General features: G+C 31.5%; 2 protein-coding genes and 1 long non-coding RNA gene across 3 annotated transcripts; all 3 read right to left on the bottom strand.

Moving 5' to 3' along the window:
* Positions 1 to 6,736: 6,736 nt before the first annotated feature.
* Positions 6,737 to 17,321, bottom strand: LOC143052062 (uncharacterized). The gene is made up of 4 exons (XM_076225035.1): positions 17,170 to 17,321; positions 15,351 to 15,438; positions 13,267 to 13,415; positions 6,737 to 7,046 (listed from the first exon to the last, which is right to left on the bottom strand). The coding sequence occupies exons 1-4, from the start codon at positions 17,319 to 17,321 to the stop codon at positions 6,737 to 6,739; spliced, it is 699 nt and encodes a 232-aa protein (XP_076081150.1).
* A 24,559-nt stretch (positions 17,322 to 41,880) lies between these two features.
* On the bottom strand, positions 41,881 to 47,568 carry LOC143051781 (uncharacterized). The gene is made up of 3 exons (XR_012970903.1): positions 47,344 to 47,568; positions 46,534 to 46,819; positions 41,881 to 43,872 (listed from the first exon to the last, which is right to left on the bottom strand). It is a non-coding gene; the product is annotated as an uncharacterized LOC143051781 (long non-coding RNA).
* A 1,527-nt stretch (positions 47,569 to 49,095) lies between these two features.
* Positions 49,096 to 71,838, bottom strand: LOC143052061 (uncharacterized protein in xynA 3'region-like). Its single transcript, XM_076225034.1, has 9 exons — positions 71,750 to 71,838; positions 65,397 to 65,440; positions 63,640 to 63,853; positions 62,013 to 62,290; positions 60,923 to 61,060; positions 59,258 to 59,470; positions 55,821 to 55,933; positions 53,608 to 53,752; positions 49,096 to 49,119 (listed from the first exon to the last, which is right to left on the bottom strand). Exons 2-9 carry the CDS (start codon positions 65,415 to 65,417, stop codon positions 49,096 to 49,098), a joined length of 1,146 nt encoding a protein of 381 aa, XP_076081149.1. The 5' UTR covers positions 65,418 to 65,440; positions 71,750 to 71,838.
* Positions 71,839 to 72,089: the final 251 nt, after the last annotated feature.

Here is a 72,089-nt window from a genome sequence, read left to right as displayed (position 1 = left end):
CATACTTTTTACGATCCTCGCATACTTCATTCACTCTCTCAAGGGTTACACATTCAAGCATAATTGGGAGACTGTTATTCATTTTTTTCCCAACAAAAAACAAGATTTTACACTCAATCTTTCGCTTATATAACTTTTGTATTTTGAATTCCAAGCTTGAAATGATTGGTGCAGATGATGATCTAACCGCACCATAACTAAAAAAAATACAAGTAAAGGAGACAGAAGGATTGATGAATCCGTGGCTACAATTATCAAAATAAATAGTCTTGAATTTTTTTGACTTGTTTACATTCTTATAATCATAATAATGACAAAATTACTTGAGCGTTTCAGAATATGAGCATAAATGTTATTGGGCTCTTTTAAAATATTCAAGCAAATCATTCACCGTAAATAAATGATTCCCAAACTTATGCCAAATATCAGATTATGACAGATAAAAAATGAACGCCATGAAACATATTTAAGTGTGCCAATAACATATGTTTTGGGAATTCCACCTACTGCAGCATTTCTTTACGATTTGAAAAAAAAGAAAAGAAAAGAAAACGCCCCCAACAAAAGTTATTCCTAATTTCAATTACACATATTCAATATTTCTAATACTTCAATAAATTATTTATAAATATGAACAGAGGTTTTCAAAGATAGCCGGAGGTTTGGCATGCCACAAAACCAGATTCAACCCACATTTGTTTTCTTTAAAAATCTCCTGTACCAAGTCAGGAATATGGCCATTGTTATGTTATAGTTCGTTTCTGTGTGTGTTACAATTTAACGTTGTGTTTTTGTTGTGTCGATTGTTCCCTCTTGTATTTCAGTGTGAATTTACATTACTATAAGACGTGTCACGGTACTTTTCTATCCCAAATTCATGTACTATTTAGTTTTGATGTTATATTTGTAAATCTCATCTGATTTTGTCTAATGCTAAGTCCGTTTCTGTGTGTGCTACATTTAAATGTTGTTATTGTTCTCTTATACTCAATGTGTTTTCCTCAGTTTTAGTTTGTTACCCGGATTTGTTTTTGTCATTCGATTTATGAGCTTCGAACATCGGTATACTACTGTTGCCTTTATTAATCACTATTTTTTTTCAAATTGTCCTCTAATGAAATATGTTGTGGTTGGGAACGTTTATATAAAGCAACGAAACACAAATTGTTACAAAGAAACATAATAAGCAATAAGCAGCATAACTTGCGAAAAAAAAACCAGCAATACGAAATTTCCCGAATTAAAAAAAAAATCAATATGAAAATAAGATGTAGTTTGATCGCCAATGAAATAACTTTCACCAAGAGACAAAACGATACAGATACTTTCAAATATTAGTCACAATACGGCTCTAGTCAATCAGTTAAACTCATACTAATAATCAGCTATACAGAGCCCCGAAATGACAAATGTAAAAAAATGTCAAACGCGAAAACTAATACCGAATTGTGTCCTAAATAATGAACGAAAAACAAATTTGATATACAGCAACACACGACAACCACTAAATTACAAGATCCTCACTTAGAACAAGCACATAATGCGGCGGGATTAAACGCGTTAGCGGTCGACCCTCCCCTTACCAGGAATGTGTTGTTACAGTACATTTTGAGATGTAACATAATTATTATTAACGAATCGGTACTCGTCAGAATCTAAATCACCTGAGTATATTTCTTAACATCTAATATACAGCCATTGACTACATGTACGTATTATATTTTATTGCAAGTAACGATATTTAGTTCAATGACTTTCTATAACACTATAGTCATTGTATGTACACTGGTATGTCCAATAACGTTTGTTAAGAGAAAGATATTTGTTCTTCATCTTTTAACCAGCGAGTGAGCCAAGGCTCTATGTTGAAGGCCGTACCTTGAACTATCATGGTTTACCTTTATTAATTGTTACTTGGATGAAGAGTTATCTCATTGGCACTCATACCACATCTTCCTATATCTATATATTATACACTTACAACATGTCTTATTTTGATATATTATGTATTTCGATTGCTATCATTAAATCTTTAATAGACATACTATTAGTTAAATGACACATGCTAAGATAGTCTGAAAGATTATTTCGCACTCACTTTATATTGAATATAAAAATAAAGATTTAATTAATATCGTATTAGGTAACTAGTACACTGAGTAAGGAAATTATCTTACCGACTATCTTAACATATGGTATGAAGACTATCAGCCTATCAAGGAGAGTCTTTAATACTTAGTATTAGGAACCAACTTTAATTTGTTGATACAAAACCGAACGCTGAGTATAACAATTAATTATCTTCAAATACGTTTTATGAAATTATTTCAATCCTTCATCAATTTTATACGACCGCAAAAATTGAAAATTTTTTGGTCGTATATTGGTATGACGTTGGCGTCGTCGTCGTCGTCGTCCGAAGACATTTGTTTTTCACGCTTTAACTTTAGTATAAGTAAATAGAAAACACAAGGTTTATGACCATAAAAGGAAGGTTGGAATTGATTTTGGGAGTTTTGGTCTTAACAGTGTAGAATTAGGGGCCAAAATAAGCATTTTTCTTGGTTTTGGCACAAGAACCTAAGTATAAGTAAACAGAAATCTATGAAATTTTATCATAAGGTTTATGGCCACAAAAGGAAGGTTGGGATTGATTTTGGGAGTTTTTGTTCAACATGTTTAGGAATTAGGGGCCACAAAAATGTCCCAAATAAGCATTTTATTCCTTGTTTTTTGCACAATATCTTTAGTATAAGTAAACAAAAATCTATGAAAATTTAACGCAAGGTTTATGACCACAAAGGGAAGGTTGGGATTGATTTTGGGAGTTTTAGTCTCAACAGTTTAGGAATAAGGGGCCAAAAGGGTCCAAATTAAACTTTGTTTGATTTCATCAAAAAATAAATTATTGGGGTTCTTTGATATGCCAAATCTAACCGTGTATTTAGATTCTTAATTTTTAGTCCTGTTTTCAAATTGGTCTACATTGAGGTCCAAAGGGTCAAAAATTAAACTTAGTTTGATTTTAACAAAAATTGAATTCTTTGGGTTCTTTGATATGCTGAATCTAAATATGTACTTAGATTTTTTTTTATTATGGACCAAGTTTTTAAGTTGGTCCAAATCGGGGTCCAAAATTAAACTTTGATCGATTTCAACAAAAATTGAATATATGGGGTTCTTTAATATGCTGAATCTAACCATGAATTTAGATTTTTAATATCAAAATTGTTATCAAATTGTTCACATTGAGGTCTAAAGGGTATAAAATTGATCATTATTTGAATTCATCAAATATTGAAATCTTGGGGTTCTATGATATGCTGAATCTAACCATGTATTTAGATTTTGGATATTGGACCATAATAGGTAAATGTCCCATTTAAATTTTTTACGTTTTTAAGTTTAAGTTCTTAGACCACATTCATTCTGCGTCAGAAACCTATGTTGTGTCAACTATTTATTCACAATCCAAATTCAGAGCTGTATCAAGCTTAAATGTTGTGTCCATACTTGCCCCAACTGTTCAGGGTTCGACCTCTCTGATCGTATAAAGCTGCGCCCTGCGGAGCATCTGGTTTCGTCTTTTGAAACCTTTTTGTCATTTCCCTCTACGCCATGTTATAAAGGGCATTAAACCACTACCAACCGTATATTAAAATAAGCCCTGTCTACTAACCTAGCATGAAATATACACAGTCTCCACGCGATTGCTTTTAACCAACAATATTTTTAAAAATGTATAAGAGATAAGCTAAACGTGTATAAACAACAAGAATGAATATACGGTATACACACTTTCATTCAGATAAAGGCCACTTTCGATCGAAATAGCTAATTGATTTAAGCAAGTGAATACCGACAATCAGGTCATAATGTTTATATTAATACAATAAAAGAAAATTTCTTACCTAGAAAAAGAATTTGCTTGAAATAAAGCCATGTTATTTAGAATGACCGGCTTTATATCAACAAATTCAAAAGATCCCTCATCATCCCACTTAAAAACCCTGTATTCACAATCATCTTCACTAGTATCGGAACCATCGGGATAATGCAGAGGAAGCTGTAATTTTAGGAACTTGTTAAACACTCTATGCTTTGCTGAAAGTCCAAGGGTAATTGCAGAAATACAGGCTACTTCGTCTTTTTTGTCTTGTTTGTATTTTTCTGACAAACACTTCATGTCGACTGGATGTGTCTTGATGGAAAAAGAATAGCAAATACTATTTAAAAAAACAATTTTATTATATAACTTCAGGTCTAAGATGATAATTCTGACCGAACCTGTCGACAAATCTTTTTAAATGAAAATAAGTTACAACTTTGGCTCGTTGAAGTATAAATGTCTAACTGCTACAATGTGCTAAGTTCACGATATACAGAATTAATACAAAAGATGAACCCGTCTGGAGTCAGAATGAAATTCCCGCATATAGTGAAAAATCTTCCATTGTTGTGTTACCTTGTAATTCTCGTCTTGAATATGAATATCCTAACTAAAAATGCAATGAACGCTTTGTGTCTTACATATTATATGGTGGTATTCTACAAGTAATATACACTGACTTGGGAATAAAAACATCAAAAAGATGAAACTTAGTTTGCTGTTTTGACTGCCTAGCTATTTGAAACCTTTAGGTTTATGACCCCTTCTGTAGCCATTTTTGTACGAACTTTTCAAACTTCAATAGTATCAAAACTACAGATATAATGAATAATATATAGGCTATTTTGTACATATAAAAAAAGAAACTATTATCATTATTATTTACTGTTTCATTGTATTTAATAGAAATAGAGGACTTTGTGGCAAATAAACCAAGATTTTTATAGAAAATCCACAGCCTTTAATACAGAGATTTAATAGAGATTTTTACAAAAAATTCTAAGCAACCTGTAAATTCCAAAACACTTCGTGGTGAGTCACTTAAATCGAGCGCACCCTAACAGATGTATTTGAATTGGTCTATATTTATATTTGTTTTTTTACCAATAACTACATTAATAAACATGTTTTAAGGAAATCAATGCTAGCACTGCATGCAATAATCCTATATCTAGCCGTCACCAAATTGCCAAATATGAGAGTACAAGGATAAATTATGTGGATTTTCTATAAAATTTCTATATTTTTAGCATTGAATCAACACAAGGGTACATAATCCTTAATATCATATTTTTGATATGCTTCTCACTAATAACAGATTCATTCTTTTTAATGATTTGTAAAGTTAAAACAATTTCGGTGTCTATATCAATTACCGTTTCTTGTATTTGGTTTTTGGTTTATTGATTTGTATGGTAGGTTTTTTGTTGCACCACACTTCAAATATGTTAGCTGCCTCATCGCCACATTACATATGTATACCTGTCTCAAGTCAGGAGTTTGTAGTTCGATCAGTGTTCATGGTTAATGTCTATTATACTTGAGTTGTTTTTCGCAAACAGAAAAAAGTGAGAGCAAATACAAAATTAGGGATACTCATAGTTTCTAAAATAAAACCAATGTAAAGCCAAATACGCCTATCAGAAACACAAAGAATTCCAAGATATTAAACCATGTGTAATTTATATTTTTAATATCGATTCCTTTTTTAATACTTGTACCTTAAAACCAATATTTTCTTCTTTGTCGACAGCATTTGGTGGAAATTTTACTTGCATTCGGTTGTCCATTGCACTAAAAAAAGTACTCTCGGACGGTCCAATGATATGGTTTTCTTCTGGTATCATGGATACAACACAGACAGATTGAATACCATCGACTTTGAAACCAAATTTCTCATCAGTGTTGGCCTAAAAAATAATTAGATTATAGAGCCTCGGTTAACAATATTATTTGGTAAATATAAAATAAAGTACGCGCATACTAAGCTTTTATTATGGCTTGTTTCGCTCCATCTTTATAACCTGTTGTTATTTCAATTTTACGTCCACCTTATTTTCTCTTTTTGCAGGTATGTCCAATTAGGTATTAAGATTTAAAAACACAATTGAGGGTTTCTGCTTTATTTATCGCTATTGAATCAAGAGTTTGTAAATGTTGAAATCAGACACCATTTTTATGATCTTTTGTTGTATCAATTTTATACCTCACCTAATTCTTTCTTTTTGCAACCATAACTTGTGGATCAATAGGATGATAGGGTGATTTGAATTAATGAGAATAATTAATGTTTGACTACGAAAATACTTACTTTTTCCAAGCCAGAATTTCTTACCTTTTTGTTCGATTGTATAATAATATCGAATACGTTTTTATCATGAGCAGCATTATGAGTGAAACATACTGAGGAATATCTGGGAATCCGTCTTGTTGCACATGTATAGTTCTGTAAACCTTTTATTTTGCATTTGCACCCTTCTAAAACGTTGACCTATAGTTTTAAATTTTGTGTATTCGTGTCAATCCATAGTGACTCTTATAAACGACCAACCAATATTATTTCAGTTCGTGATCTGCTTTTTATTTGATTGTAAGGCATTTTGGTCTCAGAAATCAGGTACTTTCTTTTTACCTTCTTTCTTCTTGAACAAGATGCTTTTCTAATATATATTGTAAAGAGGAAAGCAAAATACATAAAAGATACAAGGTTTATACATGTGTTCGTTGAGCACGTGTTCTAACAATAACTCACAAAAGGCGCACAAAAACAAGCGTTTTCATCTGCTTTATTATCATTATTATTCAGTTTTACGTGGTATATCTTGATTGTTTGTTTTCTTCGAGTTATCAACATACCTTATGCTCGTGGAAAGTCCATATATCATTAAATCTTACAGCACATTTATATTGACTATTTTCCTTCTCTGGTAGCACTACTTTCAGTAAAAGATCGTCTGTCGGAATCACATTTCCGTCTAACGGGCCTCCGGTATTTGATTCTCTAACATTGTAAAAGTCCGTTTCTAACTTGTATTCATCGGGGAAAACCCTTTCTTTAATAATATCAAGTCGTTCATCTGAAGTCCAGGGTACAACATCCCATGAAAACTCTTTAGGAAATATTCCTTGAATGATAATTCCACACCCAATATCAAACCTTTAAAAAGACGTAATCAGACTTGCATTTAAAAATTAGAGACGCCAAATAGATATATTGATTTCTAAAGAATAACGATACTTTTCAACAGTAGCTAAAGAATCGTGTTGATCAATATTTTTTACCTGAAGTTTGTGTTGTTGGTTTTTTGTCACCGTTCTATTGTATTTCGATTACTTCTCAATGTACACTTGATTTTTCATTTGTTTGTGTTGGTTTAATAATGACTATAAAGACAATTACGCTAATAGATAATGATAAAAAAATGTTACCAAACGGCCTAGCCACAATCAGATGTGCATGTTGTGTTTCACATGAAGTCAAAAATGAGTATCACCTCAGGGAAAAACTCTCTTGATATTTTGTTAAAAAATGGTTTAAATTATGAAAAATTGTTATCGTTAGGCTAACACTGGAAGCATTTATATAATTACATGCAGTTTTTGGAAGAAATATTTAATATTTTTATTAAATAAATGGTGTTTAAAAACTGTATAATTTTCTTTAATGGTTGCCTTCAAGACATGGTCACCAGTGTCAGATTTTTGGCCAATGACAAAGACAACAAAATATGTTTAGAATTATTGAATATCAACTATTTTGATTGAAAAAAAAATTGACAAGAACATGTTTAACTCACAGTTATTTCAAACAACAGTAGCTTTCTTTGATTATTAATCTTATCTGATAAAACTGTATCTAAACTTATCTATAAATAACAAAACTTCAAAAAAAAACCTTTCTTTTGGTGTATAGAACATTAAAATAACTTGATGCATATTCTTACAATAAACAATCAAACTTAATACAATTTATATGTTTTGTCTACGGACAAGACATTGTATTCATATTTAATGAAATGTATTATTATAACCTAATTTTGATATAGCTGAAAGTGTTCTCTTGAAAAAAAAACCATACATTTTATCAGGTTTATCTATCAAATGATGCTCAACATCGAAGAAAATGAAAACAAATACATTTTGATAATGTCTACGGACAAGACATTTTATTGATATTCAATTAAATGCTTTCAAAGATGTTTGTTAAAGTTAAGATTAAAAGTTACCAATTAAATTTTAAGCTGTGTTTTTTAAATTTTAGAAAATATAAAAATGTACCCATAATTCTTTACATATCTCAATAATTTATTGATGAAGCCAAAATAAAGAAACATATTTTTTAACTGAAATCCATTCATCTGACTGTTTAAAACAATCAAACTATTATTAAAACTCAATTTTGACATAGTTGAATGTGTTCTCTTGAAAAAATAACATAAATTTTACCTATCAAATTAGGCTGAACTCTAGGAAATTGGATACAAATATATTGTGGTAATGTCTACGGACAAGACAATTTCAGTTAAAAAAAAAATTGTTAGAATGAATTGTGACTATATTTATGTTGAAAATACTGAGTTTTAATTTGAATAGATAACTTTCATCACCTATAAATAAGGTTTAAGTTCCATAGCAGACAAATAATTGAATTTAATACTTGTTATGTACAAATGTCTTGTCCGTAGACACTTCCTCATATGCTGTTATTACTAAAAATCAAAAGATAAAGTTAGAGAGAGAGAAATATTTTTTCTTCAATTGATTTAGTTAATCTTTTAAGGTATGCAGCAACTGGAATAAACAATATTGAAGTAAAATAAGGTATGCTTGTTATGACTGATAATCTGCCACTTTTTAAAATCCACTCCTGTAAAGTAATTTTACAAAAATTGAGAACACTTAAATTACCATTTATTTATTAAAAATAAGATGTTTCTAAGTTTAAACAACACATAGGGCTAATTTAGACCCATAAAGCCAAGCAATATTGATAAAAAGACATGTCTACGGACAAGACATTCTGACATATTTTTGAAATTTTTCCTCTATTGATAGATGGTAGAAAAAAATGAGCATCTTTTAAGGTATGCAGCAACTGGAATAAACAATATTGAAGTAAAATAAGGTATGCTTGTTATGACTGATAATCTGCCACTTTTTAAAATCCACTCCTGTAAAGTAATTTTACAAAAATTGAGAACACTTAAATTACCATTTATTTATTAAAAATAATATGTTTCTAAGTTTAAACAACACATAGGGCTAATTTAGACCCATAAAGCCAAGCAATATTGATAAAAAGACATGTCTACGGACAAGACATTCTGACATATTTTTAAAATTTTTCCTCTATTGATAGATGGTAGAAAAAAATGTTAGTAGTGTTTTCTTATCTACAAAAGTACAGGAACTTAGCAATGCAACATTAATGTAATTATGCTTCCAGTTTACTAGGGAATGAATGTCTACGGACAAGACATGTTTTCACTTTATTTGTATATCCAGCTTTGATGGCATATATCTCCAGCTAGGGTACTGCAATTTTGATAAATGAGGTAGTTTTTGATAATGTATATACTAGAAGGGAAAACAAAACACCTAATAGCATAAATTTGATTAATTTTTCTGTTTTATCACTACACTGAGCAAGCTAAAAACAAAAGTACAAAATTTCATAACGAACGCATAGTATTCAACTTTTTATCATAACTTTGTAACCACTGAAGATTTTTTGTTGCAACAACCAGTAAAAGAAAGATGAATAAATTGTCTATAACAGTGAACCAATAATGTAGTTCAAACTAAGTTCACTTATTAACTATCAATTGATAAAAACAGCGAAATTTTAAATGAAACAACATAACATGAAATTTTGCCCATTTTTTAGCGTGTATTTTAGTGTTTTTTCAAAACGGTAACACCTATACATGATATTTGATATTCATTGTGAAATCCTACATTCTGTTCTTCAGTTCAAAGATGTATTACTTATGTAAAGTTTATCTTCTTGTCTTTAGAAGCCTATAACATAGACCCAATATGAAATGCACATCTGATCTTGGCTAGGCCGAAAGTGTTTAATGCGACAAGTGGTAACTTTAAATAATGGTGGAAAAAGAGTCTGTCCCTTTGAATAGGAATTTTTTCCACATAGCAAAATCCGTATCATATGTCGTATCATCCCGAGACACCAATATAAGCCCAAGGGCCTTTAGGCCCGAGGGATGATATTGGTCGAGGGTGATACGGCATGTGATACGGATTTTGCCATGTTTTATACGCTTTATCATATATTTCAACAGTAGAGTTATATTATATGAACTGTTCACTGAGTTACCTTCAGTTCTACTTTTGTCTTGTTTTAAAAGCCTTAAAAGAACTGCTCAATTACTTATCCAAAGCACTTGGGTTACCTGGGTTACAATTTGCGTGCTGTTTTAAATTTTTTTGTTTATTATTGCATTTTTTTGTGTGAATTGTATTCTATATAGTTCGCTTAGTGTGCCAAAAAATATGAAAACTTGACGTTCGTGACGTCACATGTACATTCCAAACAATGACGTCATTCAATAAATTAAGTCACGCCCGAATGACAGTACCTATTTTGAGGAAAAATGTTTCTTAAGCTAACATGAATAAAAACGGACTTGATGTAAAAAAAAAAAAAATAAAAAAGTAGGGATGTGATAAAGGGTATGCGATAAAGGGTAGGGGTGTGATAAAGTGTATGCGATAAAGGGTGTGCATCAAAGTTGCGCGATATGGATTAAACAGCAGGCTATTTATCAAATATTCAAAACTACTGTATTTACTACTAAACATATGATAAAGAAATGTATCTCATGAGTTCTACATAAAAGAGACCAGGGTATATTGATTTGATATCCTCACTTAAAGGCATTGAAATTGAGGTAAAGGTCAGATCTGAATTCGATGTTCTTAATTATAAACTTTGATAATATTCATAATGGTACATTGCAAATACAATTGGAAAATTTTGGCAGTCTTATCTAGAAACAAAATCAATAAGAAGCGACCTCAAGTTAACTAGATATATCACTTTATTGCATTTGAAAGTACGTAACAAGAAATCAAATATTGGAAATGCATAAACCTATCATTTGAGACCATCCATGAAACCGAAAATATAACTCATATCACTTATTTCAAGTAGAAGTATACTGTGAGCATATATTTTTGGAATCACTGTGAATCAAGCAATCTTGCATGTTTTGTTGAGACGGGTAATTTCAGCTGTGTTTTGTCTAAATGTTGTATATTATGCTATAGAAAATTGGGAAATGGTAAAAAATATAAAAAGACATCTTCTTAACCATTTAATCTTGGCAATAATATTAAGAAGTATTTAACATAAATTTTGACAAAACATTCCGAATATTTAAAAAGAACGGGAGAATATATTGGAAATGAGATTGATTAAGCTCAAAATCAACAGCAATTAATCAATGTTATAAAGGGGGTTCATTGCGTACTTGTTGTTTGATATTTTATATGTATATATACAAGGTTGACAGTTTACAGTAATACATGGCTAAATGGAAATCAATACCTTGCCTGTTTACTTTCTAGTTTTAAACTTATATATAATTCATGCATGTTATTTTTTTTCTATCTAAATCACCTGTAAAATTAACCCAAAGCCCAACCTGCCATTACGGACTTTCTACAGAATTTTTCACAGTGTTCTGTATTTTTCTGAAATTATTTGTCAAGTGAAATTCAAATGAGAGAATATAAAACATCAATTATAAATAATCATTGTCTTTCAGATATATTTCGCCGTATATATAAAGGAGAAGGTTCACGAAGGGTTAAAATTGGCTCTTAATTTTTTATATTTTTTAAATCGGGCCAAAAAATTACTAATTTCACATAGAAATACTTGTGATAATACTATGTACCGTTAATGTTATTACTACCACTGGGTCGATGCCTCTGCTGGTGGACTGTTAGTCCCCGAGGGTATCACCAGCCCAGTAGCCAGTACTCCGGTACTGGCATGAAAATACGGATTTTTTGTGTTATTAAATTGGCTGTTACAAAATGTTCAAAAATATTATAAATTAAGGAATGTATCTTCCTCATGCAAAGCTCTAATTCCTTTCACGGATTTGGCTATACTTTTTTGGAACTTTTGGATTATAGCTCTTCATCTTTTATATAAGCTTTGGATTTTACATATTTTGGCCACGAGCATCACTGAAGAGACATTATTTGTCGAAATGCGCATCTGGTGCAGAAAAATTGGTACCGTTAATGTTATTAAGACAAAAAAATAATTTCTGGCACTTTCCTTTACAATTTATGGAGCTATGACCCCTTAAATATACATGATTTGTATTAAAAGGTCAATTTTGGTACTTTTTTCCATGATGTTAATTGTTTTTTGCATAATTAACCTTGGCCGCCATCTACGATCCAAAAGTTTTTATAATGATGAAATCTATATCAAAATTGGAAGCTTTTGGTTACAACACATTTTGGATCGTAGGTGGCGGCCAAGGTGTTTCTAAAGCTTTCAGGTCTGAAAAACGCACAAAATCATCATATTTTGACAAAATGTCCAAAATGGGCTTACTTTGGAGAATATTATATACTCTTATGAAAAGAACTGATATATTTAGCATTTAGAGTTTTGAAATAGACCTATTTACGAACCAAATTGAGACCTTTTTGGTGTTTTATGATAAAGTTGATATTTTAGGCCATTTTGTGCCATACGTGAATCTTGTCCTTTGATTAACATACTCGTGTTATCTATAAATTTTCCCATAAATTTTAAGAAGCAACAGAGAGTTATGTTATAACTTTTTTTATTTTCCCCTTTCGTGATCAATAACTCAAACACAAAGAAAATAACAAGATATTGAAATCAAAGGAAAGCCCTTTTTAAAGCGGAAACTAAAAAGATACAAACTGTCATATTTCTTATTTCGTAAAGGCATTTCATCGGGTGAACATAAAAGTGAATTGAACCTGGTTTTACACCTAACAAAATTCCTCACTCGTATGACATTCGAGAAAATTATAAACGTTTGCTTATAAAAAAAAAAAAAAAAAGTGAAACCACTTGTGATTTACAGTTGTGGAGTAAAAGTTGCAATTCTTTAAAGGTTTTTCCTAACAAAACGATGTAGAAAATTGGCCCTTTCAAACATGAAATCTGGAATAAACGTTTGTTATGTTTCTTTTGAAATTTTTTTTTTTTTATTTTTTTATTTTGTTAAATAATTTACAAGACGACTGTACGTCTATTTTTTTTCCACAGCCAACCTGTCATTATTATCAAATAATTCCTCGATTTTCAAATTTCATATGGCATATTAAAAAAAAATTACATAGCTTGTTCAACATACCTTTTGAATACTTTCTCCCTTAACAATTTTAATGCCACGGACTTCTGTTCGATTTCAATCTCTAGTGATTGAATCTTTTGTTCTTCTTGTTTTATTTGTTCATCCATCAGCCGCATTTCGTCATTGTCAGTCTGAAGGAGTGTTTTTCTCTGAATTGCAAAGTTTTACTATAAAATAATTAATCATTCCAAAAAGTGATACTTAGTATTTCATTTCATATCGCCGTTATTCATCAGGTTATTCGTCTGGTAGTCAGGTTCGAAATAGTTAATATCATCATGGTTTGAACATTAAATTTTTACTGAGATTACTATAACAAATATTTTGATAATTTTACACAATTTCTAACCAAATTCAATTGTATTCACTATCTTAGATTATTTGAATTGAGAAATATCAAACAGACGACAATCCGCTATTACTTTTTTTTGCAAATCACTCCAAAGATTTGACTATATACAGTATTAGCCCTTGTATGAGGTTGATACATGGATATCTTGACCTGTACAAAGTATATTGACTGCTGAAGATATATCCTGCATCGACAGCATGCAAAGACTAAACTTGTTATATTATAAAGTTTCTACATTTTTTGTGTCAAAATCGTCAATAAATAATATTTTCTATTTTGTTTTTAAATAATTATCTTGACATTTTGTAACTATCACATTCATATAACAATATGTTACTTATCATTATTTTTATTTCTATAAATTGATTTTTTTTAAATCATCCATCAGAATAACATAAACGGTACAATTTTTTCTGCACCAGATACGCATTTCGAACATCAATGTCTCTTCAGTGATGCTCGAGGTAAACATATTCGGTAATCCAAAACTCATTTAAGGGATGAAGAGATATAAACCAAAATTACGGCCTAAAAACTGAATTAAATATCATGAATTTTAAAAGATAACACAACCGAGTGTATCAGTTTTCAGATGTTTAAAAAAAAAAAGTACAATGCCACTTTTTTTCCCACCGTTTTTCAATCGATCTTTGAAAATGTAGCTACATATGTAATTATTCCTGAATGAATCAAATTAGTCGAAATATATTAATACATAACATAATTTGTCCTACGTAAATAGTTATCAAAGGTACCAGGATTATAATTTAGTACGCCTGACGCGCGTTTCGTCTACACAAGACTCACAAGTGACGCTCATATCAAAATATTTATAAAGCCAAACAAGTACGAAGTTGAAGAGCATTGAGGATCCAAAATTCCAAAACGTTGTGCCAAAAAAGGCTAAGGTAATCTATTCCTGGGATAAGAAAATACTTAGTTTTTCGAAATTCAAAGTTTTATATTCAGGAAATTTATAAAAATCACCACATAATTGATATTCATGTCAACACCGAAGTGCTGACTACTGGGCTGGTGATACCCTCGGGTAAGAATTGAATTTAAAAGATTAAAAATCCAATGTCATTTAATGTGTCGTTGAGTAATGAATAGATTAAAATATCTTTTTCACAGAGTAAAATCTTACAGATAACGTTTGACAAATAAAATCTGAAATAGTTTTTGACTAAAAAGATCGTTAAACATGTTGTTTAGTTTAACAGCGTGTCACGTCAGTATTAGGGATCGATTCGTTTTTCGGATTAAGGCTATTCATTAGATAGTGACAATCATTTCGTAAAGTATGTAACTAGATGATGTAAAAAGAAAGATTATGTTTTAATTTAATGCGTTTATCAAAACAAATACATAAAAAACTTATACATAATATTATAAAAAACAAAAAAACTTTTTTTAAACTTAATATAGTAATTTGTAATAATACCCGTCAAAGATTACTTTAAAGTGGCTTCAAGGACTGTATGTCACTGCTACGGATCAATACGAAAATGACTGAGCCTCAAATACGAAACTAAATTATTTTTCACAATCGTCGATATCACGAGTGCCATATGTCAACAGTAACAGTCACACAATATATGATGTGCAAATATTACGTCAATTAATTGTTTTATACAGACAAAAAGAAGAAAAACCTAAGAATTGACCGGTTCTTGTAATGAAGCAAATAAACAAAAAGCAAAATCAAAATTATTGTAAATTTAAAGTCAACCTTCTCGGTAATGTCCTCTATTGCCTTTTTTCCTTGCTCCAACATTTCTTGCATGTCATTCAATTCTTTTTCAGCAGCTTCCAATTTTCTGGTTATTGAAACGAAAAATACAAAACGAACTGACATCATTGATTATATATGTATGCATTATAGTTGAAATGCCTACAAGCTAGTCGAGTGTCGTAACGCATTAATCACAGTAACCCCATTTTCTTATTTAACGAAATATTCAATGATTTTTTTTTACAACAACATGGCCAGCACTTTACTTTCTTTCTTCAACTCAATCAAAAAGCTTGAATGAATCAGCGAGTAGACCATGTACCTAAACAAAATGATGGACCATTAGGGCAATGCATAAATGAAAAGACAGAAAGCGTAAAATTTACTTATTCAGAGTAAAATATTTCTGATAAAACAATAAACAGTATTCATACATATACATTTATTCAACCAAATAATAATGAATGTAAAACATAACACGATAATAAAATTATACAAAATGCAATAGCTTGGCCTAGGAAAGGATCTAATAAGTCATATGCACCATAAGCATAAGTTTGTGTAGGACCAATGTGTAGTCCAAAGGTCCACTTACTGCTAAATTTTACTTTGGATGACCGAATCTTCGTTTGAACTGTTTTAGGGATATATTCTAATGAGTTAGCGTGATAGTACCGCCAGAATTGTGAATATGTAAAGTCTGCATACCTCAGGTGTATAGTTTTGCTAAAGAACTTTCAGATAATATAATATACCCGTCTATTTTACATTTTTAAATTCATGCCAGTTAACGTCCGATATACGACGAAGGAATATGGTCATAGAGTCAATTTACAAAAGCATGTTTGATTTCAATTAATTTGACTGTATAAAAGATGAAAATAATCAGAGGTATCAATTTAAAAAAAGGGACTGATACCAGAGGGACAGTCAAACTCATAAATCAAAAGTAAACTGTAAACGCCATGGCTAAACATGAAAACGACAAACAGACAAGCAATAGTACACATGATAAGTGTTGCCTCTCTTGTTTGATTGTTTTATTTATTTGTCTTAATCAATCAATCATCATACAATAATGTTTGGAATTTTACAAAGATGGTTTCTTTTCAAGTTTCCATTCCGATATAAATAAATTTGGTGTATTTACTGTCTTCTGATTGGTTAACATTATTAGATTTATTTTCAATGTTGTCAATTTTGATGGCGACACGCCCACTCTGACGTTGTGTATTCATACGCCAACATGTGTGTACGTTGTTATTGTTAATATAAATAATATAAAATGTTCCTTGAGCCTTTTTTTTTATAGAAATTTATTCATAATGAATGGCAATAATTTATTTTGATTTTATTGAACCATAAAACTAATTTTTGACTCTTCACATTTTACATAATCCGCTTCGCGGATTATTCAATGTGAAGAGTCAAAAATTAGTTTTATGGTTCAATAAATTCAAAATAGATAATAGCCATTCATTAAATAACAGCAATGGTTGTTTTGTTTTCATAAACATTGAGCGTTAGTTGATGTATTGTTTGCTAATTGAACGGAATGTGATACTGTTGTTTGTGAAAAAATATGTGAAAAGTAAATTTTTATTACAAAATGCGGTACAATGTAATTGAAAAATAAGGACAAAAAATATCATCAACAGTAAAACATCTTTTTATATTCACATTGTCACAGTTTAAGAAAGAGTGAACATCTTTCTCTTCTTGCATTCACTGACAAATATATGCAATACATAATCTGTGAAGATTTGTCATTTGTGATAAATTGATATCTGTTTTACCCAATGTTAGCTTGATTTACCTCTGTAAATAATCTGAAGATTTTGTATCATTGTTTTTAGCAGATTCTGAATCATTGTTTTGAGCAGATTCTGACTGTTCCAGATTTTCCGCATTTCCGTCTGGTTTTTTTACTTCTTCCTTGTCCTCTAAATTTGACGAATTATTCCCCATCTGTATTTCAAAAAGTTCGATCATTATTTCTTAAGTATCCATTATTAAACAATATAGAGATATAGTTCACGGACCATTTAAGCACAAAATTTTATTTTAAGCAGGTATGTAAAAGGGACCATTTTTCAATGAAATGATAGGGAAAATACATATTTTTATCGGAATATAAAAAAAGAAGTTATATGACCATGATAACACTTGGTCCAAAACTGTAATATAAAAAGCTGAAATATAGCAAATAAAACATAGATCACCGATAAAGAAAGCAAAAACTTGTCTTAACACACAAATTATGGCGGGAAAATGGTAAAAATGGATGAAATGTCATATTTAGCCTTTCACAGATACACATAATAACGATAATATTCATTTAGACATAACTACAATGATTTAACATTTTTAATAATCAAAATATTTAAAAAAAAATAATATCGAATTTACGACACATACGTTTCGTGTGTATTGTTATCCATGCGTGAAATTATGCGCAATCGAATGGTCCCGATCCACCTTAAGCAAGCACTGATATACACAACAGAAGACGCCAATTTCTAAAAACACGATTTTCGCTGGGGAATTACGTCCTTTTAATCATCGTTTTCTTCTGATGAATTATAATTTTCTCATTGTTTTTAATGTTAGCTTGAGACGAAAGGATGTTGACTTACTCAGCCATTATTGTTTGAAAATTGCATTTATATAAGAAAATAATTATGAGTGACTATAAAATTATCATTTATCGCACTAGTACGGATTGAATAAGTCCACTGAACGAAGCCTAATAGAACTAATAGTTTCAAAATTTACAAGTTTGACTTATTTATTCAACAATTTTTGTTGCAGTTCTCCTTTCTATTACAATTCATTCATGTCCACCATTTTTCAAAATGTTTTTGTTCCTCCCTGAAATTGCAGTTTCCATTTTTTCCTTTTCATTTATATCTTAATTTCAACATTCTTGATCCATTAACTAGAATTGATATCGGTCAATATATGTAGCCTCTAATGCATTATTCTCAAAGAGTTAGTCATGGCCAAAGACATACACAGTGTTTCATGTTTTGAAGTTAATTTGTTTCCTTGATTTTATGGTTTTTCTCATTTATTATACTCCATTGTATTTTCTAAATTAATAACTGCTGCTGCCTATTATGCAGTATCGTCATGAGCGTTTGTGCAAAACAATTTATTGATGATAATGACAAAGAAACGATTATGCATTAATAAATTACTATTCAACGTTTGCTTTTCGAGATCTGCGTTTGATACATATAACGTGCCTGCTAAAGTAACAATTCGAGAATATTTGAGGTCATAAGATGACACCTTTAGAATATCAAAAGCTTGATTTTTATCCATTCATCAAGATTAAAAATTATGTGTCATTTGACGCTTTCCTGCGAACAGATCAGTCTGGTCATTTCTGATCGCATCTACCAACCCACTTATATTAAACAAGTTGTAAATTATGTATTGATATTTTTAATTGAGGTGGACGTTCTTAAGATTATACATGCTAAAAAAAGTGTAATAGTGTAATATTTCTTTTGTTGAATTTTTAATGATATGTTTCAGCAGTGGATAATCGCATGCAGATGAACATTCTTGCATTGTAAATAAAATGAATAAAGTTTCGTCGAGCCGAGCTGATATTTCATAATAGTGTTTGGTTTTTATTTTATAAATACTTTATGTTCGTTTGAGACGATCAAGAACATAATGTAGTTTCAGCTATAATTAAATAGTTTTATCTTTGCGTAATTCAGGGAGGTAAGTCGGAAATAGTCCCTTTTTATTAGACATGTTCACCATAAGCCGATACCGAAACCGAAACCGATACCGAAACCGAAACCGATACCGAAACCGATTTTGTAACAAAAAATAATAGGGAATGGTAAACGTTTATAATGTTAATTAGTTCAACCTTTCTACTTTATTATAGTGTTTGAAATATGAATACAAAAGACATAGTATTACTTCAATTTATCAAGTAACATGGATCTATTAAAAAGCAAAGTTAAATTCAACCATTATTTAATTACACCAATGCAATTAATATACAATTTAAGATGTTGATACAATTCATTTAATGATGTACATTAAGCAGGTTTTGTCGTCGGGTATTAGCTTCGCATAGTTCTACGACAGGTACAATAACGTTCCGACTATGTCTATATCATAGATAAATGAATGTCAATTGCGTAGCTGCCTTACAGTATATAAAATTGCAATAGGATATATGATATATGATATCGTCAAGTAAGTAATAATCACGAGAAAACGGTAGAATATGTGGACCGATCGCAACCATCAATATGTAAGTCATCGCATCATTTATATATGGGTATCACCAGCCCAGTAGTCAACACTTCGTTGTTGACATGAATATCAATAATGTGGTCATTTTTATAAATTTCCTGTTTACAAAAATTTTAATTTTTCGAAAAACTAAGGATTTTCTTATCCCAGGCATAGATAACCTTAGCCGTATTTGGCACAACTTTTTGGAATTTTGGATCCTCAATGCTCTTCAACTTTGTACTTGTTTGGCTTTATAATATTTTGACATGAGCGTCACTGATGAGTCTTATGTAGACGAAACGCGCGTCTGGCGTACTAAATTATAATCCTGGTACCTTTGATAACTATTATATGACATGGAAACCATATTTGATGCATCTTATTTTCGTTCCTGTGTCTCTTATTACTTAAGGGTACATGAATATAGTATATACAACGATGTCCACTATAAAACCATGCCTGGTTTTTTGTTTGACGAGTTAGTATATGGTAGGTGCCATCAATAGACCCAACAGTTTTTTTTCCAATTCTGACCAATCACCCTTCGTAGATTCCCATTTTTCAGCTGACGGATATGTTATCAATAATCTGAAAGCTTGATGAAGAATTGACCACATTTCATAGATAGCTTTATGAAATAAAGTTTTGCTAACACCAAGAACAAATAGTTATAAGCCATACTTTGAAAAATATAAAAGGCTACTGTAAATAGTATGTCCATCACAAATGTGTTAAGGTCAGTTTTCATTTTCTTGATAACAATTTAAACTATGAAATAATTTGCTTAACAGTTGAGGGTGAATATTGAAGAAACTAAAACATCAAGGGGGGGGGGAGGGGGGAGGGTAATCAAACGTGTTCCAGAAAAAGAAAAGAAAAGGAAAGGAGAGAGAAAACATGAGAATGTATAACATACTGTTGAAATTAATTTTGCCGTAAGCACCATCAAGCTTTTTTTGACACCCTTCTTCTTAAAGGTTCCCTTTATATATATATTTTCGGAACGATAATGCATATATTGTAGAGCTATATACAGTTATTTCCCTTAGACGAAACTTGATTAATAATTAATGTACATCATCAATAATAAATTTACATCCAAATTTTAATTGTTGATTACTTACGTAAGTGTATTTAATACTCGTTGAATTCAACTTTGCTTTTTGATAGATTCATGGTAATTTTTTAATTGAATAAATACTTCATCTTGTGTTTTAAATTTTAAACAATAAAATGGAGTAAAAATGGTTGAGGAGTTAATTAAATATTATTAACATTTACCATTTACCTTACTTCTATTTTTGGTTTCGGTTTCGGTTTCGGTATCGGATTATGATGAACATATCTATTACGAAAACTACCGGAAATATCTCTATTTGATGTAAAAGCAGTATAATGACGACCGTGCCCTCATTGGTCTTTTAAAATTTTTAAAGTATTTTATAAACGCCATCTTTTCATATTATTCTTTTTAATTTTTTTTTAATTACAATATGATGCTTCTTCTTGGTTTACTCCACATGTTATCCTTTTTGCATTATGCATAGCTTTAAAGCGTGATTTGTGGCCTTGCATTTTTATTGGTTTTTTTTTTGGACGGATAATGTTTTGGGTGCTACTTCAATCATACCGCCTTCTACAAGAGAACCAATCACATGCAACAATTTAAAGATAGTGAATACATATTACAAACTTAAGAGGTTATCTCATGGCAATGTTGATTGATATGAGATAGGATTAAACTGTCAAGGGCTGTTTGATATAAGTAGGTCAATATTTCTTTAAATCTGAATTAGAGTGGCATGTGTACCTTCTAGATATATACAATTGAATACCTTCCAAAATATGTATTGTTGCAACAATGTGACGATTTAAGTTATATTGATGAGTCAGCAATCAAACGACGCATACAAGTTTTATGTGGTAGATGCCTACATTTGATCTTTTTTAATATTATTAGACATTTTTTTTCATATTTACAATTATCATCCTGCAACAAGAAGCACAGACGTCTCAGAGATTAATTCTCATGTTTAATTTTGTTAGGCAATTTAAATTAGTTTTTGTTGAAGATACTATTACGAACTTTATATATCTTTTTTTTGTTTTGTTAATTGATTCCAAGACAACTAATACTACTGTTCCCCTTTTCAAAAATATAGATAACAATGGCCTTTAAACCTTATAAATTTCCTAATATATACTGGACATTGATCAATGCAAACCAACATACAAATTAATATAAAATGATTGTTTATTCGCAAAATACTATAAATACATGTGTATATCTACAATTGTAATGTGTCAAAAAATATCTTCACTATCGCCTCTATTTCTCTAATAGGTCAAGTCTCGTCAGAATTTTTCAATTTGAAAATTATCAAGTTATTTTAAAGAGGGGCGAAAGATACCAGAAGGACACTGTATTAAATATGCAACGATATGAGAGATATCACGCGAAATGATAGCTATAAGCAGTAGAGCGATTCGGACAATGCTTATATAATACTTAAATGCAAAAAACTTCAATACCAATTTTACCAAGTTAAATAAATGCAAAATCGATTGAATTATTGAATCTTTAACTATACGTAATGATTGATTTTGTGATGTTATTTATCAGAAACATTTTTAAACAGTTTTAACATCAGTATTTTTGACATTATAGTTCACATTTGAGGTCCTAGAATGTTGAGAATTCATTAAACATATATATTACATTGTGCACTGTTGAGTCACATTATTGTAAACTGATAAATGTAATTTTGACTAAAAAGTTGTGATAAGAAACACAATTGTATCTTTAACGCAATATTTCGAATAAACGTAAAACCGCGCATTAAATCACAAAGACATATATTTTGCTAATAACTTACATTTATCCTTTCTTTCACTTTGTTAACTTTTTTCAAACTAGAAATCACACAGTATGTTTTGTTATCTTTTTTAACCTCATTGATTTTATGGTCTCCTTGTATGGATTTCGTAATCAACATCTAATACCAAATAGATATTTATCAATCTGCTTATTCCAAATACTTTTCATCTTGCATTCCATTTCTAATCTAAATATTAAAAATGGTCTTAACTTATATCAATATATATGAAAAATATAAATTTATATCTATTTTATTTAAATCCTAATTTTCCTTAAAACAATACAAAAAATTATGACAGTGTTAATAAAAGTAATAGAATAACAAAAATGGTCTTAAAAGGTCATTAGCTACGACATATGAAAAATCTAATTGCACGTGGTTGTTACTTTTTTATATCGGCTATGTGACCGTATGCAGTCTTTGCTGGTCAAATCGATAGCTAACAAGATGAGGTGTAAACTTAAATGCAAAAATTTCTGATACAATTTATTGAGAACATAATATAGACCTTTTATTTCAGGCTTAAAATAATTTAGATATACATTTTAGGATGTTATAAATCGAATATGTAAATTTGAGTCAAGTCGGCAAACATGATTTCAATATCGAATGGCCTTTTACTGCGTGTCCTGTTTTTATACTGAAGTGTTACGTGATCTGAGCCGGACCATCCCCACCAGATCACCCCAGCTTGAGTTTCTTTGTTTTGCATGCTTTCCTTTGTTTTGAAACATTTTGGTGGGAATGCCTAATCCACAATAAAACTTAGAAATATTCATTGAGAAAAGACACACTTTTCAAAAATTTATGTAGAAAAAATTCCATGCTCTATGCTGGGATGCGAACTCAACACTTTTAACATATCAACCGACGACACATACCCCTATACCAGGACGACTGGATACCGAAATTTAGTAATTTAACATATTTAAAGAAAGCAAGATATTTTTAGAAGTGGGGCGAATTGGCAAACCTTTATTCAGTGGGTTTTAACCCTGTTCATAAATAAGGTGAAATGTCAGACTGTTTGTTCAATGGGATTTTACCCTTTTTCATGAGAAGGCAAGGGCGTATACAAGAGTGGGGCGAATTTTTTAGAAAGTGGCGATAAAGTTTGGCTAATTGGCCAGTAGGGCAAGTTGAGATTGTTTAATATTTAAAAATCGTGTTCGAGGGTCATACAGACTGTATATATTATACAGTAATATATAAAGTATATTAGATGTTTCTGTGGTGTTCTAAACTATATTTTATAAATTGTAAATGGGTTTTCGTTTTATCTAAAACAGCTGGGATGCAAAAAAGTTAACCCGTTCGGACTTAGTGTGTCAGTGTAAGATCACTCTCTGGCTTACGGTCATCGGGTTGATATTACATTGACACACCAAGTCCGAATGGGATAACTATTACAAAGCCACTCTTTCTCGGAACATCGAATGTTTTTGTTTAACGTGTGATTCGCCACTGACGTGCGTTATTACTGAAAATTCAATTATAACGTCAAAGTATCATACTTTTCCTTGATTCATCTGTTGTGACGTCAGAAATATTGGTGATGACCAAGCCTAATGAAGACTTATAAGTAGAAAATAAACGGAGCAAAAGTAGTCATAAAACAAAAGTACTAGTATTTTGAACACAATTAATGTATGTATCTAATTTTAAAAGTGTATTTTGATGAACCATTGTACATTGGGGACGACAGTATAACCGAAATATGACTTAATGCATGTAAGCAAATTGTGACATTTTGGTTTGGAAATGTGTAATTAAAAAGAACCGTAGACCATAAATAATATCGTTACAGTAAACTTTTACTGACATTTTTTAGACATATTGTTACTGTCTAAATCTGTTGCTGATGCATGTATTTATACGATTGCACCGATTGCAAACATTCTAGTTGTGCACACCAGCAGTCAATAATTAGGTCTTTCCACTTTTCTGTGGAAAGCCTATTGTATTTGTTCTGATTATTAAGTCTTTCCACTTTTCTGTGGAAAGACTTATTGTATTTGTTCTGATTATTATTATTATTATTATTATTATTATTATTATTATTATTATTTTTTTTTTTTCCGCCAACTTTTGTTCTTGCGATAAATGTTTGTTTTGCAATATGTCGCTTTGATATTTCTCATATTGTATCGTATAGTTTATGCGCTTTTAAATTTCACCCTGCTAAGACGAACAATTTTCTCTGTAAGAGTTATCTCCCTATTCACTGTTTATCATGTGTGTGCATCTACTTCGTAACAAAAAAAGATAGCGACAAAATTCTTTTTACAAATTGTTCGTTACATCCTCAGAAAATTTTGGCTAATTTGGATCGAAGCGATTCGATGAAATTTTATAGGAGTTATCTATCTTTACGGAATAAATTTGTCGGTATGTTTTTTTAACTCATAAACCGTTAACCGTATAACCCTGGAATGTTTTTATTTGAGTCCCCTGATTCCTAACTTAGAAAATTAGGTCAAGGTCAAAGGTCAAGGTCATATTTTAGATTTTCATATGTCTTTGATTTCCCTATAATTCTTGAATGGTTATAGATTCAGAAAATTTAAGCAGTGAAAAATGTTAAGTACTTCCAGGGGCAACTTTTTTACGTTGTGACTATACCAACCAACCAACCAATCAATCAATCAATCAATCAATCAATCAATCAATCAATCAATGTTTCCGTTTCATGTGTTTGATACGGGATTCAAGGTCTCTTTTTTTCTCGCTTGTTTTAATTGAGCCTATCAAACGTGTTTAACCAACATGTTTAACAAATATGTTTAACTAACGTGTTTAACCAACGTGTTTAACCAACCAACCAACCAACCAACCAACCAATCAATCAATCAATCAATGCATGTTTCCGTTTCATGTGTTAAATACGGGATCCAAGATGTTTTTTTTTCGCTCGTTTAAATTGAGCCTATCTAACGTGTTTAACCAGCCAACGTGTTTAACCAACGTGTTTAACCAACATGTTTAACCAACCAACCAATCAATCAATCAATCAATCAATGCATGTTTCCGTTTCATGTGTTAAATACGGGATCCAAGATGTTTTTTTTTCGCTCGTTTAAATTGAGCCTATCAAACGTGTTTAACCAACATGTTTAACAAATATGTTTAACTAACGTGTTTAACCAACGTGTTTAACCAACCAACCAACCAACCAACCAATCAATCAATCAATCAATGCATGTTTCCGTTTCATGTGTTAAATACGGGATCCAAGATGTTTTTTTTTCGCTCGTTTAAATTGAGCCTATCTAACGTGTTTAACCAGCCAACGTGTTTAACCAACGTGTTTAACCAACATGTTTAACCAACCAACCAACCAACCAACCACCCAACCAATCAATCAATCAATCAATGCATGTTTCCGTTTCATGTGTTAAATACGGGATCCAAGATGGTTTTTTTCGCTCGTTTAAATTGGGCCTATCTAACGTGTTAACCAGCCAACGTGTTTAACCAACGTGTTTAACCAACATGTTTAACCAACTTGTTTAACCAACTTACCAACCAACCAATCAATCAATCAATGCATGTTTGCGTTTCATGTGTTAAATACGGGATCCAAAATGGTTTTTTTCGCTGGTTTAAATTGAGCCTATCTAACGTGTTTAACCAGCCAACGTGTTTAACCAACGTGTTTAACCAACATGTTTAACCAACCAACCACCCAACCAATCAATCAATCAATCAATCAATGCATGTTTCCGTTTCATGTGTTAAATACGGGATCCAAGATGTTTTTTTCCCCGCTTGTTTAAATTGAGCCTATCCAACGTATTTAACCAGCCAACGTGTTTAACCAATATGTTTAACCAAGGTGTTTAACCAATATGTTTAACCAACATGTTTAACCAACGTGTTTAACCAACCAACCAATCAATCAATCAATCAATGCATGTTTCCGTTTCATGTGTTAAATACGGGATCCAATTTTGAGCCTATCCAATGTGTTTAACCAACGTGTTTAACCAACATGTTTAACCAACGTGTTTAACCAACCAACCAACCAACCAACCAATCAATCAATCAATGCATGTTTCCGTTTCATGTGTTAAATACGGGATCCGAGATGGGTTTTTTTCGTTTGTTAAAATTGAGCCTATCAAACGTGTTTAACCAGTCAACGTGTTTAAACTACGTGTTTAACCGACATGTTTAACCAACGTGTTTAACCAACCAACCAACCAACCAACCAACCAACCAACCAACCAATAAATAAATCAATGCATGTTTCCGTTTCATGTGTTAAATACGGGATCCAAGATGTTTTTTTTTCGCTTGTTTAAATTGAGCCTATCAAACGTGTTTAACCAGCCAACGTGTTTAACCAACGTGTTAAACCAACATGTTTAACCAACGTGTTTAACCAACCAACCAACCAATCAATCACTTAATGTATGTTTCCGTGTCATGCGTTTAATACGGGATGCAAGGTCTCTTGAGGTCTTTTTCCCCTTGTTCTAAGTGACCCTATCAAACGTGTTTAATCAACCAACCAACAAACCAACCAACCAACCAACCAATCAATCAACCAACTAATCAATCAATCAATATGTATGACTGTTTATTTATGACAGTTTATTGAAGGAACAAACTCTCAATTATTCAAGAAAATTTTTATTTTATTATTGTTCTTACGTCTCTTCTGAAAAAAAATCCACATATTCTCTGAAACTACAAGTCCAATCGACCTGAAAATTTGCAGTCAGCAGGGCATACATGTACTGAAGGTTCATAAAAAAACTTTTTGCAGATATCTCTCAAGAAGTTTCCTAGAAAAAAGAAATGGCAATGCAGTAAAAATCGCTTGCTAGGTCCGTCAATCTCAGTAAAAACCTACAATAAAATGTCCGCTCCGAGATTGAAATACTAATCTGTGTTACAAACAGGTGCTGAAAAATGGACATTATCAAAAAATAATCATTAAATGTGTTTTAAAGTTACACCGGATCGATTAAATCCAAAACATGCACTGCTGGTGAACTGTGATCAAAATGTCAATTTCCTACAATGACAAAAGAAATTACATTGTGTACATTCCATCTCTAGACTTGTTGTCTGTTCAAGGTCCCGACCTAAAAAGAAATTAAAAGACTAAGTTTTTCTTAATATAAACCCGCGTCACGTGATGTCTCCTCAATCTTGCGCGCGCGCTGTATCTAAAATAAAAGAAAAACTTTCCAAACTAAACATGACACTTCTCCGGTAACATAATAATATAGACCCCATACCAAAGCAAACAAACAAACAAATAAACAAATACCCCCCCCCCCCCCCTTTTCCAAATCAATCAATAAAAAAAAAATCAATTATCCAATCATCAGAGGGGAAAGAATGCCTAACAATTGTTTTCAAAACAATTGCTCTATATTTATTATTATTATTTTTTTTTTTTTTTTTTTTCTTCCGCCTAATTTTGATATTGCGACAAATGTTTGTTTCGCAATATGTCGCTTAGATATTTCTCATATTGTATCGTACAGTTTATGCGCTTTTACATTTAACCCTGCTAAGCCGAACACTTTTCTTTGTAAGAGTTATCTCCCTATTCACTGTTTATCATCAGAGTGCATCTCCTTTGTAACAAAAAAAGATAGCGACAAAATTCTTTTTACAAATTGTTCGTTACATCCTCAGGAATTTTTGGTTAATTTCGATCGAAGCGATTCGATGAAATTTTATAGGAGTTATCTACCTTTACAAAATTATTTTCTCAATATGTGTTATTAACTAATAAACCGTCAACCGTATAACCCTGGAATGTATTTATTTGAGATCCCTAGGCCCTTTATTAGAAAATGGGGTCAAGGTCAAAGGTCAAGGTCAAGTTCTAAATTCGGAATTTTCCATGTTTTTGCATTTTCTCCAACCCTTGAAAAGGTACATATTAAAGAACAAGTGCAAAATGATTGCTATATAGTTATGAAGATATGTTACATTTGGTCTGATACAATTAAATAGCATCTAATAGGAGTTAGTGCCCCTGAAATGTCTTGATATGAGGTTATTTGATTATAACTTCAACTAAGTGCATTTTAATGGCATTTGACCTTGTGCAAAAGGTTGGATGACAAATGACCTTGAAAAATGACTACCGGAAGTGACCTTTAGAAAACCGGAAGTAACCTTTTTTTGCAATTTTTTCGTATAAAAGTACTCAGAATCCATATATTTTGTCATATAGATACATAAACTGATTACTGAAGACTAAAAATGACTTCCAACAAACCGGAAGTGACCATGTATCTCCCATTCTAAATACAAAAGTATATAGAAACTATATATTTTTGGAATCAGTGTGAAAGAAGCTATCATATTAGACCGGAAGTGACATTCATTTCACCGGAAGTAGCATATTATCTCCTTTATATCACTTAAAAATATGATTAAACCATTATTTATCGTATCAGTATGAACAACTATCTTCTTATCAAAATTTCTTTGATATGGAAAGACCTTCAATTGTTCTCTGAACAATTGGTTTTTAATTGTTTCTTTTATTTGTTACTTAATGAAATAGTACACATGTCCGCCTGAATGTCCCACTTTTTTACTTAGTGGAGACATAGTCCTGTTTTTTGATCGTCTTTATAATTTTTTTGTTAATCTATACGGATGTTGCGTTGTGTTCAGTTGTGTATGTCTCTAAGGCTCTGTTTCAAATAGAAATAACATTGTGTTGAGTTGCGTCCGTGTGAAGACACTTTATTTTAATTGCATTAAATCCATTTGTGTCAATCTGAGTCACAAAGTTCCTGGATATTAATATCGTTACAATGCGTCCATCTGTGCGTCTTGATTTGTATAAAATCATGGAGTATTATTTTGGGTCGGTGGTGTTTAACAAAAAAAGGCTGTAGACTCATTCTGATAATGCGAAAACAGTAGTACTAAGACCTATGATTATAAAGTATAACTTTACCTAACTATGTGCTGTAATAGAAACGTTATAATATGCAATCATTGAAATGTGCTATCATTATAATACTTGACTTTTTATGGGAATGCAAAATTTAAGGTTGAAAAGAACACATTCGTTTAAAAATTATTTTTTGAACAAGGTTTTTCAAGAGGCAAATAATTAATTAAACTTGCCTTTGATCTTTTTTTTAATTTCCAAATCGTTAAACTCTCTCCTTGTGAATCATGCGACTTGTTTTAAAACTTTAGATAAGGGTTCCTTAACATTTAACATGTTTAATGCAAAATCAATATTTACATACGTAAATTGAATATTTTTACTAACCGTTTTATATACATTTTTTTTTATCTATTCACAATGTAATTCAAATACCAATAATACCGATTTCTAAACATAAATGGGTAAACAATTATTTTCTTTCCAGAATGATTTCTTTATAGAATTGTATTATTCCTTAGAACATCAAAAGGAAAATGTCCATTCTGATCGCAATGGGTGCAAGATGGAATAATGTTGTCCCGACTTTTCTTACGATAATATCTCTAAACGTCATAATTTTTTAATGTAGCTTTCAATTAGATGAATAGCCGAATTACGCTTTCCTCGAATGCTTGGTTATGTTACCCAATCATGTGGTTCGCCTAGTCTGGCAATTCCATGGTGATAGGTAAATTGTTGTTCCTTTCAATATTTTTGCAATTGTGATATCACGGGAAAGTTGACAATCCCTGATGACGGCATATAGGACGAATACATCATTTATATATATTCCCCCTAAAAAGAAATCTTTTCTATTTATCGTCTTAAAATATCGAAAACATATTTCTCAACCAATCCTTATATGTCGTGGCATCTGTCATGGCTGTTCTTTCGACAGATGAGAAAACGTTTTACATACAAAGATACATTATAATCTAAAAGAGTATTTAACTAATTCAAAGAATGAAAAAATATATAAACACGAAATCAATAAGGAAAAAAATATATAAAGAACAATAAACTAACTGAAGAGTTTATTGATAAACAAGAGGAAACAATACCAAAAAAATAGAAAGAAGAAAAAAGTTAAAAAGATAAAAAAAAAACAAAAAAAAAACGAATGTATAAACAGGTGTCGTATCCCCATAAGAGAAATCAAATTTGAACTATTCTATATATTACAAAGGAGGAAACATAAAGGCTCGGGATACCTGATGAGGATAAGCCTAGGTCTACATGACCATAACCGAAACACCCCTTTTTTTTAGTATACACACAACAATTCTACTACAATCATGCAATTGTGAATTTCTAGAAAAATATGGAAATAAATGCACAAGAATGTATTCCATAAGTGGAAATATTTATCATACACTGAGTTTACCAGCTCTTAATTACTCTAAATGTATGCACAAAGGAAATTGATTTAAAAACGAAGGATTATGATAAGATATACTGGATTGGTCCTGGACCCGATTGATTTTAACATTAAAAAGCTCAGCAAGAGTCAAGTTTACAATTTGAAAACTATCTTTATCGAGACATGTGGTATTATACAACATACACAGTAGGCAGTGGTATAATCCATCTTTGTTCACCAACTAAAGAGCAGTGTGTACATTTAGTTGACCCAAATCGACATGAGATGTATTATAGATTTTACTTGAAAGTCAAATCAGTCAACTGTCAAATAATAGTACGCGTTAAGGTTAAGATAGGTAACTATTTGAATGAATCAAATTAATTTTGAATTGTTTTAATGTTTATTTGTGTCTGGTTATGGACATGTCTTTGGGATTGGTGATCACGGTGTCAAAACAAAATCATGTTTTAAATGGCAAATAATTAAAAGGCAGCACTTGTTAAACGATTTACTTCTGTTTTTGCATTAGTATGCCATTTGATTAGGGACTATCCATTTTGAATTTTCCTCGATGTTCGGTATTTTTGTTATACTTTTATGCATGTCTATTACATCGGAGAAATGGGATGTAGAAGGTTGCGGCGGTCTACTGTGTTGTGCACTATGTTTTTATAGATGTAATATATATAATCAGCTTTTGTTTGTAGCATTGCAGGCACAGTTAATTCCTTGTCAACCAAAAATATTACCCTGATATATGTCTGACAACTTATATATTAAATGTTATAATTTTGATGTGTCCGAAGCTCTTTTACGGATTTACCTTTATCCGGAACGCTTAAAGCCGAATATTTGAAAGTCATGGATGCATAAGTACCGAAAACGTTGCAGCACTATAAACCAAAAGGACATAAAAAATTGCCAAATCCATAAAAGGCTTAGTTTGCCTGAGGGAGTTAAAACCTTAGTTTCAGTATGATTTCAAAGTTTATAAACGGACAATTTAAAATAATTTCTCATAAATCATGCCAGTACCGAATTACTGACTACTGAGCTGATAATACCCTCGAGAACTGATAGTCCACCAGTATAAATTTGACATCAGATTTCTAAATCTAAACTAATAAAATCGATTAAAACATCGTTATTATACATGTTTAAATCAATCAATAAAAATACAAAACAAACAAGAAATGTATCGACTGCATCGGTAATCAACCTATGATTCACGATGTTAATCAACAACGTTTAGATAAGATTTGCTAAATTGTTCGAAATTTGCATTTCCTATGAAATTGAAAATAATTTTCAATAAATTTGTGGAAAACAAATATTTCCCGCCATGTTTCCATCTGCTTACAAAACGTAGACGGTAAGGAACCAGCAACGGAACTTTTTTGGGGATTAATAAATAAATAAACTCATCATTGATACCAGGATTGAAATCTTTTATTTCCACAAGACACGCGTTTCTTCTACAAAAGACTCAGCAGTGACGCTTGAATAAAAAAAAGTTTAAAAAGGCCACAATAAAGTTCGAAGTTGAAGAGCATTGAGAACAAAAAATTCCAAAATTCTTGCCAAATACAGCTAGAGTTATCTTTTCCTGAGGTAGATTCAAAATACAAAGTTTTATAAACCGATGATTTGTAATTATGACCATATCAATAATATATTTGTAGTTCATTCCAACACAAACATGTTGACTAAGCTACATGTACAGTGATTAAAGCAATTACTATATGAAGTTTCATTACATACACTAACTACTATTGTATAATACTTCAGATGGTCGTCGGCTCGGAGACAAACTTGCTAAAAACCTTTGGTATACATATTTGAAAGTATATGTATATTAAAAATCCAACAGATCCCTCCAATCAGTGCACATAGACAAACAATTAACAACACATTACTCATACAGCCTGACGTGGTATATTCACAATCTTTCTAATAGAATCCCAATGCTAACCTAACAAACATCTTTTAAAACGGTTAAATTGCGCACATGTTAACATGTTAAATTAACAACCGAGTTAACTTATAGAATTGAATTACTTATCAAAAAATGTTTCGCAGGCAGAAAATGACATTAAAATAAGCAGTGAATTGTTATAACTGTATATACCTGTAAAAGGAATTACCATATAAATTGTTACAATAAAACATACTGAGTATTCGTATTAAATTATACTCATTCACTATGCAATCATTATACAAATGTATAAGGCTTGTTTTGTTTTAATATTATGACCCTTTCAAAAAGAAAAAGTAAACGTTAAAGGAAAATGTTCAGCTATAACTAAGAATTCATGTAGAACGTGTTCAAATATTGCAAAAAATATCAGCGCCAAAGACATATCTATGATCCATATAGTAACTTGTTAATCTAGATTAAAGTAATAAAATCATTTTTAAAATATATTTCAATTGCTTTCCAAATTAAACACGAACTTGTAAAACATCGATAGTTTTCAAGTACGGTCAACAATCATTATAATTTGACATCACATTCCATATTTAAATAATTAATTTAATGATTATACGATTTCTAGTGCGATATTGTTATTAAGTCCAAAGTTATTATAAAAAAGTAGTGTATATAATATAGATATAGCATAATGTGGTATGAGTGTCAATGAGACAACTTTCCTCCCAAGTCAAAATTTGTAAAAGCTTCAACACGGAGCCTTTGGTCACACCGAACAGTAAGCTATAAAGGATCCAACAAATTACTAGTGTAAAACCAGTCAAACAGGAAAACCAACGGTCTAACATTAATAAAAAAAGAGAAACGGGAAACACGTATGAACCACATCATCAAACGACAGGTTCATACATAGTTTTACTACTAAGCCTATGATTTAACTATTTACCAAAAATATAATCAGAGTGGCACATACGAGGAATTATCTGAAGAATTAATACAAAACGCACGTCTTAACTTAAAACTTCATGGAGAAATATCGTTCAAGCAGAGGAATACGTTTTACGGCTCACTCAAAACAAAACCGACAATCAAATAAAAGCAACAGTTGTATATTGTTGTTCAAAAGTCATCAATTGATTGAGAGAAACAAATCTGAGCTACAAACTAAAACCGAGGAAACCGACGGAACAACAGAATCACTGAAGCGCATCAAAAACAAACACCAATGTATAGAGAACGGACTATTTGATAACAATGCCATATTCCTGACACAGGACATCTTAAGAAAATAATTTACCATTGTTATATATTTTTCACCGTCCTCCTAACCAAAATTACGTCATTCTCTCAAGTGTTTATACAGTGGTGTAGTAACATTTTTTTATTACATAAAAGCAAAGAAAAAGAGAAGTGAAATGCTCATAAATTTCTGTTGAGAGTTCTCCTTGTACAACTGAAAGATCTTTTTCTAGGAAAGAAACGTTATTACCGTTTAACCTTGATTTATTTAAAGTAAGTTCCTTTGTATAGTTGACGAAAGTATATAAGAAAATTCTTGAATATTTAACAAAAAAATATCATCAAGATTACGATTAAGATATACATGTATGTTGTCGAAGGGAATATTTACAGTTTTGTTGATATCATCTCACCTTAAGTTAGTATATCTAACATATTAACCATTATCATTAAAGAAGGAAGTTTTCTGTGAGTTGCAGCAAATATGTTTGCAATAAGATTTTTTAAACGACTAAACAGTTTTACAGGAAGAGAATTAAAAAGAGGAATCTGCCAAAGTGACAAAAATTCGACCAAAGAACAAAATTCTGCCCAGGCAACCAATGGGTCTTCAAAACAGCGGAAAATCCTAAGAACTGAGTCGGACTTCATTTTCAATTGATAAAAATCCTTCGAAGTGGAGTGTAAAGAGTTGGAAAGTCAAAAAGTTCAACTGAATCAGAATATCATCAACAGAAATGTCATTTGGACTCTTCTGGGGAGTTGTCTCATTGCAGTCACATCAAATTTTCTCATTTTAATATTCAATCGTGGACTTGATTAACATTTTCTTTTTCGTTAGTTTAAATTGAGACAGCAAGTTTAGTTTGTTCTATTCATGCATGTCATATGACCGATCAGAGCCTTTAAAACACCTGTTACAATTTAAACAAAGCACTTTTTCATATAGTCACTCTCTCATGTATGTTTCATGTGGAGCAGGATCTGTTTACTCTACCGGAGCACCTGAGATCATTCCTAGTTTTTGGTTGGGTTCGTGTTGCTTAGTCTTTAGTTTTCTATTTGTGTCTTCTGTATTATTTTTTGTTTGTCTTTTTATTTTTAGCCATGGCGTTGTCAAGTTATTTTTCATCTATGAGTTTGACTGTCCCTCTGGTATCTTTCGTCCCTCTTTAAGTGATTCGGTACTGACACTTGTTGGTTGTTCTTTTTTAAACGCTAAACGTTCTAGCTGAAGACAAATCAAGGAAAGAGCTTTAGACACATACAATTTATAAAGGGTTAATTCAAGATTGTTCGACCGGTGATAATGTTTGGTAATAAAGCTAATATGCTATACCATGGTCTGCGTTTATTATATTCCTTACTATACAAGGTTTTTCTTTTAAAAGACAATATATTTCAAATGAACTTATCGACAATTTGTGAAAACACACGGTATTTTTATATTGATAATTGTGTTTGGTTGATTTATGATTAGCAAGGTTTGAATGCAATCTGCTATATTTTATTTCATAACTGAGCTGTTAGACAGGAAAGAAACGTTATTACCGTTTAACCTTGATTTATTTAAAGTAAGTTCCTTTGTATAGTTGACGAAAGTATATAAGAAAATTCTTGAATATTTAACAAAAAAATATCATCAAGATTACGATTAAGATATACATGTATGTTGTCGAAGGGAATATTTACAGTTTTGTTGATATCATCTCACCTTAAGTTAGTATATCTAACATATTAACCATTATCATTAAAGAAGGAAGTTTTCTGTTAGTTGCAGCAAATATGTTTGCAATAAGATTTTTTAAACGACTAAACAGTTTTACAGGAAGAGAATTAAAAAGAGGAATCTGCCAAAGTGACAAAAATTCGACCAAAGAACAAAATTCTGCCCAGGCAACCAATGGGTCTTCAAAACAGCGGAAAATCCTAAGAACTGAGTCGGACTTCATTTTCAATTGATAAAAATCCTTCGAAGTGGAGTGTAAAGAGTTGGAAAGTCAAAAAGTTCAACTGAATCAGAATATCATCAACAGAAATGTCATTTGGACTCTTCTGGGGAGTTGTCTCATTGCAGTCACATCAAATTTTCTCATTTTAATATTCAATCGTGGACTTGATTAACATTTTCTTTTTCGTTAGTTTAAATTGAGACAGCAAGTTTAGTTTGTTCTATTCATGCATGTCATATGACCGATCAGAGCCTTTAAAACACCTGTTACAATTTAAACAAAGCACTTTTTCATATAGTCACTCTCTCATGTATGTTTCATGTGGAGCAGGATCTGTTTACTCTACCGGAGCACCTGAGATCATTCCTAGTTTTTGGTTGGGTTCGTGTTGCTTAGTCTTTAGTTTTCTATTTGTGTCTTCTGTATTATTTTTTGTTTGTCTTTTTATTTTTAGCCATGGCGTTGTCAAGTTATTTTTCATCTATGAGTTTGACTGTCCCTCTGGTATCTTTCGTCCCTCTTTAAGTGATTCGGTACTGACACTTGTTGGTTGTTCTTTTTTAAACGCTAAACGTTCTAGCTGAAGACAAATCAAGGAAAGAGCTTTAGACACATACAATTTATAAAGGGTTAATTCAAGATTGTTCGACCGGTGATAATGTTTGGTAATAAAGCTAATATGCTATACCATGGTCTGCGTTTATTATATTCCTTACTATACAAGGTTTTTCTTTTAAAAGACAATATATTTCAAATGAACTTATCGACAATTTGTGAAAACACACGGTATTTTTATATTGATAATTGTGTTTGGTTGATTTATGATTAGCAAGGTTTGAATGCAATCTGCTATATTTTATTTCATAACTGAGCTGTTAGACGTACGTACTCATAAACTCCCTGAACAGAATATACAGGGGTTAAATTTTTTTGTCAAAGCTAACTAGCCCAGGACTTGTTGGCAGCAGGATTTTACTAGCCCTGTTGGAAGAACTGCTAAACTGACCTGCTAGCCCTAGTATGCTTTAAAAATCAAGAGTTTGCTGCATAATACAAAGTGGGTGTCCTTTGTTTTGAAGGAGACAATATACACTGTATTTAATAGTTTTTGTTGATCTGTTATTTATTCTTTTGGTGCTTAACCTAACTTAGTTGTTCCCACATTCAAAGCAGACTTTTTATTGGCGTGTTTGGGGCAACTAACGGCAATATTCACAGATCATTGTCTGTTTTATTCATCAGCAACAGCCAACTTTGCCAGGGGAATCATTGTGTCCCAGTTCTGCCAACTTTTCAGGAAGTGAATGCGTGATTTTTTGGCCAAATTGTAAAGATCAAAGGAAAATGCCACCAAATAAGCAGGAACATGTGTGAGTCTCGCGCTTAAGACTTGACAGCACTGCTGTCCTGGACACTATTATTTATTTTGCACGGCTTTTCCCTATCGTATTTAGCATTTTTGGGGGATGAATTTTCAGCCTCGTTACTCCCTTCATCTACCGTTTTTCGTTTTGAAACTGACAAAGTTCCAGGGGTTACCATACTAAAATATTAAGAAATATTTTGTTGCATGGTTTCGTGCTCAAGAGTTGTGCAACAAGACAGGTTAATACCAATCAATACATCGATCATATCACAATATACTGTTAATTGAAAATCTCGGCACAATAAGCAATGTACAATACCCCAAGCCATGGTATGAGAAATCGATATTTAAAGTACGAGGATTGCAATCAACACATGATACCAGGCCACCCAGACATGTCAGAGTTATTTGTTCTATTTTTAAAATATGTACAACAGGACCTGTACAAACCAGTTCAAATTCTTGGAATCCCGGATGACTTAATTGAATCGAAATGGCTAACATAGAATAGTGTTGAAGGGATTTTTCACTTTCTATTTTGGAATCGGCAAGAATTTTTTGTTACTAGTCCGTCGGGCATATCAGATTACACATTTAAATTGCCCGAGGCGTAAATGATCTAGTCCCGGGCGTCGGGCTAGTGGATTATTTCCATGTCTTCAGAAAGATATGATACAATATTTTACAAATATTTGAAAAAAGGCAAATACTAATTTTAATGGTTTTTAATATACAAAATGCATGCTGTAATTTTTTTTCCCATAACGCAAATTGAGTGCCAGCATTGCAGAAACATTTTTCTGATCGAACAATCATACCTATTTTTGTTGGGTTAAACGGCAAGAAAACCTTAAAATAAGCATTATCTATAACATGAAATCAGTTTTGAATTAACAACCTCAATAAATTAATATTTTCGATTCAATTTATTCGCTTTAGGCAATTATTACGTGTATGTGTGCTGTATATTGTCACGTAGTGTTGTCATCTTAGCAATAATTTTTAACATTGACATATAAAAAGGAGTTTTGCCTAGCAATAAAACCAGGTTCAACCAACCTTTTTTCTTAAATGTCAGGTACTAAGTCAGGAATATGGCAGTTGCTATCAAGTAGATCGCTTCTATGTATTTTGGTGTTCGTTTTTTTTGCAATTTAGTGTTCTTGCTGTTCTTTCGTTTTCTTCAAATACTTGCTGTGCTTCCCTGGTTATAATTTGTAACCCGGATGTCTTCTTTCAATGTTTTTAAAACTTTTAAACACAGCGGTATTCTTTTGTTAGCAGATTGAACAGATTTCATTGTAAACAAACAGGAAAACATACAGCTAGTATCATTGATTTCCACAGGTTGAAGCTCAAATCAAAACGAAGTACGAAGTTTTGGATCCTCGGACTCTATTCGGCCTTGTAACTTTTTAGTTTTTGCATCACTGAGTTATTTAGTAGAAAGAAAAAAAAAAACACGGGGACCAATGTGAAGACCGTCGCAGGTATCTATGATTTATTCTTACTTATTGTGTACTATACGTTCTAGGTTTTTCCTCATGCCTGGTAACTTAATATTTTTTTTTATCTTATCTGCTCCCGTTTGACACTGGACATTAAGGAATCAACATTCAATTCAATCAACCAACTCTAAAGTTTTTGATAATGTTCCATTCTATTATAGCTTAAAATGGTTATACTTAACTTTAAGTTGTTTATTGTTATTTCCAAGTGTACACTGAAGAAATTAAAGCAACTTCAGAAAAATAATTTTTTATTATAAAAACACAAAAGCATTTTACAACTATGAAGCATTGTGTTTTTTTTAAAAAGTAATTCACATTGCTCTTCGTTGTTATATTTTGAAGGTTTATACGATATACGAAGGGCAATTTGATATGTCAGCCATCGTTAGATAAGTGAACAATTTATGGAACACAAGTTATAGAAAATTAATTTTTATATTTATCAACTTTATCCGAAAAGTCAAAGAAACAGGAGAGGAGGAAAATCTCTCACAGCATAACAGACGACCACGTGAACATTTGGCAAAATATTAACTGCCTTTCAAAAGAAGACCTAAGTAACGATATGTCTATACCACAGTCACTCTAGGGGTGATTTTGAAAATTTATAATTTAGACAGGTACTTACTGTAAAAACAATTTGTTCGAGAAAGAATGAACGGTATGTTTTTGATCTACAAAATGCAACACTTTAGAAGAAATAGTTATGAAACATTATTTTCACAGTCAATAGATAAGCCAAATAGATGAACAAAACATCCTATTACTGACAATCAAAGGATCGACTAAGATAAGCTATTCAGATTGAACCATTATTCAGATTACAGAATGTTATAACAAAACATCTATTTAATGAACGACATATAAGTGACCGTTCAATGTTTACCAGATGGATAGGCCGGTGCATTCTTAATATTGTTTCATTAACAAGAGTTAATGCCCATCCTTTTAAAATCTATAAAAAAAAGTCCTTGCCCCTCTAAAACTATAAGACAATCAAAAATAGGTTCTTTTTCTATTTTTTTTTAATCTTTATGTCTTGAAATCAAAGACTAGACTTTGGTGTTGATACACAATTTAAAATGTACTAGTTAATTCCATATATATGTATATAGTTACGTGTGTATCAAAACCATCCATTTTATTGTTTTTTTAAGACCAGTATGAATATACATGTACAGATTTGATTTTATATGTGCAGCCTCAAATACAATATTAATTTAGAATAAAGGAAATAATTTAAATTAAAGGACAATAACTCTTGGACTTGTGAACATATTATCATATGTTGAATTACTAATTATTTTTCTAATAAATGAAATAACAGAGCATGTTTATAGTTCAAATATCTATGTCCCTTTTATCTATTTTACTTTTCAAAAACGAAATTATGGCATTTTGAATCAAATATAGACAAACATATTTTTTACTTTGATGCAGCCTTTTCGCCTATTAATTAATTCCCTAAATTTGACAGCTGAACACCAAACTATCAAACAACCTGTCACTCTGTAAGATCAATATATAAATGAGATAGCTGTAGAGTTATATGAAAATCTAAGCTGATTTGAAAAAGTTATAAAAAATTTAAAGATGACCATCTGAATTTAGTCTAAACTTAAAAGTGTAGTTTTTTTTTAACCTATCAACTAAATCCATAAAAATGACAGCTAAAAAAAATGTGAACTAAACAGCCTTCCATTCAGTAAGATCAATATAAAAATGATATAGCAGTAGAGTTTTCTGAAAATGCAAGTTGATTTGAAAAAGTTATGAAAAAATTTAAAGATGACTATTTTGAATTAGCCTAAACTGAAAACTTGAGCTATTTTTTAAAACCTTTAATTTAATCCATAAGAATGACAACAACACACCAACTTATCAAATAACTTGGTATTCTATAAGATCAATATATAAATGAAATAGATGTAGAGTTTTATCAAAATCCTTGTTGATTTGAAAAAGTTATAAAAAAAAAATAAAAGATGACTATCTAGATTCGGCCTAAACTTAAAAGTTTAGCTTTTATTTACCTCTTTATAAAATCTGTAAAAATGACAGCAATACACCTAACAAACTGGCTTTCTGTAAGATCAATATATAATTGAGAAAGCTGTAGAGTTTATGAAAACCTCAGTTGATTTGAAAAAGTTATAAAACACTTTTAGATGTGACTATCTGAATTTAGCCTAAAATGAAAATTTGCTCTTTTTTGTACTTACCTATTAATTAAATCCATAAATTTAAAAGCAATACACCTAACTACCAAACAACCTGGCTTTCTATAAAATCAATGTATAAATGAGATATCTGTAGAGTTTTATGAAAATCCAAGTTAATCTGAAAAAGTTATAAATTTTTTTAAAGTTGACTATCTGAATTTAGCCTTAACTGAAAATGTTTGCTTTTTTTTCTTAAAACCTATAAATTTAACCCATAAATTTAAAAGCAATTCACCAAACTATTAAACAAGTTGGTATTGTATATGGTAAAAAAAATTTAAAGATTGTCCGAAAAGAAAATTCTTATTTTCTTAATTAAATCCTTAAAATTGACAGAAATGAACCAAGCTACCAGTTTGTTGAGACATGTTTTGAGTGCCTGCAAAAGAAATCTCCTACACACCGATAAAATTGATAGCCAAATTGTTCCTATAAAATATGTTCTGGCCCATTCACTCAAAGTTTTAAAAAAAGGTCTTGCCCATCCAAATATTTCCACAAAAAAGTGCTTGCATCGGCCCATCTGATAAATATTTAACGATTCCTAAGTTGGTAACTAACTTAATTCCTAATACAATTTTGATTCAATAAAATTGAATAGGTAGTTTTATTCACGCTTAACCCGCACAATGACTACATTGACTATCGACTTTATGTTGTCAAAACCTGATTAAAACTACATGTTAACATAACATTTTGACCAATGGACACGTTCTAAAGTGTAGTTTAAGTGTTGAGTACAGTAAAGAAATCATGCCATATGTAAAATCTACATATGTATATTCTTGTAACATATGTTTACGGTTGAACAAACATAAGATTTATAAACAGAACTTATGAAACTTTCAACAAAACCTAATTTATGATTCATTAAACGTATAAATTGGCATCACCATACAAATTAACACTGCGTTTTTCTAAATTTAGCTCAGGCAGCTAGTTATAAAGTGATATTCAGATATCGAGAAAGGAAATTCTACATTTATCTAGAAAGGTAACTTGCTAATTCGTGTAACGGACGCAATGAATTAGATATTGATCAGTATTTTCAATGCAGTATCCATGACATAATTCACAAAATATATTTAAATTAGATTTTTTTTATACATGTAAGCTTTAGGACCTAGTCGTTATTTTGTAAACGTCTTTTTTCATCACTCTGCCAACGTGAATGTATTTTTAAACTTCACAATTTTATTTTGATCTTTTATCACTTTCACAGTTAATAATAGCCGTTGCTGACATTGTTCGACTCGTCTGATGTTCCAAATTCTGTCTGATAACTAATTTTACTTGACACCTCACATATATGTAGATTTGAATTTTGAACGACATACATAAAAAAGCGATTTTTGAAAAATAATAATCAGCAAACAATACTTATGCATAAATATCATAATTTCTATGTTGCACTTGTATGTACCCTAATGTATGTAATGTTATAGATACATTATTATACTGTAACAAGAGGGGTCGGTGACGACACCTTCTGAGACGTGTAGTGGCCAGTATTTCGTCCCTATTCGACCATCTTGACAACTGCTATCATATTATGGCTGTACAACAGACAATAAATCAAACTATATTGCATTTACAAATTCAATGATTGCATGTATTGAAAAAAGTCGGTCCGACCAAGAGTGTAAACCTATTGAAATGTAGTTAAAAAATAAAGTAATTCAAATATTATGAAAAGAACAAGTTCTTAAGTTAAACTAAAGTAAAGTAAATTTTGCTTCGCGTTATGTTTTTAAAGTGGAAAAACGTGCACTAAAAAGGGGTGACTAACTCTTACAAACTATACCTACATTGGTGACTAACTCTGGCCTCATTCAGAATGAGTTTTACCCGGAGAAGTTTGGAGGCCGGTATAATGCCAACTCCGACTGAATATGATCTCAAATTTCGAATCTTGTCATATATCAGGATAACATTTACAGTGAATGTATCATTGAAAAGATGAATAAATGAAAATTCATAAGACATTATTGAAAAATCAAAGTTGAATACTTGAATAGTTAAAGTAATAGTTCTAATTAATTTGTCGAAATTAAGGGGAACTAGCCACGTCCATTAAAATAAAACATTTTTTTTCTTGTTCAACGAAATGTTTAATGAATTTTAGATCGATATTTTCCAAATAAGAATCACTAATTTGTCCACGGACTATTTCACAAATTAAATGTAAGATAATTTACGTCTTGCATACTGTGTGTCTGTTGAAAATATTGTCAATAGTTCCATCAACCTATTTTTTCTTCTTCTTATTATGAATGAGTTTTAACTATTTAATGGACTGTTTCTAGTTTATAATTTTTGTCAATTGAATAAAAAAATATAGCATATAATTTTGTACATCATTTGGTAGATTTCAGTTTTTGTTTAGCATTATTTGTTAATGTTGACGTTATTGTTCAGTTTGTATTCCTGTTCTATTCATCTGAATTCCTGAAACCAAATTGACCAATATATACGGTGCAGGTCTATTTTCTTTTTTTGCATCCCAACATTTCATTAAAATATTTTGAAGCTCTATTGGTGGACGAAATCCTTCCTTTAAATTAGGTCTACTTTTCTTTTTGCTACCTTTTTCAAGCACTAAGGTTTTCAGTTCATCGATGGTGTTAATGATAAACTCGTATTCAGTGGCGTCATGTGGTAATGGTTGTGAAAATCCAGGACGGTAATACCATAGTTCATAGATAATCATTCCGACACTGTAGATATCTGCTTCCTTGCTGGTAAGATCTCCTGATAAAATTTCTGGAGCCATGTTTACTTCTTTTCTTGTTATCTCTACCGAAGACTCTTTAATTCCGTTCTTAATTAAGCCAAATTTCACCAGTTTCACTTGTCCGTTTGCATTTATCTGAAAATAAATATATATTCATAGTATTTTTGAAGCCTTGAATAGGTTGCTGTTCGGTATAAGACAAGATTCCTTGTCGAAGGCCGTGCTTTGACATATAATGGTTTACCTTTACAAATTAGGAACTTCGACACATTTTGTATATCTTTTTTAACTATGATCTTAACCTTTCATTTTACCATGTTTTCAACACTGTTATATCACCGGTACATTAAAACATCAATGTCATATTTATGATTAGGTTTCCTCTACTATATGAGTATGTTTTATTATTGTATATGTCAGCTAAACAATAATCTAAATACTGTGTGTGTGTGTGTGTGTGTTTGTGTGTGTGTGCGTACATGTTCACAGCTGATATAAATTGATAGTAATTTTAGATGATGCATTCATAAACACACAAAATAATACACACACACACCAAATTAATAGATACAATAGCAACATAATGAAAATACAGATACTTTAGAATAACTATTATGGCGCAACTTTTTTCAGCACCAGATGAACATTTCGACAATAAATGTGATGCTTCAGGTCAACATTATTCCATACAATGCAGATCTCGTTATCTTAAACGAGAACAACAAGTATAATTTGCACTTTGCAAAGACAGCTGTTTCTCAAACCACGCCTCTTTTTGGGAGATCTAGGATATTTATAGAAAATTAATTTTGTTTACATATTTGTTCCCAGTTCTGATCTGTATGTTGAATCTCATAGAGACATAACTTGGGAATGTTATTAGTTAACATACATGTGCATATTGTTTATATTGAAAGCTGTGATAACCCTTCATTCGAGGAAGGGGAAGTTAAGAAAATTAGTGTAAGTTAAAAATCTTGAGAAGATCAGGGCATATAAACTTTGAAAATATGCCGAGCAGCCCTATATTTTGACCTGTGATTGTAATGCATATGAACTTTCAGTTCTAGGATAAGATTTTTTTCAAAATTTCATAATAAAAGTGGTACAGTTTTAGCCGTAAAAGGAGTTCCTATTGGATAAAATTGAGAATGGAAATGGGGAATGTGTCAAAGAGACAACAACCCGACCAAATAAAAAACAACAGCAGAAGGTCACCAACAGGTCTTCAATGTAGCGAGAAATTCCCGCACCCGGAGGCGTCCTTCAGCTGGCCCCTAAACAAATATATACTAGTCGGTTGTTGGAAATTGCATTGTCAATATTTACAGAAATGCAACCTATAATCATTGAGAGCATGGACTGCACACAAACAGTATTTATGGTATTGTGTGTGAGAGATATATTCCTTAATCAGTTTTAATTTTCAAACTGTTGAGAACAACATATTTAATAAACACAATATCAGAATTCTCTCCAAATATTAAAGTACTTGTTACTAGGCTAGTGAAACAAACGAAAACTTAAGATTAAGCCGAAGAGGAATCGATCCAGTAGTAGAAATCACATTTATGCAACCAATTTTTCTATACCAAATGTGCATTTTGACAAACAAGGAATGCTACCAATTCTTCATCTTCAAATACTCGAAAATATTTGAATACCCAAGGCTTGTTATAACAATGAAGAGTTTATAAATTAAAAAGGACATAAAGCATAGCCAAAATTGGGCATATAATAAGAGATTTGCACGAGATAGATATTATCTTTGATTTAAATAATCATCTATAATTATGTAAAGGATGTAGTAAACATATTTTCGGTATTTGCATGAAGGAACCACAGTACTGGTTACTTGGCGGGTGGAACTGTATTCGGGGCTAACCAGCAACCAGCAGAGATATTGACCTAGTAGAAAAAATAGCATTAGTGCAACCATCTTAATCTGCACCACATGCAGCGCATTACGCAACAAATGACTCTCAAATATTGCTCGAGAAAACATAATTTGTCAATTCAAAGCTTATCTAAGAACATAAAAATAGAATAAGAAAATAAAAGAACTACGGGCATTGAATCAGAGCTTCGGTCGAGGGGGATAAATTCCATAATTTAAAAGAATTTCCAAATTTTTATAGCAAAATATCTACATTTTCATGTCAATACTGACTGCTAGGCTTGAGTTACATGGGTAACAAACAATCCATCGTGGTTGTAATAACATAACTGTTTCTGCACCAAATGCATATTTCGACAATGTATTTTCATTTGTTTGTGATGCAAAACAGTGCTAAGAATCATATATTAACTACAATGAAATACTTCAATATTTATTTGGACCATCAGGGCAAGTAACTTTTTTCCGGACAAGTGAACAAGTGAAGCAAATATTTCCACACCCCTGCAGTGTCTCTTCAGTTATGATCGAGTAGGAAGTATCTGAACACCTAAATGTTATTTAAACTGAACTAGTATATATTTGTTTAGGGGCCAGCTGAAGGACGCCTCCGGGTGCGGGAATTTCTCGCTACATTGAAGACCTGTTGGTGACCTTCTGCTGTTGTATTTTTTTATTTTGGTCGGGTTGTTGTCTCTTTGACACATTCCCCATTTCCATTCTCAATTTTATAAGATAAAATCAAAATAACAAAATGTATAGCCATAGCCCGACATGAAATTAGAGATTTGCCTGATTGGGTTATATTCCTGAATGTTAAATAATTTTTAAATCATATGATTTCAAATTTTAATATCATAAAAACACGATACCACCTGCTTTTAAAAAATTACACATACCATTATGTTTTCAATTCGAAGGTCGCGATGAACAAGACCTTTGTTGTGTATATGATCCAAACCAACACATATTCCTTCGATGATGTGTGTGACAAACTTCCAAGAATCCTTGCAATCTTTCAAATGTTGTATGCTTCCACATGGTATTGGTGTACGTTTTCGGTAGACAATGCTGTATAAACTCTCTTCACAAAGCTCCATAATTATTTGTAAAAATCTCTTCTCGTTGTCTTTTTTGAACGACAAGCCAATAAGCTGGATGATGTTAGGATGAACTTGAAGTTTCCTGACACAAAAGAACAAAACATGGATATTCAGAATAGATGAGTTGAAATTAGTATATGAAAAATGAGTTATCTCACTCATGTATTTAAACTTCTACATATTAAGGCATTTATTTTTTCATTAACCTCAAAAAGAGTTATATGTTGAAGACATACTAATTAATCTTCCGATGAATCAGTAGCAATCAATGCTGTTAAAATCATATTATGTCAAAAACATTACTTGGTATCTACACACAGGAATATATATGATTGAAACTACTATTTGACCGTGTTTTAAAAAATAAAAAGTAGAAAGTAAAATCACAAAAATACTGAATTACCAGGAAAATTCAAAACGGTAAGTCCTTAATAAAATGGTAAATTTAAAAGCTCAGTCACATCAGACGAATGGATAAGAACTTTATCGGTAAATTTCAGAGTAATATCACTTATTTTATACAAAGAAAGTATACAATCATATTGATCTGAAGCGACTAATCAAATTATATTTGTTATATAGATGACAGTCAACTATGATACCTACCTTAGACTGTAGATTTCTGAAAGCTGGTTGGAATTTTCTGATTCTTTTAACGACATTTTAAAGGTTTTAACAGCTACTTGAATTTTTCCATTACCTAACTGACATCTCGCCATGTGAACATCAGACGAATCACCAGCTGAGATTGCACTTATTACCATGACATTGTGAATGTATAATGATGCGAGCTCACTGTTTTTAAAATACTCCAGGAAAATAAGGTCAATATTCCCTAAAAGTATTTGGCAATCGCGGACTAAAGGCACATATTTGTCCGAAAGCTCAATAACGGAACGACTATCATTTATTGCATCTTCAATGAAAATTTGTTCCGCTTCTAATATTTGTGGAACTATAATATTACAAATTGTTGAAATGAATCTTTTATGATGATCTACAAACGGTTGCATCAATTCATATACTTTTTTTTCATTTATACCATGTTGAAGAACATCTGAAGTCCATTCTACCATGCATTGACTTTTATCCGCTCTGTACTTTTCCAAACTTGTTTTATTGTAAACAAACCTGTACAGCAGCCACGATGAAATTCCAACAACAATAGAAAGTGTAATTCCAGGAACGCCAAATAATGCCAATGGACTTGCTGCTATAGGTAAAATATTACCTATGCCGATATAACGTGACATGTTGTCCAGTAATGAATCGCTAGGTGTATATGTGGTTAACGATCTGGCAAAATAAGGGATTGTGTTTAAGCTTTCTTCAATGATTTTGAATTCGTTTCGAAGAATCTGATTTATTTCGTCGTCCACTGAGTCTTTATTCTTTAGTCTCCAGTTGTTTATTTCACGATATACTTTCTCTAGAATAAGATCCTTTGCTTTCTTTCTTAGTACTAGAAAGTCCTGTTCATCGTCTGGCAACTCATCATATTCCCATTCAATATCTTTGTGTGTTAAAGACTTCAAGTGATTAACAATTCTTTGCGATATTTCTTCACATTTAGACTTTAATTTTTTAATTAATTTTTCATTAATCTGAAAAGGAAAAGAAATGAGAACATTGTTTTGCGTATCCTAAAAACCAACATTGAAACAAATAAAAAGAAAATACACATGAAGATCCATATCTCCGTGCTTTCGTGTTCACTTGGCGGATTGTTCTATATATTGGCACCATACACGTTGCTATATATCATCTTTAGTATTAAAATAATATACTGCAATCAATGTTTAAAAAATGTTTAAAATGTTTTTGAAATATATATAAAAAATCAATACAAAATGTATAAAAATTTATGATTTTTTTGTTCAAAATGAATGAAAGTGAAAAAGTGAAATATTTATTCGACTATAGCAGCCAGTATGGTTCAATTTTGTCAACATAAGCTAAGAAACATTGATGATAAACTATTCACTGCAAGTGAATAATTTGACCTTATTAATTCCGTATTCATGATAACTTCAATTAAACCCTTCAGCTTGAAATTGATAACACGTGAATTATATGTGTATCAGTAGTTAAAGGATTAGAATGTGCATATTGAAAGTGAAACAAAGGTTAATCATTCTTATACAATTAAAATGGTGATTAACATATATTTTGACCTATAATATTAAATTTAATTAACATAGAAAAATCCAATTACACGTGTTAGCTTAATTGTTTTATGTTTACATTGCTTATATGGTCATCGAATAACTTTGGAGGTCATCTCGATATTTAATAAGTTGTCGTCTAGACTACATTTCACACGAAACAAAGCTAAGTATTATCATGCCAATGTTCTGTTCATTGTGTTTTTAACATGACGTCCTTCAAATATAAAAAAAGAAGATGTGGTATTATTGCCAATGAGGCAACTATCCACAAAAGACCAACATGACATAAACATTAACAATTATAGGTAACCGTACGGCCATCAACAATGAGCAGAGCCCATACCGCATAGTCAGCTATAAAAGGCCCCGATAAGACAATGTAAAACAATTCAAACAAGAAAACTAACGGCCTTATTTATCTAAAAAAATGAACGAAAAACAAATATGTATCACATAAACAAACAACAACCACTGAATTACAGGCACCAAACTGACACAAACATAAATAATGTTGTAGGGTTAAACGTGTTAGCGGAATACCAACCCTTCCCTAACCCGGGACAGTGGTATTACAGTACAACATAAGAACGAACTATAAAAATCAGTTAACAAAGGCTTAACTCATCAGATAGACAAAAAAAAAAAAAAAATACAAGTGGACGTGGCAGGGTACTTATACATACCGACACAAAAAGACACAATGAACAGATCTGAGAGTACTCGCAGTAAAAAAATCATGCATCTAAGACTAAGCAATCAATCCCTACACATCCCACATCCAAAGGATTTAGTGTAAAGACATAAAATAAATAGTCAAATAAAACCATGACCTTGTGTACACAAACGCTTTGAGTACACACCCGAGGTAAAATATGAATATATTGTAAGGGCTGTTCCAATTGTACTCCCACGTCATTTGTGTTTTTATGAATGAGCTACCCGACGTCATAGAACCATGACGTCAGAATATAAGCATTTTACAGGAAAATACACGTTTTGGAAATCGTAAATCATCACAACAAGGAAACGTGAACTAATGATGCTAGAAATGTGTTTTATTAGCCATTTTTGTATACATATGAGACATATAATTACAGTCATAATTTAAATTAATTCAAACTTATCTAAAGAAGTTATTGTAAATTTAAGCATCATCATTTATTCAGTATGCTCAGTTATTTCAAATCAATCTATAAGTGCTTTTATTTACGGGAAAGGCAAAACATGCCATCACCTAGTGTGCCCAATCCAAAATAATTGCCGTATTTGTCCTATTAGAATTGAAATAATTCTTGGGGGCTTGATTATATCGGGATTTTACCACGGGTTGTCCCTTAATGTCGAAATGTTACTCCTGGTTATCGCTCAGGATAAAATATTTGTCACAAAGGGCCAACCCGTGGTAAAATCACGATATATTCCAGCCCCATAAATTATTTCTTAAATCTAGACTTTTAATATTTTGGATAAATGTTTTACATTGTTTTAAATCAAATATGAGATTTTGAGTCAATGTCAGAATTTGAATGAAATCGGTAAACAAGAATTTGACAGCAAGTGCCCCTTTAAGACCATTGTTGTTTGATGCATTGATATAAGATACTGCTATATTAAGTCATGTCCACCGATCAATTGATCCCGCCTGCTTATTCATCTTGATATGTATAACCTGAATAGATTGTAAGTAAAGAATTATGACCTGAATAGGCGATAATCTGTTAGAAAGTAAACATTGACTTAAAATCCAGGAATGAATACACTTGTCGAAATGAGATGAGGGAAATTGTAGTTACCCTATGATCACATCTCGTAAATCCACAAGACTATAAAATTAAACATAACATACAGAAACTAAATATATGGCTAAAAGAAGAGCGGGAACGTATGAATAGAAAAGCTAAGCGTCTGCTGCTATGTTTGTAACAACCAACATGCGAATTCACACCCAGTCAAGTGTTACAATCGGGAACAGGTCACTATCGATAGAATTGCAGATAAAACTTTTTCAGGGGCGGATTTAGGCGGGGCGTGGCGGGCGTGCGCCCCCCTAAAATTTGCAAAATATGGGTTGTCTTCAACTTGTTTCAGTATCAGAAGTATATAAAACAGTCAGTTTATTAACCAGGGACTTTCTATACTAAGTAACTTAGTAACAGAATCAACGTGTTTACTAATGAACTGACCTACGATTTATTCAATTTCTATAAATATTATATACTTCAAAGGAAGGTGTCTGACTGAAAAATAAAAAAAATGTTTGAGCAGTTAAAGTACAAAAAATTGTTACATTGTATTAGCCGTTTTGATAATCAATTTCTTTGATAATCGAAGTGCCGAATTATGTATACCGTATTACATGCATGGCCGGGATCCCCACAAAATAAAAATAAATTTCATAAATGCATCTCATTGATTCTGATTTTAGTGGTTTGTGGCGAAAACAGTATATATAAAGTCCGGCACGACCTCCGAAAATCCAAAAAGTAAAAACATAATATGAAAGGACAATTGAAAATCACGGCGAAAAGTGGAAATTTTCGTTTGCAAAATCTAATTCTAGTATCTAGTATTGGTCATGTGAGCTGATGTGATCTGTCTTGTCGCACTTTGCTTCCGTCGATCCGCCCGTCTATCTGTCAACTCTTTACATTTCCATCGTCCTAACCAAGTTTGTCGAGGATGGTGTTATGGAGTGTTAAAGTAATTCTTAAGTGAACCGGTTTCATTTCACATAATAGAAACTATGTTGAATGGCTAAGACACATTGACGATCTGCAAAGAAGGGCTTCTTATTTTTGTGATGTTTCTGTTTTTCTGTTGATCACAACTACCAGTAAAAATGACTTTCAAGGATTGGCTGACAAATATTTATGACCTGATATTAATATATAGATATCGGAAGATGTGGTGTGAGTGCCAATGAGACAACTCTCCATCCAAATAACAATTTAAAATTAAACCATTATAGGTTAAAGTACGGCCTTCAACACGGAGCCTTGGCCCCAAAATTACTAGTGTAAAACCATTCAAACGGGAAAACCAACGGTCTAATATAGATTATTTTAGAAGTGCTGGTGTCTTGAGTGTAGATTTGTTCGACAGGAACACAGAATCATAATGAAATGTTCGCATGATCTTCAGCTTCTGTTTTGGGCTGCAGCTTTATAAACTCAATCATAGATATGCAGAATGAATCTCTTACATGTAGTGCGTAAGTTATTGATGTTAGAAGATTGTTGAAGACTTTTAAAGTTTGTAGGAGACCTTGCCATCATAACTGAAGGGTTTTTTTCGGAACAGGAATATATTGTTTTACATCTGTCCGTCCATAATACTAGTAATTGTAGACTGTTGTCAGGTTGGATTTAGGTGGTTTCTAGTTGAAACTTTAATTTCTTGCTGTGTGTACCTCACAACAGTTTGAAATACCTACATTGCACCCCTTAAAAAGAATATTTAAAAAAAATAACCTCAAATTTTTTTTCGACTCGCTCCGGTCGGCGAATATGAAAATTGCGCCCTCCCCCCTTATCTGAAATCCTGGATCCGCCCCTGAAAGTTTTATTTTTATATCTAAATCAATTCGAACAATATAAGTTTAACCAGTCAGGTCACATCGATTTGATATCTAGTTCTTCGAACACTCACTCAAAAATATATGGGGTGAGCGAGAATTTGGTTGCGTGAAAATACATTCCAAATAAACAACCTTTATATATATATGAGTCTAAATTGAAAACTACGTTCAAACCTATGATTGCGTTGGATAAAAACCGCAATTTTTATACGTGTGCATGTAAAACAAATTTCGTTGTAGACATGGTAGAAGGGTCTAAAAACAACACAAACAACATTTTCCAAAAGAACAAAAAAAGTGAAAAAATATATTTAAACAAAACGCATTTGACTAACATGTCGAACAACTGATGTTCTTTAACATTGCTGAATGCCATTGACGATTGACAAATAAAATTGATCACAAGATGTAACAAAATGGATCTTAATATGAATTTAATACTAAACAGAAGAAAAAAAATAACTTGTGGCCACGATGTTATGCCACTAACATACGGTGTCAAAATCGTTTTAGTACATCAGATCCGGATTTCGACAATAAATGTCTCTTCAGTGATGTTAGGATCGAAACGGTATTTGGACGGTCATATTAAAAATTACCCTCATTTTTAGAAAAAAAAAGTACCCTCATTTTTAGATAAACTCTTGAATTTTAAGAGTCACTATAGGATGAACAGATCACATAAACCGGAGGAAAAATATGATACAAACCCATATGAAAAAATATAAACGAGTCTAAATTGAAAACAAATTTCAAACCTATGATTGCGTTGGATAAAAACCGCAATTTTTATACGTGTGCATGAAAAACAAATTTTGTTGTAGAAGGGTCAAGAGCACAAACAACATTTTCCAAAAGACCAAAAAAGTGAAAAAGTATATTTAAACAAAACGCATTTGAATAATAGGTCGAACAACTGATGTTTTTTTTAAACCCTGCTGACTGCCATTGGCGATTGCCAAACAAAATGGATCTTAATATAAATTTAATACAAAACAGAAAAAAATACGTGTGGTCACGATGTATTTATTATAGATTATTTAAAAAACGACTCTTTGATTATGTTGAACTGCATACATTGTGATATGTTGTAACGTTCTCAAATAATAATTGATTAACAAATACCTTGTTAAGATGTTTTCTATCAAGCTGCTGAAGTCGATCTTCTGCATCTTTTCTTCTTTTTTCTTTGTCTATCATAGATTGTTGTGATGTGCTAATTTTTTCTAATATTCGATCAGTCATTTTCTCAATTAAAAACGTTTGCTTTCTGAAAAGGAGACACATTCATCTCGAAAGACCATGCTAGCTAAATATAATTAAGCTAAATAATAAATGTGGAAAAAAATGAGAGACATAACAATCTAAAAGACGAAGACGCCATTAATATCGACGACGGAATAAAGATCTTTAATTAAGAAGATCAGAAAAACCTTCACCGCATTGTAAGCTAGGAAATAATCCGAAATGACATGCAAAACTACACAGCCGGGAAACATAACAATGTAAATGACGAAGACGCCGACGCCACTACTCAATACAATTGTGAGATGTGTTGTGATTGCCAATGAGATAACTAGCTACAAGAGTTTAAATGAAAAGGATGTCAGCAATCATAGGCAGTCGTGCGACCTTTAAAAAATAGTAGACTCGGCTATATAAGACCACAACGTGTAAATGTGAAACAAATCAAACGAAAAATGTATCGGCCTTATTTATGACAAACAATTTAAAAAAAAAACAAATATAAAACACACGAACCAACGGCAACCATCGAACCACAGGCTCTTGACAGGCATATGAAGAATGCGGCGGAGTTAAACATGTCTGTGAGCGCTCAACTTTAACCAAAATCTGGGACCGCCATGTCACAGCACAAAAAAAACATACAAAATCAGTTGAAGCTAGATAACTCATGGATCGGTATTACTGACTGATATAAATTCATCCAAATCCGGCGAAGATTTCAAAATGTGAAAATACAAATCCAGTGATTTGTTCGAATGCGGTAGGTCATCCTCGAGGAAAAGCGGAAGGAATTATGGTTACGACAATTGGAACATATATTGTTGTTGAAAAGTGTTCCATAAATAAAATGACGATACAGTACTAGTCTTTTGATTTGTGTCGAGCCTGCGACATGGATGTTACGGAAGTGAGACAAAGCAAGTCTTTATTCCGTCGTCGATATTAATGGCGTCTTCGTCTTTTAGATTGTTATGTCTCTCATTTTTTTCCACATTTATTATTTGTGGGTCTTTCATAGCTTACAATGCGGTAGAAGATTGCTCATTGTTAAAGGCCATTTAGTGTCATACAGCTGTTTACCTGTTAGTGATTTTGTATGTTTTGGAGATATGTTGTATTGGCTATCATACCACATCTTCTTACTTTTATATAAGTATGAAGATAGCAGACGTGGTATAATTGCCAATGAGACAATTCTACATAAGAGATCGAATGACACAGAATTGTACAATTATGTGTAATCGTAAGGCTTCAAACAATGAGCAATCATACTGGCTAGTCCACGATAAAAGACCCCGAAATGATAAATGTAAACCAATTCAAACGAGAAAACTAACGAACTTATCAATGAACAAAAAGTAAACAAACAACAAATATGTACCACATCAACAAACAACAACCACTGAATAACAGGCTCCTGACAGTGGGCAGGCAAATACATATAGAACGTTGCGGGGTTAAACAAGTAAACGGAACCTAACCCAAACCTGAGACAGTGGTGAAACATTACAACATAAGAATTAACTATACAAATAACTTAAAAAAGGCTTTACTCATCTAATGGAAATGAATAGAAACAATACAGAGTGGATATGACCGGGAACATGTATACCCTAACAACAAAAAGACACTTAGTACAATTCTAAGAGTTTTGTTTTGTTGTTAATTTAACTTTTTCGTCCTAGCTTAACCGCTTACGACTGACTCAGTATCTATTAAATGTTCTAAGAGAAGCAATCCTGCCACACTTCACACACTTCAAGAGTCATTATACTCTATATTTATTATATGTTCATCTTTTAGTCTGGCTAGGTATTTCTTCTAACCGTTGGTTTTTATTGTTCGGCGCCAATGTAACCGGAGAGCATAAGTGTATTTTCTTTGGTCCAATCGGTTAACGCGATTCCTTATAATACAGAGGTCCTGTGTTCAATCCCCGGTTGAGACAAGCAATTTTGAAATGAAATTCATGCTCTTCGGTTAAAAATAACATGATATTAGGTTTTATTTTGTTTTTGATTTTAAAGAAGTCTAATATCTTAAAAGTAATTGTTTGAAAACATACTTTGATTGTACTTCCTTGAACATACCTTGCATATCTGACAATTTTAGCATCTAAAGTAATAGGAACCATTGTCCTGATACCACTGACGAAGTTGTTGTAGTTGTCTGATGTAGAACCTTTCTCCATGAGTTCTTTCTCCTATAAACCAAATTGATTTGGAATCGGATGAATAATCAGCATAATAGATCATTCAAAAACTATTTTTTTTAACATGAATAACAAACAGGTCTTTTCAATGATATTCTCCACAATGGTGAAAGTGATTGGTTGTAAAATGAATCAACATTATTTACTGCGGCAGTATCCTACCAGACATGAAAACAACTGTTTGAACAAGCCGTCACATTTTGATCGTAATCTTTATACAATGTGAACTTTTGTTTTGTTGGTATTCATCTTGTTGTACTGTTGAGGGTGCAAATGTAAAACATTTTTATTTTCATTTCGTTGTAACAGATGTTGTTTTTGTTTTGTCATTTTTCTGTATGTTTGTTTCATGTGAGCCAGGTGATCGTTTTTGATGCAATTGTTTAGTACTGCATGGAATTAATTTACTTCCTTTAATCTCTTTTTACTGTATGACCAACCATTTAGATACTGGTTATTGCGAGTTTCTTACTTTCAACGAAAACAAAACCTGATAAGATCTTTACAGAACTCAAAACAGGAATAAACACCAAATTAATTTTGTCATGAACTTATCTGCCTGAAGATCAAAATATGTTCTGAATTCATTAACAATGGTGTCAGACAAAACTAGTTTAATTTAAAAATACGGTGATGTGGTTTGATTGACATGTCAACCAAAATTAAAATAAAGTAATTGAAATATTTATTAGAACCGATCGGGCTTCGGCAACAAAAGAAACACATACGGTACAGTCCCGACAGGAAAACCAAGGAAATCGATGGTAAAAAAGCGGTAGCATAATATAAGACAAAACAAGAATGTGTCAATAGTACACGGATGCCCCACTCGCACTTTCATTTTCTGTGTTAAGTGGACCGTATAATAGAGGTAAAAACTCTAATTTGGCATTGAAATTAGAAAGGTCATATCACAGGGAACATAAATACTAAGTTTTTAAGTTCAACTTATCAAAAACTACCTTGAACAAACATTTTTACCTGAAATTTGCACTATAATTTTCCATGTTCAGTAAACCGTGAAATTAGTGTCAAAATATGGCAGTTAGAAAGATCATATCATAGGTCATAATTGTACTGAGTTTCAAGTTGATTAGAGTTCAACTTCATCACAAACTACCTTGACCAAAAACTGAAACCTGAAACGGGACTAAAAGACGGAAGGACAGACGGACGGAGGGACGAACAAACGAACGGATGCACTTGATTTTTTAAAACTTGAAAAATCAGTCTCTTATTTTGGATAAAATATTTGTAAAATAATATTGAAAAATAGTAAATGATAACATTGGCTTAAAAACGAACAAAAAAATCATGATTTTTTTTTTTATCTGATCGAAATTTTTATAACAAAATGAAGTGTTTTTTGTACATAAAAATGCATTTTACAACTTTTACTGTAGTCGAACTTTACAATGTCAGACATTTCAAAATTAATCTTTAGATGATTGTTCACATCATGGTTGATCATTATACGCCAAAGAATTAGTACTTTGTGCACGGCCTCTATTCAACGGATAACCGCATATTAACGTCTTCTGATTCCTGCCATAAGTCGACTAATTTGTTGCTAAGCTAGCAACATAATTCTTGACGAAAGGTAATGTTTATTTCATGACTTGTTTTAACTGTCGTGTCCTTTCATGCACTTGTCAACACTTCAGTGTTTACATGAATATCAATAATGTGGTCATTTTTTTTATAAATTTCCTGTTTACAAAACTTTAAATTTTTCGAAAACTAAGGATTTTCTTATCCAAGGCATAGATTACCTTAGACGTATTTGGCACAACTTTTTGGAATTTTGGATCCTCAATGCTCTTCAACTTTGTACTTATTTGGCTTTATAAATATTTTAATATAAGCGTCACTGATGAGTCTTATGTAGACGAAACGCGCGTCTGGCGTACTAAATTATAATCCTGGTACCTTTGATAACTATTTACCCTGAATAGTGTCCCATATATGCTCGATATGGTATTTTCACACGATAACCAGTAGCAATGAGCCGATCTCGAACAGTTCTTGTTTAAAGGCTCCTGTATGGTCATCATTCTCTTTTTAGGATTGTATTGTTTGCAATGGGTTTTCTTCTGACCAAACTTCATTATGCCTTATTTTCCCTAGCAGATGTTAAGGGGGTCTTCTTGACCTCGATAGGTCTTTGACATCGTTTCTTGCCTAATTTATATTCTCAAAACGACTAATAATGGAATGGTCAGACCAACAATACGTGCAATTATCACAGCGACCTACCCTCATGCTGTAAATCTGCCATCTTGCTGCAGTTATGAGTTGTGGATGACCAATTATAAGGTGTCAATAGCATAAATTTATAAACTTGTTTATTTAAAGTGTTGAAAACAATGAGGATAAAAACAGCTGTTTTAATGTTTACGAGTACAGTAGCTGCATGTGCAGATAAGAACTGATAGAGTCGATATTTATTGATTAAACTCCGGTGATATTTAAATAATGTTTGACTAGTTCTATTTCAACAAAATATTTAACAAAAAAAAAAAATTAAAAGCTTTTTTTAATTTGAATTTCAATTTGGTGTTGCAATACTTTTTTCCATGTGTATATAACTAATATAGTACAATGCTGTTGATAAAAAATTACACCATTCCAGACCCTTTTGTTTCCACGTAATTAATATTGCCAATAATTAAGAAGTTCCGGGTCGAATCCGATACCGATATCAAAATTATATAAACCTGTAACCTATTACCTTATCTATACGTTCCGCATCTGACAGGCGCACCACCAAACGCTGTATTTAGGATTTTGCTAAAAAATACTCCTTTCCAGGCCCTTTTGTTTCCCAAATAAAATTAACAATGCCAATAATTGATAAGTTCAAGGTCGACGGGTTTAAACAGAAAGATGTTGAAAGCAGAGAAAACTGTGCATCTTATAATCGGTATGACTTTATTAGATGACAATACAAATACTAAAATAAGGCTTACGCATAGTTATATTCTTAACTTCAGTCACAGACCCGCGATATCATGGGTGTGTTCTAGTACAAACTAAAATATAAGTTGAGACTGAACTTGTCAGATTGATACATATAAAACAATTGAACAAAAGCATGGATTTGACGTGGCAGGATATTTATACTCCCCTAAAAAAACATGCAAAGTACAGATATGAGAGTACTCGGCGTTACTGACTCAAATAGCAGTCATAACACATATTTAGTATATTTTTGGTTGAGTTTGATTGATTTAATAGCCTTACGTAATGTTATATTTTTTCTTTCGTCAATTTATTTTTGTTTTGTTCTATGTAAAAATGAAATATATTCATTACCTGTACAGCACTTAATTTGAAGATTTGGAGATTTTCATCAAAATTTGGCCAATCTGATTTCAATTTGTCAACAATGAATTGAAATACTTCATCTTGTTCATTGGACTGCACCTGGTCCCATTTATTACAAACAAACATGGTTGTTTCCGGTTTGAAGTCATGCAAATGTCCTTTTTTCTGCTGTTCAGTCAAATGTACAATTATTTGCTGAAGCTGAAAATTTAAAATTGTCTTATGTTTGGAAAGCAGATTACCCATCCGACTACACTTTATCAAACCCGTTTAAACTTTAGATTTTAATATTTTGTGCTGCTTCTTATTTTTTTTATTTGCCTAAGAGTTGTCAATTTGCTTTTGAATTGTGTTGAGGTAATCAATTTTCAGCCTCGGACAGCAATATCTAACTATCAACAGCAATCAACGACGATGCATGTGCACCTGATCTTGTTTCGTATCAGTTTTACGTTCAATAACAAAATATGTAAAAAAAAAAGATGGAAAATACGTTCTTTTTTTTTGGTTTTCATCCCCGTCGAGTCGACATTTAAAAATTGTTTGGGATTAGCAATGTGTAAAGTTCATCTAATCGCTGTGTCGCTTTATCACCACTGTGATAAAATTATCGATATATCTATACTTAGCGCAGACTCAGAGATATACATGCAAATGACTGTTACAATATACTTCCCACGTAAATCTACATGTATTAGAATCTATTTGCAGACACTTTGCCTATTTTATTGTTTTGAAAAAGTGTAATTAAAAAAAAAGATAAAATAATTTATTAAGGAATTAGCAAAATAAAAATATAATAAAATTCCGCGAAGGTCTTTTAACATGATTAATTTTTTTGACGCATTTAAGTCATTTCAAAACATGACGTCATACAAATGAAACTGCTAAAGTTTAAAGTTTTCTGTTACGTGTACCATCGAAATTCGTATGATATTGTTTTAAAAATGATTTTTGAGATAGGTTTTGTTTTATTTCATATTCTATTGCATTATTCGAATATTTGTTGATTTCAGAAAATCAACATGGCGGCTCCTTAGTAACGAAATGTCAACTTTGGTTTTGACGAAAGCTTACAAGAAACACATGTAAATTAAAAATGGCAAATGTTGGTTTTGAGAATCAAAAGAATTAAACAGATTTGTTCTAGCGGTTATTCACGAAATAATCCATACAGATTTATTAAGAGGTTTGAGCTTTATCCAACAGGGAGTCAAAAAGAACAGGCACACACACAGCATACCCACCCTCGCTTCAGTTTGTTAATGACCGTATTTGTCCTATTAGAATCGAAATAATTCATGGAAGCCAGGATAAAATTCGAATGTCACGGCCCATCTCATGTGTAAATTTCCAACAATCTATGGCTTCGATGAATTATTTTTTAAATATAGTATTGCCTCGGAGAAATTCAACAGAAAAAAAACAAATACGTTTTATTGTTACCTCCTTTGGAAAATAAATATTATAAGCGTCAACATCATCCAATTACATTTTACTTATGTAAAATGCGCTTCGTGTCTCTCTTTATTGCAACATGTCGATAATCGATACATAAAATCTTTGTTTTATGTATGTGGATTTAAACTGTAAAATCGGTTAACATCAACAATTGCAGCACATCATCTTTATGTTGCACTTATTTTAACTTACCCAATCATCATTTTCTACTCCACCTGCATTCCCAGCATTTATAACGTAGATAAATGCAATTGCATTTGGCAGATATTCGAAAAGCCGGCCAGTTTTATTTTTTCCCACTCCAGGAGTGTCCACAATAATTGCATGTTCCTAAAATGTATAAACAAGTATTTTATAAGTTCGATATATTCAGGTTCATCGATATCATTCGATAAACCAGAAATTATTTGCCCCCAGCGACTTTTGAAAAAAATGTCCTTAAAATGGGCAATATACTAACCAAAAAAAAAAGTCAAGTGCACCCTTTTATGCTCAGGCGAAATAGAGCTGACTATTCTGCCCAGACAATGCAGAAGGCAAAAATATATAAAAAAACCACCTTCTTGCATCTGATTCTTTAAGATATTTGATATATTTAAGCTACAAGATGATTTACTATTTAGAATACACAGTACTAAAATGAAATTTATGGGTCAAGTGAAATATTTTTCTAATGAGTCACAACAACAGAATAGGTGTGTTTGAATAACTTTTACTAAAAGTGCTTGACGACAGCCTTTACAAGCAGACCCTAAAAAAATGAATAGCTATCCAGTCTTATTAACTTTTAAACTCTTAAAAGTCTGCCCTTTCACGAAATATTTAATTAGAATGTAGTTGTTATGTTTTTGAACTGTCAAAATCTCCATCTGACAGCCGATAGTTTTAAGTTGACTTTAGGCAGAAAAGTTCATTTAACGATTCGCCATAGCTAGACGACAAATTTGTCTTTTATAATACAACTGGTATAAAAGGATCGCATTGATTCTATGTATTAAATTTATTGGTGTTCAAGAGTTAAATTTTGTAGTGTGTCATCCCTACAAGGCCTAATATTTTTACGATTAAAAAATAGCTGGCGTAATGGAGAGATAATATTGAAGTAATAGCATATTGCCTTGATGAATGATGAATAAGTGATGGTCAAAGTATTATTAAACAATTTTACGGCCAGAAAAAAAGATTTAAATCTCAAAGTTCAATACACAGTTAACTAACAAAACAGCTATAGTCCAAATATGTTATCACTCGGGACATACGTATACCAAGTCCTTACAAATACCTGTAATATTGGAATCGGCAAACTAATATCAACATATTTGTAACGATGAGGTTTTGACCTTCTACCGACATGTTCTTCTAAAAACATTTCCATTCCCCCTTTTTCATCTGAAAAGGTTTTTGTTGTTTGTTTGTCATCATTATCTGTTAAAACTATTTGTCTGTCTTTACTGTTCCGTAATCTACAAATAGTTGATGTCGATGCTAGTTGTCTCACTGGTAAAAGGGATCTTCCAAGCAGGAGATTGATCAAACTACTTTTGCCAGCTGATACCTCACCTAAAAGATAATACTAGTTAAAATCAGCCAAAACAAATGAAAATATTCAGTTTCCTTGTGAACATAAATATTTTTTGTAAATGTATTATTCGCCTTACAGACTTGAAATACATCAAATGATAATGGCAGGAAAATAATAGTCTGTGTTTTACAATGATGGCTGATCAATTTGAATTATAAACCTGTTTTTGCTAAAAAAAAAATATTGTTTAATACATATTTTCAATTATATCTTAAATATCATTTTCTAAAGAGACATTTTTTTAAAAGATTTAAACATAAGAAGCCGTTATTTCAAATGATCAGATACATCTTACTTGTCTTTTTTTTTACTTTTTCATCTATTTTTATTGTAGTGATAAAAAGATATTTCCACACATTGTCATTATCAGCATAGTGAAAATAAACTTGACGAATGAAATCAATACACACCATACGATTGTTTCCCTTTGCGAGTAAGCAATATCAAATGATATGAACTTTTAAAAACATGACCAAGAACGATTTTCCCTGACACAGTTCACTGTAATTGATAAATAATAACCAGTTTAACTAGGGTCCTAAGAATTCAGGTCATTGGTCGATAAAATATAAAATATGATCATGGTCAAATGCACAGGTCATGGTATCTTATCTTTATTTTTGAGTATTGCTCATAACCGGCACTCATCAGTAATCTTATACAATAGCTATGAAATAGTTTTTCTTAAATGTTAGTTTTAAAATGTCTTATAACTGCAAAAAATTAAACTCGCAATTTGATTTTTTTTATCTATTAAACAGGACTTAATAATATCGTAATCATATAAATCACATGTTAAAATCGCAATAAGACATCTCGTAATAATTTGCTGAACTTACAGTATTATCAAACCGAAAGTCACTCATGTTTGTACAGATTTGATATATTTAAAAACATATCATTGAACATAAATAAAGTGTCAAGTTATATCAGGTGCGCAATTAGAAAACCGGAAGAAGCAAACATTCCCCGAATTTTAGGCAGAGGAGTGCAATCATATTTTGTTTTATTTCAGCGTATCTAAAGCTATTGTATGAAACCAGATGTGAATACGAGTGACCCAGAAGTAGCTTATTATATTCATTATTCAGTGAACAGTTTTACAATCTTAGGTTAAGGGAATGTTTGCGAGATAAGTTTTCTGCAAACATCACATGCACCAAAGCTTTGTAAATCCAGAGTTTCCTTTCAAAAGAGTATCTGAATTTTAATATTAAAGGTCTACGAACAAACAGTTTCTCGTTATCAATTATTTTGAAGTAATGGTGTTATTTTTTTCATTTTGTTTTACAATATAATTTTTTATCTTTTTAATCAGCATACACACCTGCGACAACAATGGGACATTCACTGTCATATATTTCTTTCTGAATGTGGTTTAAATTTAGTATTTCGATACCAAACTCTTTTGTCAGTATATCTTGTAGACCTTTATCCTTTTCTAGAACTTTCTTTATTTGTGTGCAAATTTCAAGTATTTTACCCTTTCGCTGATTATCATTGTCTAAGATTTCTCCAAGTGCAAATTGAGCATCTATACTCTGCAAAATAAACATTTTCATATTGTAGATATATCCTAAGTACAGAACGTTCGACGCGATTTCAAATAGAGGGAAAATACAAATATTACAGGAAATTTATAAACAAATAGATAGGCAAATTAAATTCGAGTTGAAAAACTTAATTTATAACGTTGCAGAAAAAGTGATGGATGTAGTTTTATAAAGCCAGTATCGTTAACTTTCCTAATCGAAATTTAATTTGTTTTGTTCACACATCGTTGTCAATATAATCCATTTGTATGTGACTGTTATACATGATAGAGCTTTAACTAGCTATAAAACTAGGTATAGTGTCCACCATTTTCTACATAAGAAAATACCTGGACCATGTCAGGAATGGGGTGGTTGTTGTCCCTTCTATTGATGTGTTTAGGCTTTTGACTTTGCCATTTGACAAAGGACTTTCTGTATTGAATTTGTTTGTAGTTTGGAATTTTTGTGATTTTACTTTTTTTATCCGGTCAACGTGTTTTAATTTGACTTTCCGTTTCATGTCAAAAAGCCTTTAAAACATGTTCTACTCATGGCAACATATTCTTCAACGTCACCGCTACTGTACGACAATTCGGTTATCAATTTTACCCACTAGAAAGAGCGTTTACACATGCTGGGTCAATATGGGGGACTTGAAGAAGGATACGACCAGCCAGTAACTTAACAAGAGTATGTAAATGATATATTTGTTCCGCTCAAACATGAAAAACTGTTTTTTGATCATAAGTTTTCTCATTACAAAGATATTTGCGTTACATTTCATGCTATAAAAACTTTAGTCAGGAATGATATGATAATTATGTCTTTAGCTTTCCAATAACTTATATAAAAATGTGTATCATAAATAGTTCTAAACAGAGCATGCAATTAAGTAGTACATTTATTTTCATAATTTTAACAAGACTATCCAAAACATAACAAACATCGAACCAAGAAAGTCTTCTCCGACCAGACGAATATTAAAATGTAGATATTATTCACAAAAATCACTAAAACAATAGGTGATCTTAATTGCCAGATTCATTAACATTACAAAGTACAGTTAAACATCAGTACATGTCTATTCTCTTACCTTTTGAAAAAAGTATTTATTTAAAATTCAAAATGAAAACAAGGGCTGTCCATAAAAAAAAATCTAGTTCATATTTTCTAAAAGTCTGTACCAACGAAATCTAAAGAAATTGGTACTAAACAAATACTTATAAATTATCAGTATAAGGTTCAATCAAACATATCTAGATAAATATATTGCACGTCCTTGACTCTCTATTCATATCAATATTTACGTTTCTACCGATTTAAATGAACATCGTCTGTCTCGGAGGTTATCTCGATTGACGCTTATATAGATAGATAACAGACCAAATTACGATTTAACTGTCTACCACTATTACTTTGAGATGAAAGAAGTTTCTGCTCAATTGTTTTATTTTTCAAATTATAAAAACTGTCTTAATCAATATGTATTGTTAAAAAAACTAAGAATAGCATACGTTTGCTGGGTGATTGCATGATACAGAAGCCATACCATTTGTCTTCGTGTGACCATTTACCATTTACGTCATCATCCAACTGAAACAAAAATTAGTTAAAAGATAATGTATTGACAAAGTACACATGGTTTTCTAATGAACGCACTGATTTGCAGACAATGCTTGGGGAAATTTCGCATCTCTTCTTCAATAAGTGATAATTAAAACATAACCTGACATTGTATCACCAAAAGGACTCCAACACATGACTGAACATATACTTATTTACTTATGTCAAATCGTATTCAGATAAACGTCGTAACTACAATCCCTTTCCTTTTCATGAATGTGACCTATCTAATTAGACTATTTACCGGATTTGTTATCACATAAGCAACACGACGGGTGCCACATGTGGAGCAGGATCTGCTTACCCTTCCGGAGCACCAGATATCACCCCTAGTTTTAGGTGGGGTTCGTGTGGTTTATTCTTTAGTTTTCTATGTTGTGTCATGTGTACTATTGTTTGTCTATTTGTCTTTTTCATGTTTTAGCCATGGCGTTGTCAGTTTATTTTAGATTTAAGAGTGTGATTGTCCCTTGGTATCTTTCTTCCCTATTTTAAAGGGTTAAATGAAAATAACAAAAAAGTCAAAAAGGTTTAAAAAATCAAATACACTAGATAAGATCATAAATATAACAAAAATATGAAAATCCCTGATTTCTAAATAAGCAATAAAATAAACATGAATGGATAAACATATTTGATAACGTTGATAAAAAATTTCTGATAATCACCTGATATATGGCAGACCACAAGTCACATTTATCTTATCTTACTATATAAACAATACTAAATATAGAAATTAAATAGCCATGTCACATAATCATTAGACACTCTTGACATTTTTATCGATTATTTGTTATGACTACGTGTATACACTATTTTATATGATGTGGAGTGTGTCTATTTATTGACTTTGTTCACCTATACTTGATATATTTTGTGTTGACACTTAGTTTGTCTGTTTTTCCGACTCCTATGTTTTTGTCACTGTTGGACTCAGTGGTATACCGTAAAAATATAAAACAATCCGACATCAATAACAATGTGTAGCTACAGCAAATTAAATTTTTTTAACAGCAAATTAAATATATTCGTTTAGAAAGATAAACCTGCCAACTAGGTAAATGGGGATCTTTTATATCAAGAACAGTAGGGGATACTCAATAATACATTTTAGAAACGTTATTCAAGCAATGGACATGGTTTAGAAGTTTATCGAAGTCTATCTCTGAATGGATTCATTAATTTCCTTTTTTCAAAATACATTTTTTTTTACATCATAATTTTTTTTTATCATAAAACAAATTTAGAAATGAAGCTTTTGATAACTGGAATATATTTGTAAAAACACAGACTTTCTCGTCGTTTAGATGGATTTATGTTGTCGTCCATATGAAATAATGAGCACAATAAAAGTTAAACTTATATTTCTGTAAAACGTTTCGCTTTCGTGTTTTTATTCATTACAAAAGTCGCAATTTGGGATTTACAGTTTCTCGATCTTTTCTTTATTTTTCAACTTAAGTTTCATTATTGTATTTGTTTTAAATGGAATAAATGTTAAACCTATTATGTACATATCTCATTAAGGGCTTTTATGTATATACGGTTATCGATCACATGCAATGTTCAAAAAAAGGAAATGAAAAAATCTTTTAAAAATCAGATACTGAGGTTATCTAATAAAACTGTTGCTATCGAACAAATGTGTATTAGGTAGTAAAAATCAGTCTGATATATAATGTAAGTTGACGATTTTATCTTGAAAAGAGTTAATACGTTTTTATTTAAAATGGATTCTACTTAAGATAAAGAAAATCATATCCTTTACAATATACATTGTTAAAAGGATGTTAAAATCCTAGCCGTATTGGGCACAACTTTTTGGAACTGTTGGTCCTCAGTGCTCTTCAATTTTGTACTTGTTTTGGCTTTCGATTTTTTTTTCATCTGAGCGTCACTGGCTAGTCTTGTGTGGACGAAACACATATCTGGCGTATCAAATTTTAAAACTGGAACCTTTTGTGAGCTATTACTCGTGTGTTTTTTCTGTCCGATATGTTCTCCAATTCGTTTGTGTTATAGTCCTGTCATGTGATGTTGTCTTTTTTTAATTATATATTTAACATTGCCATAAAAGCGGGCGGTTTGGCATACCACAAAACCAGGTTCAGCCCATCATTATTTTACTTAAAATGTCCTGTACCAAGTCAGGAAAATTGCCATTGCTATATTATAGTTCGGTTATTTGTGTGTTCCATTTTAATGTTGTGTGTCTGTTGTGTTGTTGTCCTCCTCCTATATTTGATGCGTTTCCTTCAGGTTAAGTTTGTAACCCGGATTTGTTTTTTTTTTTCTCAAGCGATTTATGAGTTTCGAACGGCGGTATACTACGGTTGCGTTTATTTAAGATACAAGACAAATTAATGAGATAGCAACCAATACACAAACGAATTTGAACAATCCTTTTTTTACATGATCATAAATAAACATATAATGATTATGTAGAATGATATGTAAATTGCAGCAATATTGTACCACTTCATTGAGTGAAATTGTCAAATATGTAAATTTGTATGAATTATATTAATCTTGTCCCTTTATAGTATCCTTATATTTTCCATTGTTTATGCTGTCTATGCTAGCTAAAAGGCGAAAATGATTGATATTGTTTGCTCAGTATGTATTTGATTTTATACTACCTCCTATAGATTTGTGGCGATATGATTGGATAACGCACTACACGGCGTGACTATATATATTTGGTAATGGTTGCCCGAAAATATACATTGTTAGTTACCACACAGGGTTAGCAACCATATGGGGTTGGTAAGGAGTAACTTCCCTTCCAAAAAGAAATCTGAAGGAACAGACGAAGAAACTGATAATGAACGATTGAAATACATTCATAAAAACAAATTTAAAGCTAACACGTTGTTATTTTTGACATTTGTTTTTGTGAAGACAAATGGAAGTAGGGTTTTAAACATGTTGAAATTAAGTATTGAAGACCAAGTCACTTTGATAGGCCGATAGTCCAAATACAACATGTAAAGACAGTCTATAAGATAAATTCGTTATACGGTGTGCTAGTGACATAACACGATATATATGGGGTCAGTAAATTCCATATGGGCATTCGATCTTCACTCTCACCCTGTATGGAATATATATATCGTATTAGGTCACTAACAAACCATATAACTAATACCAATAATATAGGGGTGTAAGAGCACATGCTTTTTTGTATTAATTACCTAAATGTATAATGGAAATATTTAAGCTATTTACACTTTCTTGGGTAAAATGCCAATTGTTCTTGTATATACAAAATCATTCGAATATTCAATAATGATCCATTGTATGATAATGATGCATGCCAACAAAAAAGGCAGTTCATGAAAGTTGGTGTTTTATTTGAAGTTTTAATACATGTTGTAGGTTCACTTTATTACGATTAATCCGCTTTTCGGTTTTTTTAAATATATGGATGTCCTATTTCCTATTAAGTTTTATCCAGTAGCAATTTACTTGCTTTATTTGTTAAACTGTATTTTTACCCACCTTTTCAAATCAAATTACAAGTATTTTGTTTTTAAATTATTCACTATGGAATATATAAGGTTGTAAAAAATATATCGTGTCTTGGCAACTGCAAGAATTATTAAACAAATTTATATGTTATTAAATCTGTACTGATCCTTATTGACTATTAGTTCCCAAAAGTATCTTTTAACCACGAATTTCACCATATCTGTATGGGTATATATTATCAACTACACTTCGACTTAAACTTTCATTATGATTGATAACTTTGTTTTACATCAAGTTCTGCACTTCTTCGGGCATAATTGACCGCTTAGGTTCTGAATAAAGTGACAGTGTCATTTGGTTTTGTGGTCATAAGTTAGAAGGTGTATGGCTTCCTAACTTGTTCTCTATAACCTACCAGTACTTCATGGAAGCTTTTATGAATATGTTACATAAACACATTACCATGATTTCGCTTGTTTATATTTCCGTCATAATCATGGGTAACTATTCTCTCGCTGTAATTGATGATAGACCTTACTAATTCAGGAATCTGATGTACATTAGTTTTTGTCTGTTTATGTAGTTTATACGTGTTTCTCATTTCTCGTTTTTAAGGAGATAAAACTGTTGTTTTTCCCGTTTGAATGGTTTTAACTTACTAATTTTTGGGGCCCTTTATAGCTTGCTGTTCAGTGTGAGCCAAGGCTCCGTGTTGAAGGCCGTAGCCTGGCCTTTAATGGTTTTTTATTAGTTGATATATGGATGAAGAGTTGTCTCATTGGCACTCATACCACACCTTCCTACTTAGTACCTTTATTTTTTCAATCACAAAGTTTTGTTATATGTCTATCACGCGTCATATGTGTTTCAAGCTAAATGAAGTGTCGATATAAAATCATATGTGCGCAAAAAATCAACTATAAGAAAAATATAATCCCAATATATATATACATGTAAGTTATGGAGAGAACACAATGAACTGAACTGATATAGTAAGTAGTTATCAATGCTACAAGGATTATAAATTAATACGCAACACGCGCGTTTCGTCTATACAAGACTTAATAGTTATAAAGCCAAACAAGTACATATTGTAGACTACTATAGGTCCTTTTAATATTATATAAGTGATCTGTGGTCAGAAAACACTATTTGAGGCCACGTTAAGTTAATAATGTGTAAACAACTAATGAGTTATGTTATCCAACAAAAGTCTAATCTTGTGCATTACATAAAATTGAGAATGGAAATAGGGAATGTGTCAAAAAGACAATAACCCGACCATAGAGCAGCCAACAGCAGAAGGTCACCAACAGGTCTTCAATGCAGCGAGAAATTGCCGCACCTGGGGCGTCCTTCAGAGTTCAGCTGGCCCCTAAACAAATATATATATATATACTAGTTCAGTGATAATGAACGTTGGAAACAACCGTGGCCTGAAGTATCTTACTATAGTCACACATATTTTAGGACATATGACAGAACTTTGTGTGGGAACTAATAATAATCTAGTGTGTCGTACTATTATCAGACTTTTCTTTATTAATAAAAGAACCAGCCTTGATCTAAAGATTCCTGCTATAGTCCAACATTATGCAATATATGTTGTTACAAATGACAATCAGTCTTTTTTTATGAAACTGTATTCAAACATATGAAATCAATGAGCTACAAAGCTATTACAATGCCGCAGGATAAGGTGTTGATATCAATTCATCTATATTCTTATAATTTGCTCTTTCTATTTTTATCAAAACGACCCGTTTCGTTGAGTTACTGTCTCATCGACATATACTCCAGAATTTATTATATTCAGTTGTGTGTATTTAAGAATGAATCAAGCAAGTATGAATTTATTGGCAATTTTCCAATTGCTAGGGCCGTTATATATTTGCATTTTTGTATCCTGAGTATTATCGAGGGATCCATTATCTAATGTAAAAACCCAGGTCATGTGAAAATCAGGGCAACTATTGATACCTAAATGAAATAGAACGAAGATAAAACAACACCTTTCTCAAAACTCCATTTTAAGAGATTGGTTTAGATGGTCTTTGCATTCAGAGCATTAATATTATAAAATAACCTTCACATTGAAAGGTTCGGTTGTATTACGTCAACACAAAATCAATACACAAAGATAATTCATTAATGTTTGCAGAATTTTATTTTATTGTAAGTCTACACATTTTGTAAAACTCTTAATTGTGCAGTAATTTGTACAAACGAGTTTTGATGCATATATATTTTAGTGGGATGTAAATTGTAATAGCCATACATATGTACATCTGTCAGTTTACACTAAATATAGATATATTTACAAAAACGCAATCGGCGGAGTACACACAATTTGTTTTATTTCCTTGTGTACAGTTTGCTTCGTTTCAGTCTAATTGACAATACCACAAAATGTGAATGTACATCAATTTGAAAAAAAATGATATTGTTGAGGGTTAGAGTTCAAGTAATCGGTTCATTCAAGATAAGGGATTAGTACGCAACTGTACATGCTACCTAGAATAACATGGGCTAAGAACTAATATGTGAATAATTCACCTATTATACTATTCTAATAACTGGTATAAAAACAATATTATATGCGTGTCATATTTATTTTTATGAAGTATATGATTAAATGCAAGATTTATTTTTACTTTCAAACAATGTCAAAAACCTAGACAACACCCAAAATTTTGGAAATTCGTTGAATCAAAAGTTGAATTAAAATAATTAAGTTATCAAGATTCTGGAATGACCTACGGATCAAAATAAATACTCATTTAAAATACCTACATTAAATCGACTTACCAGGTACTTATCAATATCCAAAAACGAATGATGGTAAACATCAACGAAGAAATTATTAGAGGAAGTATTTAAAATATTGATTATTATAATGCATCATGGGAAAAAGTACCTACGAAGAAAGATAACAAGACGAATGACGTATAATTTGATAGGACAAGTGATAAATAACAAGTGCTAAACGAAAATAACTATATATTAAATTTTGTTAATTTAAAGGACCGATCATTTATCCGTGTTTCAATATTTAACATTAGGAAAAGAGGGTTGGAGTGGCAACAAAAACAATTAAAAAAGAAGATTTTTTTTTTTGCATTTCAAACATGTATTCAAAACAATAATA

This window comes from Mytilus galloprovincialis, chromosome 11 (assembly GCF_965363235.1).
Source record: "Mytilus galloprovincialis chromosome 11, xbMytGall1.hap1.1, whole genome shotgun sequence".
NCBI lineage: Eukaryota > Metazoa > Mollusca > Bivalvia > Mytilida > Mytilidae > Mytilus > Mytilus galloprovincialis.
Note: the sequence above shows the minus strand (reverse complement) of the source record. Positions and strands in the feature narration are given on the sequence as shown.

What these genes read in the sequence shown, in the direction of transcription:
- LOC143052062 (XM_076225035.1), bottom strand. Translation starts at nt 17,321, where the DNA reads ATGGGGAATAATTCGTCAAATTTAGAGGACAAGGAAGAAGTAAAAAAA. An exon ending in TAGAGGACATTACCGAGAAG is followed by an intron (nt 13,416 to 15,350) that starts GTTGACTTTAAA and finishes TTTGCAATTCAG; the next exon opens with AGAAAAACACTCCTTCAGAC. An exon ending in AGGGAGAAAGTATTCAAAAG is followed by an intron (nt 7,047 to 13,266) that starts GTATGTTGAACA and finishes GTCTTTTTAAAG; the next exon opens with GTTTGATATTGGGTGTGGAA.
- LOC143052061 (XM_076225034.1), bottom strand. Translation starts at nt 65,417, where the DNA reads ATGGTCACACGAAGACAAATG. An exon ending in GAGTAGAAAATGATGATTGG is followed by an intron (nt 59,471 to 60,922) that starts GTAAGTTAAAAT and finishes TTAAATTTTCAG; the next exon opens with CTTCAGCAAATAATTGTACA. An exon ending in AAAATTGTCAGATATGCAAG is followed by an intron (nt 53,753 to 55,820) that starts GTATGTTCAAGG and finishes TCTCCTTTTCAG; the next exon opens with AAAGCAAACGTTTTTAATTG.